The following is a 72,089-nucleotide window of genomic DNA, read 5'->3' as shown; positions in this document are numbered from 1 at the left end:
CCCACTGGCCCATGTGGGAATCGAACCGGCAGCCTTGGGAGTTAGGAGCATGGAGCTCTAACCTCTTGAGCCACTGGGCTGGCCCTCCATTTTTATGTGGGCACGTGTTATTACATAGAGTGGATTAGACTTGGATGAGGACGAGAAAGTACCTATCTGATCATTTATTCCCAATATCCCCTTGTTTCATTCTATGGCACTAACCTCCTTGTTCTAATGTTTAATTTAGACACTGCTGTCGATTATCTTTTCTGCCCTTGGAATTGCTTTTTCTGGATACTGCCTGGTTATATCGGCTTTGGGCCTTGTCCAAGGCCCATATTGCCGCACCCTTGATGGCTGGGAATACGCCTTTGAGGGCACTGCAGGACGGTAAGAACTAATTTCCCAAATCAAGAAGGTCAGAAACACCTGACCTCATGGTCATGCTCATTTTCCATGAGCACTTTGAAGTTTCATGTGGCTAGTGTAGCGTAGAATTTTACTATTAGTTTGCTAATATCCAGACAAATTATGTTCCTGCACAGATATTTGTTTAAATGTTTTTTTCTCCAGTCTTTTAATGCCACATGCATCCACTACTTTGAAGCTGTCATGGAGATATCCAAATGAAAGACGTGTTTCACCCACACTTCAGAACAGGGCTTCATGGTGATTGTGGTCTGGCCACTGCGGGAGCCTGGAACTTGAGTGGTTCTGGGAGGTTAGTCTTGTTTCGTGGTTAGGTCAGACATGTAGTCGGTTATAGATGTGAAAGGGCTTGGCTGAGATGCCCTTGGGTGGTGCCACCAGGGCTATACCAGCAGGGGCCACCCAGAGATAGAACGAGGCAGGGTGAGCAGAAAATTGCGGTCTGAGATCCGCAATGGGAGTTTGTTGAAGGAGCCAGGAGCTTACCTGGCATATACTAAAGAACCGTCTAGGGAAGCAGCCTTGCTCAAAAGGCTGGTAGTTCAGTCAGGTGTTGAGAGACCCAATCTTGGATCTCAGAATGCCTCACACTGACATTGTTCTGGCTTATGGGCCTCTCAACACTTGCAGAAGCAGCTCAGGAGATAGCAGAGCCCAGATAGAGATGCACGAGGGGGCCATTGAATCGCTCCCTATCTTGTCCTGTGCTCGGAGTTCTAATGGAGTAAAATGAAGGAGTGTCTATACCACTTCCAGGGGAAGTTACATTTTCTTCTCAGCTCCCCATGGCTCGCTTTATTATTCAAGGCCCACATCTATTTGAAGTCTTACATACTCACCTGGATTGCATGACAGAACTGCTTCTGCCACCTCTATTCTGAAGGTTCAGCAAGGTCCTACCTCCAGAGCCCTCCCTCGGGGCAGGAGAACCTAGAAAATAACCTTAGGCCTTTCTAAACACTGGGAGAAGACACTCTGTAGGACTGGAGGACCTCAGGAAAGGAGGCCCTAAGACAGAAAGTCCCACTGGTGCAAAAATCCTTTATGTCATTAGCTCCTGAACTGTTGCCCACCCCAAAAGCAAAGAAGCCTCCCTTTTCAATGCAAGAATCTCAGGCTGCCCACATGCCTCTCCATTACTCCTTTAAAGTTGCCCTTGATATTTGCATTGACCTGTTTCCAGCTTCTTTACTCCTTCCAGACTGTGCTAGTGCACTTATGACTCTCCATGGTTTACAGGAATAAATTGGACCACAGTCTGGGAGACAAACAGAAACATTGCAAGTCATCTTGCTTCAAAGTGATGGATGATCTGTGCAGAGCATATACTGGGCACAGTCTAGAGTAAAGATTTTGAAGAGATTAGCTTCCCTGGATGAGACTGAGTTAGGAGTATCAGGTTACAAGAAATGGATCTAGGGAAATGGCAACAGGAAATTAGATGTGTATTGTGCTTTACAGGTTCCAAAGCATTTTTATGTAACTCTCAGCAATCAGTCACAAAACCTTAGGGTTAGATATTATAAACCCATTTTCCAGATAAGACTCTAGAGGGAAGCTGGTTGACTCAGTGTTTAGAGCACAGTGCTCATAACATCAAGGTTGCCGGCTCAAGTCCCACATGGGCCAGTGAGCTGCACCCTCCGCAACTAGATTGAAAAAAACGATTTGACCTAGAGCTGAGCTGCGCCCTCCACAACTAGATTGAAAAAAACGATTTGACCTAGAGCTGAGCTGTGCCCTCCACAACTAGATTGAAAACAACAACTTGACTTGGAGCTGATGGGTCCTGGAAAAACAGACTGTTCCCCAATATTCCCCAATAAAAAAGTTAAAAAAAGACTCTAGAGGTCAGAGAGGTAGAGTCCCTTACCCAGGATCCTACATATCCAGGAGTTCTGACTCCATAGTCAGTGCTCTTTACCACTTGAGACCTAAAGGCCATTGGCAATACCAAGAAATTCTCAGAGTTCCTCTGAGTATCCTGGAGCATAGCGATTGAAAGGAAAGGAATAAGAAAGAAAGGGAGGGGGACAGAGATAAACAAAGAGAAGGGAGATATCATGGTGGTGGTCTCCAAAATGCAGAAGTCACCCCTGTCCACCACAGGCACTAATTTCCAGAGCGACTTGGCTGGTCCCCACGTTACCAGAATTGCCGCTCTAGGAAAAAGCATCTTGCTATTGACAAAATATTTATAGACAACTCTGCCCTGCAAATAGGTTTGTTTTTGTTGGGGGCAGTTTTTGGAAAGAGACCAGTTTTCCATTTTGATTTAGTTGACCAGAGAGAGTGTCACCCTTCGAAGAAGTGCTAATGGCCATGGTAGACCTGAAAGTGAGCAAAAGTGAGGACATTACGGTGTGTCCTCATCCACCTTATTCACCAGATCTGGCACCGTGCGACTGCTGGCTCTTCCCCAAAGTCAAAATGACCAGGAAAAGTAAACGTTTTGAATCATTTCAGAACATCAAGGCAGCCACCACAGTGCAAATAAAGACACTCACGAGAGAGGACTTCCAGAACTGCTTCAGAAAGTGGCAAGAACGATGGGATAAGGGTGTTTGAGGGGGAGTATTTTGAGGGGGAGTAATGGCAATGTGTCTTTTACTGTAATAAATTTTTTAAATTTAAACATTCACCATAGTTTTCAATCACACTTTGTATGTACCTGAATGATTTTTTAAAACATATTAATTCATATTTAATAATATTATGTATTTAATCATATATATTAGTTTCCCAAACATATAAGTAACTGTAGCCTTCTTCTTTGGATCAAGTGTATAGACGTGGCCATGGGTCTTGTTGACCATTTTCGTCCTCTCTCTCAGTTTCCTTACAGATTCCAGCATATGGATTCAGTGCCTTGAACCTGCACACGTGGTAGAGTGGAACATTATTTTGTTTTCCATTCTCATCGTTCTCAGTGGGCTTCAAGTGATCGTCTGCCTCATCAAAATAATCATTCAATTATCCAAGATACTGTGTGGAACCTATTCAGTCATCATCCAGGTAACAGACTCCCATTGGCAGCTGTACCTCTTCCCTTTTACCCCCACTGCCCAGGGTTCAATGAGTCTTATTAAATGGCTTTTAGAATTCCATGATTTTCTTTCCATTCCTTATGCTCTCATCTTGACTCAACCTCTAAAATCTCAATTTTTTTCACTATTCCAAAGTGTCTGTTGGCTGATCTATATAGATTAAATCAATGGGACAATTGCAAAATCTGCATTCTGTGTTGTACGATGAAAACAGCACAGTGTTTTGAATGAGCACCATTTCAGTGTCCTATGTAGCAATAACCCAAAGCACAAAATAATCTTACCATTTATTGAGAATTTCCCTGTTCATAAAATAATCGAAGGCTGACAAGCTTATCCCATTGAAATAATTTCTTTTTAATGCTGTTACATTCCGCTAATAATCCTTCTTTATGCTGAGTTATCAGTGAGTGGTTTTTAAGAAGAGAAATATGTCTTTATCCTATTGAAACTACTTTTGCTTCATCTGCTAAAATGCTAACGTTGATTTAGTTATGGTGGAAACTGCTAAATCTGTACAGTGATTCCAGAGTGAAGAGAAATCATGAATGAGATATACTGTGCTTTGTTTAACAACATGTAATGTATAATATAATGATAACACTTTTCCTAGCAGTGTCAAATAAATATTTTCCTATTCCATTATGTTTTGAATATGAACTATAAGTTGCTACCTCGATTATGATTATTAATCAAGTCAAATGTACTGCTTTACTCACTTTGGTTTTCCGTTTTTTTTTTATAGCCTGGAATCATTTGAATAAGAACAAGAATGTTTTCCATGATCAAGTTATGGTCATATATTTAAGTGTCATATTCAATATTCAAATGATGTTTTCTTCATTTGGTATTTATTGTACCCATTTGTGAAATTTACAGTCCTCACTGAAAGTGCAAATTATGCCACCCTTCCATTTATAATTTTTTTCTAAACAATACCATGTATGTGTCAAGATCTTTAGAAATGTTCATACTCTTTGATCAAACAAGTGCATTTCCAATAATCTATACTATGGAAATAAATAAAATTACAAGATAAAACTTAATGCATATGCATATATTTCAATTTTATTTAATATTCTGGAAAATTAGAAATACCCCACAAGTCTAAGTTCAGGGGAAGGATTAAGTAAAAACTGGTACATTAGTTGTAATATTACATGGCCTTTGCAAGTGATGTTTTAAATATTACGAATAGTTCTATGTGAAAAAGCAGATTGCAAATTTATGTTTACAGAATAAGCATAACTATCTAAAACAAACAAAACACCTATTAATTAAAATATAGGATAAAAGCTAAATCTAGAAAAATTTACACAAAAATGTCAAATAGGGTAAAAAGGTAATAGGTCCCCCTTTTTCTTACTTTTCTATATCTTCCAAGTTTTCTTTATTATGTTTTATATAAACTTACATAACTTAACTGAGCTCTTGGCATCGTTTGCTCACTCCTGGTGATAACTGTTGAGGGCTACAAGAGACAACCTTGAAATAAAGGAGCAGTTGAGAATATGTTCAGTGGATTAGAGAAAGTGACCACTGACCAGTTGATAACTGTCATGGGAGTCATCACTATCTGTATTTCTTTTTAGTGTCTTAAGCAAAACATTTATAATCTTTCTACCCATACTTACCACGACATCCTTGAGGATAGCAGCCATGTTTTATATTTTCCCAATCACCCGTAGGGCCTAGTACAAAGTGGGCATAGCAGACACTCAGTGTTGGGTATTCATGCCAGGCCCTTCTGTTTCTCATGGCTGCTCTGCTGAGTACCTGTCTCCATCATAAACCCACTGGATCTTAACACTTCTGCCACTTCGCCATCACTCTCCTCCTTGGACACTGTCAGTGACGTTCTGCCAACACCTGTTCTGTGCCAAAGCTGGGCAGTAGTAGGCAGTAGTCTGGAGAATGCCTCTCTCCTTGGCACCTGCTCAGCCTACAGCCTTCTTTAAGAGAAACTGCCCAGCCCACAGCCTTTGCTGAAGTGAGCATCTTGAAAGCAAACCATGTTGTGTACTATATGACCCCCATGCCCTGGGTCCAGCTGACAGAACTGTGACAGGAACTCAAAACGTGGGCAGACTATTGTCAACCTAGTGGCCTCTTCCTTAGCCTATAGTTAAATATTGCCCAAAACAAGACTGGAAAATTTGAACTAGAAGCCAAGAATGAAGCAACCCAGGCATTGCGATCAAGAATAATAATAATAATAATAATAATAATAATAATAATAATAATATAATAATAAAAGGTCAAGGAAGGAAGTCAACATAGAGAGAATACATGATCACTCTATCAAGCCCATAAACTCAGCAAGTCCAATACCCTCTTTTTTTAGTTCTCCCAGAGACTACTCAGTCCTCTTGTAAATAGACTTTGTGCAGGTCAATCTCACCAGTTTGTCAGACACGTTCAGACTCTCTCAATCATGTTTAGATTCAGTATGATACCATACGTTGAGTGGACCATGAATAGATGCCAGCTGAATGACTCCACCACAGGACTGGAAACATTGTTTAAAAACAGAGACACAGTCAAATGCAATACAGTATATGTATCAGTAAATTAAATATTAACACAGTCACCCAAAATTTAGTATTTAAAGAGTACACAGCGATGATGCAATTTTAAATAAAAGAGCTGGATACAAATCTATGTGTGCAGTTTGAGCCCAAGTTTTTTTTTTAGTAATCATGAAATTACATATATACACATACAAATCTTCAGATACATAGAAAAAAGACTGGAAGAAAATACCTAAATGTTAGTAGTTAATAATTATCACCTAGTGATGAGATTATGAGTTATATTTCTTTACATTGTTCTATATTTTCAAATCTTCCTTTGAAAACGTATTACTTGAATAATTAGAAACAATAAATATCATTTAAAAAGCAAATATGCTCTAATCGTTTCTGTAAAATCTATCTAACGAGCTTAAAATACGAAAGAACTAGACATGAGATATGTGTGTGACAGCATTTTTTCTTACCCTTTTTAGGAGACACTCTTTTTATTTTTTAATTTTCAGAGGGGTTGAGTATTGCCAGCTAATCCTAATTGGGAATGATTTCTATTTCATGCATTTATACTCTTCTATGGATTATTTCTCCCTTATTTTCCTTGCATCTATTTCATTGTACTTTTCCTGGCTTCTTAAATTGAATGCCTAGCTTATTAATTTTCAAACTTTTTTCTTTTAATAAGCACTTAAGACTATACATTTAAGTACTACTTTGGGTGCATCTCACAAGTTTTGAAGTGTTGCATTTTCCTTATTATTCAGTTACATATTTCCTACTTTTCTTTATGATTTATTTTTTCATTTATGAGTTTTAAAGTGTGCTTTTCATAGTATGTGGTCTATATGGTTCTGATACTTTGAACGTTTTTAAGGCTTGTTTTATGGCTAATATTTGTAAATGTTCTATACACTTAAAAAGAAAATGTTTCCTCCAAATATTTGGATGCAGGCTTCTATGTTTCCATTATGTTGTTGTTCAGATCTTCAATATCTTTGCTTCTTGTTTGTTTGCTTAATCTAAGTTTTATATCAGGATTAAATGAGTATATGTATATGTATGTATATATATATACACATGTATATATGTATATGTATATATGTATGTATGTATATCAGAAACTAGCGTTTGGCATATGGATGAGATTTACATAACTTAGTGGTTTAAAGATATACTCTGGAATCAAATTGCTCACATTCAAATCTGGGCTCTGCCTTATTAGCTGTGTTACCCTGGTCAAGTTTACATAAGTTCTCAGTGCCTCAGTTTCTGAATCTGTAAAATAGGAATAATAATAGAGTTGTTATGAAGGTTAAGTGAATTAGTACATATAAAACTCTTAGAAGCAGGATGACTTAAATCTTAATTGAGGTGTAGTTGGAGCAGATTTAGGATGGCTGAGACCTGGAAATACTACAAATACAACAGAAAAGGAAGAAGATGGAGGAAGGTCATAGGGTCATAACGACAATATAAGGTCCTAAGTTTGGGGAGAGAAAATGCGCAAAGGTAAAAGGTAGGCATTGCTAGGCTAGACAAAGTATAAGAGAGGGAGCACTCCTTTCTTACAAAGGAGCGTAATAACCGTCATACTCAGGTTCCTAAAACTCCAGCTCCTGGCCTATACACTTCCATTCCACTGAAAAACTACAAGCAATAGGGGCAATTCAAGTTTGCTATTATGAAAACCACAACCACTTATATTCAAAAAAGCTCTTGCCAGTTCTGCTTCCTGCTCTGTGAGATGAAGCTAGAAGTTAGGAATGAGAGTCCAGTCCTGGAGGAAGCGGAATATCCAGTAGGAAAGAAGGAGTCAAGTTTGAGTGTGTGTAATTGGGCAGGTAGGGCAGGATACACAAACTTGGCCACTAAAATCGTTTTACTGGATGTGGTGCCTGGCTGCCCAGGTCAGAACCAACCCATGCCTGACCCAAAGAACATAATCAATACAAATCAAATACCTTTTTTGGTTTAATATGAAAACACACACATGTGCACAAATGTATACTAGTACACACACACACACACACACACACATACACACATCTAATTTCACTCCCGCCGAAAATCACACTAAATTCACAATACAGTTTTTTCTTAAGGGCATAATCCATCAAATATGAGGGTATCAGGAGAAGGAGAACAGCAATAAAAATTTGGAAGCTACAAAGCATACTGATAAGACATAACTGACAAAAACAACTCAAGAAACATAAAAATCCCAAGCTATGAGGCAGAGAACTGATAGCCAACTTGATTTACACCTCAGAATCTTCAAAAGACTCCAAATGGATAACACCAGATACCTCTGGCACTAGGAATAAAGAAAGACCACTAAGAAGAATTGGATGAATCCCTGTATCCCTTCTCCTCTCCATGCCCCTGGGAAGTAACAGACATCTGAAAGTTTATTCTCTGAAAAAGGTGAAATAGTGGGTCTCCAAGTTGGAGAGAACTAGATTCACTAAAGATATACATCCCCCAAAACAAAGAGATTAAATGACCTGTACATCCTGAATGATGAATGCCAAGGCACCCCTGCCCCCAAACCCTCTTGACTCACTTGGATCTCAGAATACTGGCAGCCAGAATTTTACCTTCCAGGCTGGAGCCTCTTTCTAGGGAGTCTGCCAGTGCAAGAGGAAAAACTTAGATACTTCCTGTACTAAGCTGAAAAGTAGGCTCCCCAGATGTCCATGTCCTAATTCCTGGAGTCTGTGCATATGTCACCTAAGATGGACTTCGCAAATGTGATTAAAGTTCTTAAAATGGGAAGATTAGCCTAGATTATGCAGGAGAGTCTAATATAGTCGCAAGGGTCTTTACAATAGGAAGGGAAGAGTATCAAATTCAGGGAGAAAAATGTCAGAGCAGAAGCAGGAGTCAGAGAGGAGAGAAGGTGCTACACTGCTGGCTTTGAAGAAAGAGGAAACGAATCAATCAAGGAATGCAGGCAGCTCGCAGACGCTAGAACGTTCACAGAAGGAAATTCTTGCCTAGAAACTCCAGAAGATCCCAAAGCCTGCTGGCATCTTGATTGTGGTCCAGTGAAACTGATTTTGGATTTCTGCTTTCCAAAAACTGTAAGATAATAAAATTGTGTTGTTTTATTTCACTAAGTTTGTGGTTACTTGTCACAGTAGCAACAGGAAACAGGAAATATAGTCATAATCAGAATACCTTCATAAATGGCTTGCCCAGTTCACCCAACAGTGAATTTCAGCTTCAATAAACCCCGCCCCCCCACTCAGTTTCCAACCAGATATTTCCTCCATTCATTATCATGAGCAGATAGACAAAGATCTGCAGATATCTGATAAAAGCCTTCTTACATGAAAGATAGAAACCAAGTGGTTGGAGCTCCGTGCTCCTAAGGCTGAGGTCACCGGTTCGATTCCCGCTTAGCCAGTGAGCTGCGCCCTCTACAGCTAAGATTGTGAACAACAGCTCTCCCTGGAGCTGGGTTGCCTTGAGCTGAGGCAGCCTGCTGTGTGCTGCTGTGTGCCCCCAAGAGTGGCTGGCTGCCACCTGCTGTGAATGGCCAGGTAAGGACTGCCTCAGCCCGGGGGAGAGCAAGGCTCATAACTTCAGCATGGGCCAGGGAGCTGTGTCCTACGCAGCTAGACTGAGAAACAACGGCTTGAACCAGAGTTGGGGGGGGGGGGGGATGCAGAAGAACGGGGCGGGGGGGATAGAGACCAAAACAAATTTAAATAAAGACCAATTTGGAGGAAACAAACATGGAGAAAACAAGGCTTTTAAAAAAATCATTCGTTCACAGAAAGATAGGAGAAGATTCTGTGTTCATGAAAATAAATGAGAATCTATTTTTTTAAAAGGGACATTCATAGAACAAGAAACAGAAATCTTGGGAATTAAAAATAAGATAGCACAAACAAAAAACTCAGTATAAGATTAGGAAAATAAAGTTGAGGTATCACTCAGGGACTAGAGCACAAGGAACAAGAATTTTTTTTTTTTTTAATGGAGCAAAAACTATTGTGTTTCCCTGAAAATAAGACGTAGCCAGACAATCAGCTCTAATGTGTCTTTTGGAGCAAAAATTAATATAAGACCCAGTCTTATTTGACTATAATATAAGACCAGGCCTAATGTAATGTAATGTAATGTAATGTAATGCAATGTAATGTAAGACCGGGTCTTATATTAATTTTTGCTTCAAAAGACGCATTAGAGCTGATTGTCCAGCTAAGTCTTATTATCGAGGAAACATGGTAAGAAAATTAGAAAACCAATCAATCTAAGAAGTCCAACACCAAAATAATAGGAATTTCTAGAGAGAAAGAACAGAGAAAATTGAGGGCACATAATTTAAGAAAATCCTATTAAACAGAGGAGCATGACTATCCAATAGAAAAGAAATACCAAATGAAGTTTTAAAATCGCCACCTGAAAGAAGATATTCTATAAGCTTCCAGAGAAAAAACAACAACAGGTCAATGTAGAAAGTATAGGGAATTGTATCGGCTTTAAACTTTTCAACACCTAAATTGGACAAAGACTATGGAACAATGCCCTTTAAATTCTGCAGGAAATTATTTCTATGATATGTGACATTTTCTGATGAGGAAGTTCTCGGAAAAAAAAAAATCCCCTTTGCAAGAAGCTTTCGAGGATGCACTCCACCAAAATGCAAAAAATTCTTCTTCTGCCAAGAAGAGAAAGAAATAAGATCCAGGAAACAGGAGATGTGACACAGGAGAGAGGTTAGGGGAATTCCCAGAAAGAAGGAAAAGTGTTCCAGAGTAATACCTGTTCACCAGGTGTAGAACAACATTGGAGCAGTGTGACTTGACAGACAGATATGACAAGAGCAATTGTTGCCAATATACAGCCTTTTAATTTCATGCCAGTATGCCTAGGTGAGATTTTTAACCGGTTTTTGTTTTGTTTAACCATATGCAAATAATGTTCCTGCTCTCCCTTCCATTTTCCTCTGTTTGGATAAGCTAAGGACACATTTCACTCACCAGAAACACTCCTCTGCCCAACTGTGAGAGCCAGGCAATGGGAGGCAGATTGTGATCTAGAGAAGGTTCAGCTTATCTTCTTACAGGAACTTCCATCCAACAGGGGCACAGCTACCTTTTTCTAACACAAACAGGCTTATGCTTGCCATTATTTTTCTTCAAAAATAAACAATATATTGTTTAGGGATAAATATACCGGTAAAATGGTGAAACGATACAGAAAAGGACAATTTACTTTCCAGGGGATAAGCTATGTTCACCAAGGTAAACTCCAGCATCACCCTGGCTATTCCTGGATGTTTAACAATCTCAGTTCTGGATTTCATACAAAGTGTTTTATTGGAAGTACTGGGGAAATCTAGCTCCATGAAAGCCTCAAATACAGCAACCCAGAAACTTGCATTAATATTGAGGTTTTTAAGGCCTGTAACACATTCTCCAATATTTGCAAGCTAGCCTTAGCCTCTTAGTAAGAGGCTAGCTTAGTGTCACTAAGACATTAAGGTCTGATCTGTGTCTTAGTGGCACAGATCTGGTCTGGCATGTCCCTTCATGTGTTGTTGTGCGGGGTCTCTGGTCCCGCTCCCCATATAAGAACGCAGGACATGGTGAGGTCAAAAAGGAACATCCACGGAGCCATAAGTAGGGGAGTCATATCACTATATTCTCACTGGCGGCATCCGCCTCTCTGCAATTTGCTCTTGCTAGCCCCCATTTCTGCTAGCGTAGCCATAGCAGTTATATTAGTGGCCAATGCCTCACTGGTTACAGCTGACGGCCAACTAGCCACAGCTGATGGCTATCCAATCACAGTTGATGGCCATTTACTACCTGAGCCAGCACCTTTCTATGTGAGGCCGAGAGCCTGGAAACTGCTTTCTGGGGTTCTGTCCCCACATGTGCCCTTGGATGTTTGAGCTCGTAGAAGAACTCTGGTTGTCACTCTAGGCAACCTAAGAACTCTGGTTGTCACTCTAAGGTTAATATATTTGGGTGATTATAAAGATATTTAGAAAAACTTATATTTATCTATAGACAAATTGAGGAGCCTGAGAACTTTAGAGAGCAACTCAATACAACTTATGGACTCCCCCTCCTTCCTTTTATCTTCAATGAAACTCTGAACAACTACTTTCAGAACAACTGTATCTAATGCGAGGCTACAACAGAACATACTCAATGGAAGTTGGAGCTTCATTAGGCTGGGAGTTAAGGTTTCTTCTGCAGACCAAGGATGCAGAACCCTGCTGAATGGATACCATTGAGCTCTTTTGGTCTCATGGTGTGAGGTCTCAGGACCCGGGAAATGAGTAGCTTGGGAAATGAGTGAGATGTGGGAGCTCTACCCCAGGGGGTATGGTGTATGCTGGCTGAGTCCTACAGCTCTGGAGAAACCATCAGGTTCACCATGAGGTGAATCTCTACAAGTACAGATATAGGTGGCCTGTCATGGAGCTTCTCTGAACTGCAAAAAGAGGCTGCTAGCTTAGATCTGACAGAGCAAGTCTCTCTGCTCTGCCTCTGAGCTCTGGGCCTCCTTCTCTTTACCTACTCTGGGCAGAGGAAGATGGTCCCAGCCCGAGGGGAAGCGGCAGGGAGATTAAAAAAAAAACGTTTTGCAAGAATCCTAGAGGCAGTTCCTAGTGTCTTGGGCCAGTATTTACAACGCCATAAAAACCCTAAGGATGTGTTCTTTTGGACCTGAAGTTCTGAGAGAATGACCAGGGGAAAAGATTGAGGCAGACTCAGAGTTCAGTAGTTGATGTGAAGTTAGCCTTCATTAGTTACAGGTCTTTGGATTTTAGTGATCAGAGATTGGGTTTGATCCCTTATGTTAATAAGAGTTATGAATGAATAATGCCAAAATCATTGAGTAAATTGTGTTGGGGAATAAAATATTTATTCAAACTCATAGGATCGCCTTTGCGATTACTTATTGATTATGTTGCATGCTTTTCCATGTGATGTGATGCGATGGGAAATATATGACGTTAACTATGTGATATTTTTGCCAAAAAGTATTTAGCCTGAACCTAATAATGAGGAAACAATCAGGCAGTCCAGATTGTGAGACAGTTCACTAAACAGTTGGCCAGTGTTCTTCAAAACTGTTGTAAACATAATAAAGGACCAAAAAAAAAAAATCAATAAATTGATTTAGAATAAAGGAGACTTAAGAGACACGACAACCAAATGCAAATATGTTCCTTGATTGGATCGTAGGTCAGAAAAAAGATGAAAGAAAGTTAAAAGGACTTTATTGAGATAATTGGAGAAATTTGATTATAGATTGTATATTAGTCAAGTTTCTGGAATCAATGTTAAATTGAGTGTGATAATGATATTGTAGTGATGTATGAAAATATCCTTATTCTTAGGAGATGCATGCTGAAGTATTAGGAGTGACATATCTACAAATTACTTATAAATGATTCAGAGAAAAAGTAAATATGTATGGAGACAGAGACATAAAACGAACATGGCAAAATGTTAATTATTGATGAACCCAGGTAAAGGGAATACAACTGTTCAGTGTATTAATTAAACTTTTTCTCTAGTTTGAAATTTCAAACTAAAAAATGGTGGTGGCGGGCGTCAAACAAAGAGTCTTTAAAACACAAAAATGAATGAAATACATGTGAATCAAAAGGCTTGAAAATGTGGCTGTTAAAACTGCTTTTGTAAAAGTACAAACAGCCATTATTATGGTTGGTGTGATATATTTTAAGCATTATGATATTAAAAGACTGAGTCCAAGGAGAAGAAAAAACATATTTTTCAAATGAATCATCCATAACAAAGAATTGATTCTGTTAACCATGAAGTCAAATACCCAGCTTATATATAATGCCCTGAAAAGGGGCTCTTTCAGAATCATTATTCCAATTTCTCCTATTAAAGCTTCTTTTTTGAAGAGGCAACATTCAAGATAACGTTTTTTAAACTATTACATATTTTAAAACTTTTTTAGTTGTTAGATCTGTATCTGCATTGTCTTCCAGCATTTTTATTATAAATATAAATACGTGGGAATCTAGTGGTTGTTTAAAGTGACCACTTATGATGTTAGTCCCCATTTAAATATTTCCTCACACGTGACACAAATATCTTTCCTTGTCCATTGTGTCCATATATTTGTTACTCTCCTGATACAAACAGAATGCAAAGTAAATGTAAATGTGGCAAATTAAATGTAAATAATGCAAGACTTGAAAGTCATTAAAAGTAATGACTACTCAATACACAAGTTTTGACAAATAAGAATCTAGCAGAGTGAGACTGGTAAATATCTGAAGAAAAGTCAAAAAAGATGATAGATTATGAATGAAAATTATCAATTAATAAATGCGTAGGCTGCCCTCTAATGTTTAGGTAAAATAACCCTATTTGTTAAGATGCTGCAAAAATCAAAAGTGAAATGAAGGACTCCACATATGCTCTCTGAAAGCTTTGTCATTCAAATCCAAATGACACTTGATTTAGTTTTGATTCATTCTAAGATTCGGTGTAGACCTAACAATCCTTATTAAAATTGCATTAAATATTAGATTGAATAATGTAAAACTGTCATTTTTATACATCAAAAATGTAGGGTTTAAACTAATATAAAATAAAATAATCTTATCTCTTAATTGTTTTCATTTCTCACAATAGAGTCCTAATCAAATATTTTGTCTCCAGTTTCAAAAGGATTCATTTTACTTGGCCATTTTTTTCAGGAACAATTATCTTTGTTTTTTTAATCTACATGTGGGGTTCTAATGGCATTTGGAGGACAGAGGTAGAATTCACCCACCATTCGGACCATTGGTTCAATGGGAGAAAAGTCATCCTGAGGTCCAAATCATGAATTAAAAATTCATTTTTGCAATCAACCCATTTTTTTTTAGCTGATTCATGGCTAAAGGGTGTGACATACTATAATTGTTTTAATATGAAACACGCCAGAATGGGCATATCCAAATGAATGTAGATCTGCTCGATGGCATCCCTCTGGGAGGTTACACAGACATTTCCATGATAGGATCAGGGTTCTTCTCTGGAATCGCCCTGAGCACGAATTCAGTGGCACTAATTCTTTGTGCTGTTTCTCCAGACGGCACCTTCATCCACTGAAGACGGATTGTTTTAGTAAAGCAGTAAGCAAACAAGCTGGACAACGTATTTGAGGGCACACACAAGACATGAGGTTTGCATTTTGTCTGGCCGTATTTCACTTGTGGCTGCACCATCACCCACAGGCCCTCTTCACTGCCCATTTTCACAAATGACATTACCTCCTTAGCAACTGGAATAAGGCCAGGCACATAGAAACTCTCCATAAGTACCTGCTGAACATTGAATACATGAACGAGCACATGACTTCTACATATGAGTGCATTCACATACATAGTCAAGTAGAAATGGCCCATAGTTGGTAAACAAGGAAGGGAAAAAATCTTTTTTTTTGGTCAATATGATTTTCTTTATTTGATCTTCCCATTTTATACCCCAGTATTTCTGGCCAGTTAAATATCTTTAAATTGTATCAAGCTCCCCTAGTCCTTCTTTCACAAGAATCCTGACTACTCCTAACAGCAAGAGTTGGGGCTATGCCAGTTTAAAATTATTGTTTTACAAAAACTCATAGACACAGACAATAGTTTAGTGGTTACCAGAGGGTAAGGGGGGTGAGGGGAGGGAGATGAGGGTAAGGAGGATCAAATATATGGTGATGGAAGGAGAACTGACTCTGGGTGGTGAACACATGATGGGACATCTATTTACACATCTATAAAGATGATGTAATACAGAATTGTACACCTGAAATTATGTAATTTCATTAACAATTGTCACCCCAATAAATTAAAAAAAATAAAATAAAATAAAAATTATTGTTTTATTGGAGGAACCCTGGTTTACAAAATCACTGCTCATCCTTAGAGATACTACATAGGGGAACCTGGGTAGGCAGGACTAGCCAGCATTGTTTTGTCATGAAAAAAAAAAAAGGCTTTCAATCACAGTTGTGTCTTATTTACATCTGAAAATAGGAAGTAATAGCATTATGAAGGATTTGCAAAGTGATGTTCCCAGAGCCACTACTTCCTGGTTCCATCCAGTCATTATCTGGAAACCTAGTGTGAAAGCCATCAGCAAAGTAGGTAAAATAGTGAAACAGAGTGGCATATAATGTTGTGGATATGAAAGGATCTTTAAAAATAGCACAATTTGTAATAAAGAGGAAAATGCTGAGACCTGAGGATGATCTGCTCTCCCAGCACGGCACACAGGGGCTCTGGAGCCAGAATGCCTGGATGTCCATTCCTGGCTCTCTCTAACCAGCTGTGTGACGCTGGGCTGGAGTGAGTCTCTCCTTCCTCTGCTTTAGTTGCCTTGCTCTTGAGGCACTGACCACATAGAAAGCACCCCCAAAATGGCTATGATTGGCATTATTGATGCTGCTGTTGTTTTCCCAGGTCACACATCCAGTTATAGAGTGTCCTACAATGTATTCATTCAGCACATCATTATTAGGCCCATACTTTGTACCCAAAACTGTTCTAGGTGCTGGGGATAAATCAACCAACAAAAATTTCTGCCCTTGTGGAGTTTATATTTTAGTAAGGAGAGACAGATAATCCATTATAAACATGATAAATTAGAAAAAGTATATGGTACATTAGGAGATGATAAGTGCTGTGGACAAAAGAAGAAATAGAAAAGACCCCAAGTGTTGGGGAGAAGAGAGGTGGGGAAGATAGCAATATTCAATCAGGTGGTCAGGCTGGACCTCATCAAATGGGTAATATTTAAAACTTCAAGGAGTCCAAGAAGGGAACCCGTCAGGATAGCTGAGGGAAGAGCATTCAAGCGGAGGGAAGAGTTAGTGCAGGGCCTTATGTCTTATTCACAAGTGTGGCTGTTATGTTCAAAGAAGAGCAAGGAGGCAAGCCTGGTTAGAGCTGAGTGAGCTGAGAAGAGATGAGAAAAAAGCCATAGAGGTGAGCTTATTAAGAAGCTTTGAAAGCCATAAAAAGGGCAATGGACTTGACTCCATAATAAATAGGGAGCCATTGAGAGGCTTTGAGTAGAGGAGTGACCTGAGGAGATTTATATTTTTAAAGGGTCACTCAGGCTGCTGTGTTAAGAATAGACTGAAGAGAGTTAAGGCCAGAAGCAGGGAAACTTTTTTTTCTTTCCAAGGAAACTATTTAGGAAGGTTTTACAGTACTCAAGAGGGGCGTGACGGTGCCTTGAACCAGGGAAGTATCAGTGGAGGGTCTGAGAAGTGGCTGGATTTTAGATATACAGAACGTGCCAAAAAAATGTATACAATTCTAAGAAAGAAAAAAAACTGTATAAAAATTATAATACTCAATATACACCAATAACAAAAGATGAATGTAAGTCATGTGTATAGATTTTTTTGGCACCCCTGGTATTTTGAGCAGGTGACAGACAGGATGTGAAATGTGAGAGAGGAGCCAAAGATAAATCCAAGACATTTTTGCCTGGACTATTAGAAGACTGAAGGTGCCATTAACTGAGATGAGGAAGACAGTGTGACTGGTTTGGTTTTTGGGAATGGTTTTTGGGAAATGAGCAAGATCAGTTCAGTTTTATAATTCTTATCCTTGTTTCCCTATCGGTAAGATAGTTTTCCTCTTCGGTTTCTTTCAAGATTTTTTTTTTTGTCAGGCAACCAACAGAAGGGGAGAAGATTTTTGCAAACAATGCCTCTGATAAGGGGCTAATACCCAAAATATATAAGGAATTCATACAACTCAACAAAAACAAAAAAACAATCCAATTAAAAAATGGGCAGACTATTTGAATAAACATTTCTCCAAAGAAGACATACAAATGGCCAATAGACATATGAAAAAGTGTTCAACATCACTCATAATCGGAGAAATGCAAATAAAAACCGCAATGAGATATCACCTCACACCAATTAGAATGGCTATCATCAACAAGACAAATAATAGCAAGTGTTGAGAGGCTGTGGAAAAAAAGGAACCCTCATACACTGTTGGTGGGAATATAGATTGGTGCAGCTGCTATGGAAGGCAGTGTGGAGGTTCCTCAAAAACTTAAGACTAGAATTACCCTATGACTCAGCAATCCCTCTCCTGGGTATATACCCCAAATATCTCAAAACATTTATCCTTAAAGTTATATATGCTCCAATGTTCATTGCAGCTTTATTTACGGTGGCCAAGACATGGAAATAACCAAAGTGTCCTTTGATAGATGATTGGATAAAGAAGATGTGGTATATATACACAATGGAATACTATTTGGTGGTAAGAAAAGATGAACTAGGACCATTTGTGACAACATGGGTGGATCTTGAGATTATAATGGTGAACAAAAGAAGTCAGACAGAAAAAGTCAAGAACCTATGATTTCACTGATATGTGGGATATAAAACTGAAAGCAACAAAGGAACAAGATAAACAAACAAAAAACAAAAACACATAGACACAGACAATAGTTTAGTGGTTACCAGAGGGGGGTGGTGGTGGTAGATGAGGGTAAAAGGGATCAAATATATGGTGATGGAAGGAGAACTGACTCTGGGTGGTGAACACACAATGTGATATATAGATGATGTATTACAGAATTGTACACCTGAAATCTATGTAACTTTACTAACAATTGTCACCCAAATAAGCTTAAAAAAAAGATGTTCTCTTTGTCTTTGGTTTTCTTTAGTTTGAATACGATACAGTATAGGGCTTTTGTTTTTGTTTTGGGGGGGGTTTGAGGGGGTATTTATTCTGACACTTGGTGTTCTCTGAGCTTCTTGGATCTGTAGTTTGGTCTCTGTCATTAATTTTGAAAAGCTATTAGCCATTATTGTTTCAAATATTTATTTTATTATATTTATTTTTTTCTTCTCCTTCTGATATTCCAATATTATGTATGTTACATAAAATTATCCCACAATTCTTAGATGTTTTGTTTGTTTGTGTTTTTTGTTTGTTTGCTTCTTGTCTTTTGTTTTCATTCTTTTTTCTCTTGGCATTTCAGTTTTGGAAGTTTCTACTGACTGATCTTACAGACGTAAGGTGCTATTATCATTAGGTCCTTACTCATATTTTCACATGCTCTATTTATTTTTTAAGCTTATGAGTCTCAGAATAAAACAACCAGAAGGAACTCAATTTTTCTTCCAAAACGTTTGCGTTCACACCTTTGGGCCAAATTCAACAAAATTAGCTAAGTAAGTTGCCTTATGTTCTTCTACAAACCAAGAACATAGTCAAATAATGGTGCCCAAGTTCAAATACTGCTGTATTAAAAGACCAATCTATTGAGGACTATGCAGAAAGGGAATGAAAGGATTGCAAAAAGTATTTCTATCTTGACAAGTCAGAAAATATAACATTACCTGAAAAAGAAGTGCTTCCCCCCCCCCCCAAAAAAAATGCTTTTCTAGTCATTTGTTGAGAAGAAATCAAACAACAAGTATTTACCAACGCCATTTTCACTGTCTGGGGGGAGGATGCTAACTTTCCTTGAATTCCTATTCTCTATCATGCTGGAAGCTATCATGCAGGTCACAGGAGACCTGAGCTTTAATTATTATTATTTTCATGTTAGAGATAAGGGGATTCAAGTTCAGAATGATTATGCAATTTGTCCCAAATCACACAGCTAATAAATGGTAGCGTGGGAACTGGAGGTAGATCTGTTTGATTTGAATACACTAGACTGCTTTGCACTTATTGGGATACTTACTGACGGAAAAATATACCAGCTGAATAGATCTTCTGTTATTCACATTCCAGAGTAAAATTATGTTCCTGGGAGGACGAGGAAGGAAGTCATAGACTTTCTGGACAAAGCAACATTGAAAGCCCATTTAAGAAATCCCGCCTCTTCTGCTTAATGTGTGGATCTTTCTACAGCAGCTGGTCTAGGCTCCAGTCACAGGAAAGGTTATGCACAGACGGAAATCTGTGAGACTGTAGCTTCCAACTATTCCGACCCAGTTGGATCACCTTCTTGAGACCAGAGAGCACATTTCTAACCCCTCTCTCATGAGATCCATCTTATCTGACCTGGGTTTTCTCTTCATCCCTTTCAACTGTTTCCCAAAGGCTGCAGCCATGTGAATCTCTTCCTCTTGGTTCTGCAGTAGGCAGTTTCTCCACATACCCCCAATCCTTCTAGTCCTAACTTTTCTGAATTCCTTCCAACATCTGCTGGTGACATTAAAATCTGCCGACGCAACAGGCTGTTTACCCAGCTTCCTTTTTAAACTCACCAAAAGATTCACAAATGTGAAAAACTTTGAGATATTACAGTCTGGGAGTTTTGACTTGGGTACAATTTACCAACTGTTGCTTATAAAATAGATTTATAGTCTCATTTTCTAATGAAAAACATGCAAATGCTTTGATTTTTTTAAATTAAATAATATATAAAAGGATTTTCCTTGTAAAAATATTTTTAAATATAATAATCCTCTCTTTTCCTCTCTGGGCTATATTTAGTTTGATATGTGCCATTTGGGACATATCCTTAAGTACATATAGATATTTGTATGTACACCCAGGAAACACATACTTTAATTTTGTGTATTTAAAAAAATAAATCAAATACATTCATAATAGAAAAAAAATTCTGCAATTAAAATGAGACAAGTAGACTTCTAGGTATTGATATATAAAGGTAACGAAGACACATACTTAAAGAATAATAGCAATCTTCAGAACAATACATGCCATATCATTGCATGCCTTAATGTTTCTAACTGCAGGTTTCTCAATGAAACCAGAGCACCACTCTGGCTGTTGAAAGGCACTATGACTTTCAAATTGTAAAGTCTCAAGCAATATCTAATAGTAATAAATATAATGATACAGTGATCAATGGCAAATAAAGACTCCTCCTATTAACTGGTGCAGCCACTGTGGAAAACCGTACGGAGGTTCCTCAGAAAAGTAAAAATAGAACTCCTCATGACCCAGCAATCTCACTCCTGGGTATTTATCCAAAGAAATGCAAAACACTAATTAATTCAAAAAGATATATGAACGCCTATGTTTACTGAAGCACTATTCTCAATAGCCAAGATATGGAAACTGAAATGCCCATCAATAGGTGATTAGATAAAGAAACTGTGGTACATTTATACAATGGAGTATTATTCTGCCATAAAAAGAATGAAATCGTACCATTGAAACAACATGGATGGACCTAGAGAACATTATGCTAAGTGAACTAAGTCAGACTGAGAGAGACAAATACACATGATATCACGTATATGTGGAATCTAAAGAACAGAATAAACAAACAAATGAAACAGAAATAGACTAATTGATACAGAGAACAAACTGATGGTTGCTGGGAGGGAGGGGATTGGAGGGATGGGCGTGAAAGGTGAAGGGATTAAGAAGTACAAATTGGTAGTCACAAAATAGTCACAGGGATGTGAAATAGTTTGGGAAATATAGTCAATAATATTGTAAAAACTATAGTACCAGATGAGTACTTGACCTATGGGGGGTGGGGAATCACTTCATAAATTATATAAATGTCTAACCACCACGCTGCACACCTGAAACTAATATAAAATAATATTGAATGTCAACTGCAATTTAAAAACATATAGTCACGGGATGTCCAGTATAGGGAATAGAGTCAATGGTATTGTAATAGCTATAGTTTCAGAGAGGTAGTAGACTTGTTGGGGTTATCACTGTAAGGAGTATAAATGTCTAATCACTATGTTGTTTCGTATACCCGATACTAATAAAAAATAAAATAAAAAGTGAAAAAAAAGACTCCTACTCCTTTCCTCACTTTTTGTAACTGTGGCCAAGGCATTGTATTTATTCTCAAAACATTAACATATATTTCTTGGTATCTAGGAGATATACAGAATTTTAAAAGTGGCCCCTAATCTGTAGAAATTATAATCTATTGAGGGTAGAGAAAATACCACATGAAAATTTAAATAACAACACTGTCAACACTGTGTGGTTAATTGCCAGGCCTAGTTACAGCTGGTGAATTCAGAAATCTAGGATGTCTGTAGGCTGAAATGGTCACGGAAACTTTCTCTTAGGAGACGAAGTGTCAATTGAGGCTTGGAGAATGGGAAAAATTCAAATAAGCTAAGGAAGGGAGAAGGGGAGGGAGGGAATACCAGGCTGGGGAATGGGTGTGCACCCAATGGTGAAACACGGTCCAACTGGGACCCCCACAGAAGAGGCCTCGCCTCTCCCTGGCTTACAGCTTAACAATTGATCAACTCTCTCCCTGCGCTTTGAGCTTGGAATGTCCCCGTCCCAGTTCTCTGCTTTAGAAAATTACCCTGAAACTTTTGATTAATACTCCCATGCTTACTGATCACAATCTTTATGGCCTAGCATCCTTTCCGGGTTACTGTCATGACTGCTCCTGGGTTGGTGACCAGGTTGAAGAGCCACATCGCCAGACGGGAGGCTCCATGCAGACCCCCAGAACCATCACGTGGCGTCTAGAGGAACGCCCAGATTGTCCCTTAAATATCGAAGACTAGTCTGAGAATGTAAGGCTGCTATTGGAGGTGTTAACCCGCTGCCTTGGCAGACCAGGTACTCTGATAATAAACGCTTATTCCACGACCTAACTCCTGTCGGTCTATTGGCTGAGCTGCGCGGGCAACACGAGCCCCTTACTCGGTTGGCCTCCAGGTGACTCGTTTCTGGCGACCCAGATGGGACAGCCTCAGGGCCCCTCGGTAAGTCTTCGGCTTGTGGAGGGTGTTGGGGGCTGCCTGGACTGGGCGCATTCCCTGGCGCAGGACCGACCTCTGCCGAGCGACTTTGCATGTAGAGGTGGGGTTTGTGCCAGGGCCCGCCTGTCATGGACGCCTTTTCTGCTCAGTTGGGGAAGAATAAGTATTTGCTCTGTTCCCTGCCTCTTATTATTGGTTTGGAAAGCGGAGTGGCCCCGGTGTGCGCAGCCAGAAGATTTTGCACTCACCATCTGGGGCTCCTCTTTGAGGGCCATCTGGGGGTCATACTGACCCATTGGCACCGTTAGGTGAGACTTCAACATCCCGCAAGGCATTATATTCCCCACCCATTAGGGGCTCTGGTTGAAAGCTTGCTCTAGTTCTGGAAGCGCGCTTGTGGTGGGCAACACTGCTTCCCCAGGAAGCCGGGCCCATTTGCCTCAGTGTAAAAGCCACCACGTCTGGTTTCGGCCTTTAGGCATCTGGTGGGTTTTTGGCCACATCTGATTTCTGGTTTCTGGTTTTAGCCCACTGGCCGATTGTCTGATGGTCAGCGGACCGTGTACATGGAGTAAGACGACATGGCATCGGAATGTGGCACCTAGCTAGGTGTGCTTTATCTGGTGTCGGATCCAAATCTGGTTTTGTCTGTCCCATTCAGGGAATACTTGCGTGCGTGTGTGTGTGTGTGTGTGTGTGTGTGTGTGCGTGTGTGTGCGCGCGTGTGTGAGTGTGTCAGGTGCCGCTGTATTTGTTCAAGCTCAATAGTGGGATCTAAGGTTTCCAGGAACCCGTTGGGCAAAATATTAGGCCATTGGCAAAACTATGGCTATAAACCATTGACCAAAAAGAAATTAATGTTCTATTAATTATAATAAACTTCTATTAACAGTACTGCTTGGCCAATGTATATGTTAAATTCTGGAGGGCACTGGTTGCTCTATAGTTCATTGAATTTTTATACTATTTTGTAACTAAAATTGTTCTGTCGAGGTCTAGGAAATAGGATGAAATTTCTTATGTATAAGCCTTTATGATAGACCCTAAAAAAAAGGGAACTAAATTGATAGTTCAGAGAAAAGGGGACTCCACCCATCTCCTAATCCACATGCCTGAGGCTGAGGTAGCTGAAAGAAAAAAAAGAGACACTGTTAAAACCAGTGGCTAATTCTCAAGCCAGACCTCCAACCCCTGTTCCAGCCTCTTTGAAATTGTAGAGGTACTTATAAGATCTTATGACCTTTCAATTATTAATAATTCTGTTTACATGTATACGATCTCTGATATCTGCGCTTGTCTGTGTTTTATATATAATGTAGTGTTTTTGCCTCTGGATGGTATTACCAGATTATGTTTGATTGGATTAAAAAAGATTAAACGCTTATATAAATTCAGATAATAAAAACTAACTCAAGTACTTTTCAGGATCATGTGATCTAAGAAAATATTTTATACTAAGGCTAGTTTAACTTTTAGTTAAATAGATAATGGTTTTTTTGTTTTGTTTTGTTTTTTTATTGGAGAATATTGGGGAACAGTGTGTTTCTCCAGGGCCCATCAGCTCCAAGTTGCTGTCCTTCAATCTAGTTGTGGAGGGCGCAGCTCAGATCCAAGTTTAGTTGCCATTTTCAATCTTTAGTTGCAGGGAGCGCAGCCCACCATCCCATATGGGAATTGAACCGGCAACCTTGTTGTTGAGAGCTCGCACTCTAACCAGGTGAGCCATTTGGCTGCCAGATATGTTTTTTTAAGGTTATTAGCATCAAATATGGTATCTTTTGTTTTACCTGGGTTTACAAAAATAAATTTATGTTACCTCTGTTATAAAATTTGTCAAGAAAATAGCTTGGGTAATAATTACCTTTAAAATCTCATAGAGTTAAGAACTAATAAAATATTAACAGATAAAACTTTTCAGTAATAATATAGTGTGGATGCTTAGATGAAGTTTCTCAGCATCTGTTGGTAATTTAAGATTTAAGATTTTACTAAGTTGTGTTAAATAATAAAAACTATTGACTATCTAGGTATTTCAAAATAAAATGCTGAAATATTAATTATTGGATAAGTCTGAGTTCACCTACTTTTTGGTTTCTTGTTACAGGAAACCTGAAAGATAACTTAAGATCTATCAGTAAATGTGTTATATATTCTTGAAAATATAATTTTAAAAAGTTGGTAGATATATTGCTAACAAAAATCTATACATCTAAAGGTTGCAAAATGTGTTTATGGATTTGCTAATGGAAATATTGGATACTTGCTTTTAGTTGTCAGTACAAATTAAGGTTCTGAAGGCTATGGATTTTAATTACTATGTAAGTTTTCAAGAAAGGCATAAGGTATAAAAATACATTTTTGAAAAAACTGAAAGAAAGTTTGTCCTAAGGATGATTATTTCTGAATGAGTGAGAGGAAACAAACTAAGAGGGACTGGGAAAGTTATAGAAAGTTTGTGAAAAAAAAAATCTTGAGAAAATTTTATACATGGTTAAGCTAAATACAATTAATTAAATAAATTTAAATATCAAAAGTAAGCTGATACAAAATGAGCTAAGTTTTCTCTCTCTGCCTAATAAGACAAAGTTTGTTAGACTGTTGGTCTGCTACTGATATTATGAAAAAGTTTTCTGTCTGAAAAACAAAGATTATGTGTGTCATCAAAATAATTTTCTATTATTTTGTCTTAATTAGGTCTTTAGTTACTCAAGAAAATTAAATCTAAGAACTGAGTTTTGCTAATAGTTATGTAAACTTGTGTATTTCAGGACTGCTAGAGTTCATGTGCTCTCCTCGGTGTCAGATATAGGCCAATATAAAAAAACTTGTTTTCCTAACCTGGCAAGGTATTATAATGGTCTGGCCCACTGTTACATCCCTGGTAAAGAGGCTCAGATCCTAAAAGAAGGCCAGGGGATTTGTTTAAATGTCTTTAACAACCGAGACAGGGAAAACGAGAAAAGAAAGGAACAGTGAGAGTACAGGTGAAACCAGAGACAGGCCAGATTTTTAGCTGCAGTAATAGACAGGCCAAGGCCAGGGCCACCCCAGCAGCCCCGAAAAAGAAAAGGGGCCTGCTTTGGATGTGGAAGCCTAGACCACTGGAGGAAGGAGTGTTCTAATCCTGCAAAGCAGCTGTGCCCCCTGTGCAAACTAAAGGGCACTGGAAGAGGGATTGCCCCCTGTTCTGAAGGGAGTAGGGACCAACTCCTTCCCTGCAAATGGCTGTAATTGACTGATGGACCTAAAATGCCCAGTGGCTCCTGAGAAGAAAGAGGCCATGCTTATCTCAGGGGAGAAACTGCGGGTGACCCTTGATGTCGCAGGTAAGCCTGTTAATTCCCTGATTGATATGAGAGCCATTTATTTTGTCTTGACTGCTCACTCTAGACCTATTTCTTCGTCTAAAATCTGTTCGGTTATAAATATAAAGAGAGCTCCTAGATTTGGGCTTATTTTACTCAGCCTATTCCTTACCATTGATACCTGAGAGAAAATGTAAAACAAGCAGATCAGATTTAATAAGGCTCTGGAGAAGTTTTGTCAGGAGACCTCTAGGCCCTGGCTGTAATTGTTGCCCATTGCTTTAGATTGCAACCTCAATTCTGTTATTTATTTCCTATGTTGTTAACTTGGGAGAGGTTCAGCAGACACTTAGGAAATATGAGGGACCAGCACATCCCCCAGGCCAACCACTCTATACATTGTAGCACCGGAAAGCTAGGGAACCAAGAACTATTAAAAGCCTACAGGGGGTTGGGGTCTGTAACAGACCAATTAGCTCCTAAATAGAAGGGACCTTTTGCAGTTTTTCCAAGCACACAACTGTTGTCAGACTTCAGAGAGTCAGTGGCTGGCTCCACTTTCCTCAAATCAAACCTGTTTCACTTAAGTCTCTACAGGACTCCCCCAGAAGGAAGCATGTCGTTCCTGTTCCTGTGAGCCAATTGAAGGCCTTAAGCTCCTCTTCAAACAGACAAGTTTGTGTCATCAGAAACAGCAGTTTTCATCTGCAGATGTCCATCCTCCAGGGTTCCAACTCGTCCTTCCCGAGGATCACAAGCCATGCCAGCAGCCCCTTAACCAGAGGACTGGCTTTTTCTCTTGCAGTTCCTCCATAGCCTCCTCCCCGCTGTAACCAAATAGCAAATAACTCTGGTGCCCATAGGCAGGGACTAAGCCCACTCTCAGCAGGAAGTAGCAGGAGCAGTCGTCCCTGGATTTAAAAATTGTCTTAATTAATGTAGTTATTTGTTTCATCTCTAATCTAGCCTTACTGATTTTATAGAAATAAAATGAATATAAGACGGGTTGTCGTGCGGAGCACCCTGCGGGGTCTCTAGTCCCACTCCCCACATAAGAACGCAGGACATGGTGAGGCAAAAAAGGCACACCCACGGAGCCATAGGTAGGGGAGTCGTACCACTATAGTCTCACTGGCGGCTGGGTTGGCGGCTGGGTTGGAAGCAGGAGCCACACAATCCGCAACCCTCGCTCCGCTGCTTGATAGCTCAGCCACCATCTTCTTGCTAGCCCCCATTTCTTTTTGCTAGCGTAGCCACAGTAGTTATATTAGTGGCCAATGGCTTACGGGTTACAGCTGACGGCCAACTAGCCACAGCTGATGGCCATCCAATCACAGTTGGATTGGATGGCCATCAGCCATTTACTACCCGAGCCAGCACCTTTCCACGTAAGGCCAAGAGCCTAGAAACTGCTGTCCTGGCTCTACACCCACAGGGGGGAATTGAACAGGGCCTGGTAGGGACCCCCACAAAAGAGGCCTCACCTCTCCCTGGCCTAGAGTTTAACAATTGATCAACCCCCTCCCTGTGGTTTGAGCTTGGAATGTCCCCTCTTCCAGTTCCTTAGTTTGGAATATCCTCTGTCCCAGTTCCCTGCTTTACATAATTACCATGAAACTCATGCTTGCTTACTGGTCACAACGCCCCCCATGCTTGCCGATCACAATCTCTATGGCTTAGCATCCTTTCCAGGTCACTGTCATCACTGCTCCTGGGTTGGTGACCACATTGGAGAGCCACATCACCTGAGGGGAGGCTCCATGCAGACCCCCAGAACCATCACGTAGCATCTAGAGGAACGCCCAGATTTTCCCTTAAATATCCCAGACTAGTGTGAGAATGTACGGCAGTTTTTGGAGGTGTTAACCCGCTGCCTTCGCAGACCAGGTGCTCTCTCTGATAATAAACGTTTATTCTATGACCCAACTCCCGAGTCGGTCTATTGACTGAGCCACATGGGCAGCACGAGCCCTGGACTTGTTTGGTCTCCGGTTTCAATGGTATTTGCAATTTTTCCTTTTCTGCAATAAAAAAATAATGAGGCTATAAATCTTTATAAGCAACAGTTGCTAAATTCTACACAGGTCAAAACTTCCAGACTGTCATATCACAAAGCTCACTCTAACAATGGGGGAAAGGGAGGTAAAGAACACTTGTTACATGTTGGCTGTGTGCCAGGTTCTTTATGAGTCTCCATGCTCCTCTACAATACGTGCTGTTTCATTTAATTTTCACAACTTCCCAAGTGGGTCAATAATATTATTATCATTTTATAAATTGAAGAAATTGAGTTCCACAATCACACACAGGTCACAGCTGGTATGAGACAGTTAAGATTCACACCCAGAACTGTCTGGTTCCAATGCTCATGTATTTCTCCCCCATCCCATGCTGTGTTTTTAATAAGAGAACTTCCCAGAGAGCAGGGATCCTGTAAGTGAGTTATGGAGACAAATTTGGAATATCATATTGAGGGCTAGATTATGGATAATTTTAGATGTCAAGAAATTTGAATATAACTTAAAGAAAATCATCCATGACAAGGAATTTAAATTTTCATTTGGGAAATAACTTATTAAAAATAACATTTAACGGAGAATCTGTAATTGTATGTAGGATGGACTGAAACAGTAAGAAGATGGAATAAATAGTAATCATTGGGGGATGATGGATGAGCTGAGTAATCAGTCTACCCAGTGATTCAAATATGCTCTCAATTGTCAGTTGAGAACACCTGGCTAAGAACCAGTATTCTCTATAGGTTATGCAACATTTCACCTGCTCTGACTAATGAAAACTAAATGCATTTGGAACGGAAATCACATATGTATATAGATGAAGCACATAATGAGCTCTTATGTGACCTTCGTTTATGTAAATGACCACAAGAAAGGAAGAAAGTCTGGATTATAAAAGGAAGGTAAGCATCATCAGTTAGTCTCTTCAGGCTCAGATTTTGAAAATGAAGGACCTTTTACTAATGATTTTTCTGGTTTTTATTAGTTCTCCAGGTTGGGCAAAAGATAGGCACTACTACATAGGCATTAAAGAAACCACTTGGAATTATGCTCCCACTGGTAAAAATATGCTCAATGGAAAGCCATTTTCCAAAGATCAGTAAGTAAGTCCTCTGCATGAAAAATTTACTATCAGAAGCAAAAGTTGGTAATTGTTACTCATTGAAAAACTGCTGAAGAAGAATTTCTCATGATTGACCCTTGCTATTAGAACCACTTTCTTTGTTTTCCGTTTGTTTGTTTGTTGTTGTTTTAGTATAAGAATGGCATGGAAGACAGATATTAATATAAATAAGAAATTATTCCTTTGTGGAATTATCACCGCTCTTGCCCTTGTGACACATATTATTTCAGGGGTCATCTAATTCTGTGTTATCAGTGGTTTTGTTTAAATGGTGCTCTAGATGTAAAACAACAATTTTCTTTCTGATATTGAGTGTGTGCCAGAGACTGTGAAATTGCAGGTTTCTGACTTCTGTCTTCAAGTAATAAGGAGGGGCCATCTAGAGATTATTCACCGAATTTCCTGTTTATTGGCCAAATTGCCCCAATTCTACCAACAAATTCACGGATGTATTTAAATGTGTAAATGACTCTAAGTCACAATAATTGATCCAATGCTTGAGAACTAAAGTAACCTCAATGAGAAAACCTTTTGTAGTCCAGTACAATGAATTTGGTAAGTCTTTTAAACTAAAATGCCACGTGTATTACTTGCTACCTTTGTATTTGGCTGCAACACCGTTCTTTGACTTCTTTCCCAATTTCTCCAAGGTCTGAGTTTTCTCTATCAAAATTAGGTTGTAAAGCTTCTTACTTCCAATTTCAGTTTAGTCAACACTTCTTTCTTTCCAGTCAAATTTGTTAAAGTTCTCTCTTTTATTTTTTACAGAGAATTTCAGTCCCAAAAATATCTGCAACATGGCCAAGATAGGATAGGATCTGTTTATAAGAAGGCTTTGTATTTTCAGTATACCGATGATACATTTCAAAGGATCATTAAAAAACCATCCTGGTTGGGATATTTAGGTCCGATAATTAAAGCGGAGACTGAAGACTTGGTTTATGTACACGTAAAAAATTTTGCTTCAAGGATGTATAGTGTCCATCCTCATGGAATCACCTACACTAAAGAAAATGAAGGTAAGTGGATCATCTCTCCTTATATTCCTGAGCTTTTGCTTATAGACAGTATGAGCCCAATACTTCAGGAAAAGCAAGGTAACGGTGAACTGGGCATCATTATGGATAGGAGTCATTTGGGGTGAATGCAGACTCTTTCTTCTGATGTCTTTAATGTTAATATACACAACAGTATTTTTTCAGTTTCTCATCTTGAATGAGTGACCACTCTTTTGTAATACCTGGGAAAAAAAAACAAACTTTTCACTCACACACACAAAAATTGTTTTTGTAGGAGACACTCATGAGCTAAATGTTAGTTGGCAGAAATGCTGTTCTGCCCTTATCTCATTTCATTTCCTAGTGGATGAGGATTAGTCTCTTGGAAAACATCAGTGTCAAGAGAAATCACTACTTTCCAGAAAGTAGTTCCTTTTCCTACACATCTACACTCACAGCTGCCTGATGACGCTGTGGGAAAAAAGGGGAAGAGAAAGCCAACAAATAGGGTTTTGTGTTCAGCATTGAGTAGGAGGGTCCCAAAAGGTGTATAAATGGTGAGAGGTTGGCCATACTTCAAAATGTTCTATTGAATGAAAAAAATGTTTTGCCTAGTTATCAGGATTCCAGTCTCAAAAGTTTGAGATCTGAAATAAAACTCTAGAAGAAGAAAGAAAGGAAAGCAAGGTCCCAGATTCAGGGGAATGTAAGCTATGCAGAGGGCCACTTTTGGACTACTTGGAGGTAACGTGGATGCCTGTTGATGCCACAGGTCCCAAGTGTGACTTGCAGTGAAGAAAATATGGAGGGAAACTCAGGAGCTTAGATCTCTGCATTCAAGATATAGGGACATAGTAAGTGCACAATATTTGTGGAATCTATCAATAAAGATGATGATAGTCTGTTAATATCCTGCCTGCTCATCCTAATTTGGTCTACAATGTGGTCAAGCTGGGCATTCAGGTGGAAGCCAACCAAGGGTGATCTAGGGAGACAGGAGGCAGGAGAGAGGAAAGGAGAAATGCACACCTTACTCTGAAAATACAAATTAACATGCGTTCATTGCTTAATGAAGAAAGTAGTGTTGTCAATGGTAGCTGTGACCACAGTGCAGATTGTGTTTTCTAGGTGCTCTCTATCCCGATAATACTACGGGCCTGCAAAAGGAAGATGACCGTCTGGAACCAGGGACGCGGTATACTTACAAGTGGTTTGTGGAGGAAAAGCAGGGGCCTGGCCCCAATGACAGTGACTGTGTGACAAGGGTTTACCACTCCCATGTAGACTCTCCAAGAGATGTGGCTTCAGGACTCATTGGACCAATGCTGACTTGTAAAAGAGGTAACACATTTTTTTAATTTCATTGTAGCAGTTGGGTCCACCAGAGTATGCGGGTGTCCCTCACCCTCCCAATAGAATTTTGCGACTATCAAATGAGCTCTATTTTCCTGCCTTGCCCTTGGTTGTCTAGTAAAAGTAAAGTTGCCATGTTGGACTCTGAGCACTAGGTGGCGACCATGAATACAATGCCTCGGTTCAAGTCCAATAATGCGTGTTGATCACTAGGTGGTAGTCAAACCTAGTACACTTCACTTCAGCCATCCTCACACAAAATTACGGCCATCTTTCTCTCTCCTACAGAGAAGTGATGAGCAGAGTGGAAGGAAATGGGAAGAATATAGGTTGTCTGCCTGTTCCTTGCATGATTGGTTCCTTAGATTCTGTCTGTGGAGGTGCACGATTTTACTTTCACATTAAGTTGAATCAGTTAGCATCATCAGCTTATTTTCTAGCAGAAAGAATTATTGCAAAGAGGAAGTTTTGCTGTTTTTGTTTGTTTTAATTTTGTTTTGTTTTAGGCACACTGGATGGAGACACTGAAAAAAATATCGACAAGTCATATGTTCTGTTGTTCACTTTAACTGATGAAAACAAGAGCTGGTATATCGATGACAATATTAATACGTACACCAAATCTGGCCAAGTTGATGCTAGTGATCCTGACTTCCAGGAGAGCAATGTCATGCGCTGTAAGATTTTAAAAAACTTTCTCATTTATAATGTCCGATAAGTCTAACTTCTGTGATCCTACTTAGTGATTTCCCTTTGTTCAAGTTTGTGTACTTGAGTTTGTATTTTTCAGTTTTTCTCTCAGGGTACACGGGTTGATAGTGAAGGCATCTACTAAATCCTGCTGATTTCCAAAGTCAACTCTTGTAGATTATGCAAATTGACACTGTGAGGTTTCTGTAATGAGGAAATGCATAGAATTGATACCCTGTGGTCCTTATCTACCATGCTTCATAGGTTAATTTGCATTTGTTTTCAGCAATTAATGGATACATGTATGGAAATCTACCCAGCCTCACCATGTGTGCTGAGGACAGGGTCAGGTGGCATTTGGTTGGCATGGGTGATACTTCCTCTGTATACCCCATCTATCTCCAAGGACAAACTCTATTCTCTCGGAATCACAGAAAGGACGTCATTACCGTCTTCCCTGCCTCACTGGAGGATGCCTTCATGGTGGCCAAGGGCCCTGGAGAATGGATGCTGGGCTGTCATGTATATGGTAGGGATTGACTACTTTTACATAATACAGGGTCAGAGAACTTCCATGGTTACAACCCATTACAAATGTCTCATCTTCCAAATGTAGATACTCATATCTAGGGAGGTGATAGGATTGCCTTTTGGAAAGTCAGAGACAGGTCAGTACTGGAATGCTTTTATTATTTTTTCTTTTTCCTGCAAAATTAAGTCCTGTATTTGTTTCAAGCACAAAGCTTAAAATTGTTTAAACGACAAGCAAAAATAAATATATACGAATGTCAATTATAAGTACATCATTTAATATACAATTTATATAATTATGACATAAAATATCAGTAATTCAAAAATAAACACTGCTTGCAAATGAACAAAATGCAATTAATCTTGAAACGTTGAAAATTTCATATTATGTAATCTATTTTAAGTACAATCTTAAATAACATTATATCAATGGATTCATTGTCAAAACACATTTATTTTTGTGCAATTTTCTCAGCTCTTTCAACTCCTATACTGCTAGGGAGATTATGAGGAGAGAATTAAAAACTGGCCGCAAATATTTTTCTCTGACTCCTTCATCCTCAAATAATCTGGCCATTGCAATTATTTTATTAATGCTTCTATTTTTATTTCAAAGAAAGGATTTCCAGACTTCCTTTTTTTTTTTAACTTCACTATATGTAGATGCCAATTACCAGGCATACTTACCTTGATCATGTGTTTATCTTTTTCTCTTTCTCTCTTTGTTTTTTTCATTAAAGTTTATTGGGTTGACAACTGTTAGTAAAGTTACATAGATTTCAGGTGTACAATTCTGTAATACATCATCTATGTATAACATTGTGTGTTCACCACCCAGAGTCAGTTCTCCTTCCATCACCATATATTTGATCCCTCTTACCCTCATCTACCACCCCCCTTCCCCCTTCCCCTCTGGTAACAACTAAACTATTGGCTGTGCCTATGAGTTTTTGTTTCTTCATTTGTTTGTCTTGTTCTTTTGTTTTCAGTTTTATATCCCACGTATCAGTGAAATCATATGGTTCTCCACTTTTTCTGTCTGACTTACTTCGTTTAGTATAATAATCTCAAGATCCATCCATGTTGTCGCAAATGATACTATTTCATCTTTTCTTATGGCAGAATAGTATTCCATTGTGTATATATACCACAACTTCTTTATCCAGTCATCTATTGAAGGACACTTTGATTGTTTCCATGTCTTGGCCACCATAAATAAAGCTGCAATGAACAGTGGAGTGCATATATCTTTACAGATAAATGTTTTCAGATTTTTTGGGTAAATACCCAGCAGAGGGATTGCTGAGTCATATGGCAATTCTATTCATAATTTTTTGAAGAACCTCCACACTGCCTTCCATAGCGGCTGCACCAATCTGCATTCCCACCAACAGTATATGAGGGTTCCTTTTTCCCCACAGCCTCTCCAACACTTGTTATTATTTGTCTTATTGATGATAGCCATTCTAACTGGTGTGAGGTGATATCTCATTGTGGTTTATATTTGCATTTCTCTGATGATTAGTGATGTTGAACATTTTTTCATATGTCTATTTGCCATTTGTATGTCTTCCTTGGAGAAATGTCTATTCAGGTCCTCTGCCCATTTTTTAATTGGATTGTTTTTTGTTGTTGTTGTTGAGTTATATGAGTTCCTTATATATTTTGGATATTAGCCCCTTATCAGAGGCATTGTTTGCAAAAATCTTCTCCCATTCAGTTGGTTGCTTCTTTATTTTGTTAATGGTATCTTTTGCTGTGCAGAAGCTTTTTAGTTTGATATAATTCCATCATTTATTTTAGCTTTTACTTCCCTTGCCTTTGGAGTCAAATTCATAAAATGCTCTTTGAACCTCAGGCCCGTAAGTTTAGTACGTATGTTTTCTTCTATGCACTTTACTGTGTCAGGTCTTATGCTTAAGTCTTTGATCCATTTTGAATTAATTTTGGTACATGGTGACAGATAGCAGTCCAGTTTCATTCTTTTGCACATGGCTTTCCAATTCTCCCAGCACCGTTTATTGAAGAGGCTGTCTTATCTCCATTGTATGTTTTTGGCTTCTTTGTCAAAACTTATCTGTCCATATTTATGTGGGCTTATTTCTGGGTTCTCAATTCTATTCCATCGGTCTATGTGTCTGTTTTTCTGCCAATACCATGCTGTTTTGATTATTGTAGCCCTGTAGTACAAGCTAAAGTCAGGGAGTGTGATACCTCCAACATTGTTCTTTTTTCTTAAGATTGCTTTGGCTGTTCGGGGTCTTTTGTGGTTCCAAACAAATCTGATGATTTTTTGTTCTATTTCTTTGAAAAATGCCATTGAGATTTTGATGGAGATCGCATTAAATCTGTATATTGCTTCGGGTAATATGGCCATTTTAACTATGTTGATTCTTCTAATCCATGAACATGAACAGTCTTTCCATTTCTTTGTGTCTTCTTCAATTTCTTTTAAAAATGTTTTATAGTTTTCAGTATGTAGGTCTCTCACATCCTTGGCTAAATTTATCCCTAAGTATTTTATTCTTTTTGTTGCAATTGCAAAAGGAATTGTGTTCTCTTTTATTTCTTTGAGATTTCATTGTTACTATATGAGAATGCAATGGACTTTTGTACGTTGATTTTGTAGCTGGCAAATTTATTGTATTCGTTTATTATTTCAAATAGCTTTTTGGTGGAGTCTTTAGGGTTTTCTATATATAGCATCATGTCATCTGCAAAAAGTGACAATTTAACTTCTTCATTCCCAATTTGGATGCCTTTTATTTCTTTCTCTTGCCTGATTGCTCTGGCGAGGACTTCCAACACTATGTTGAAGCAGAGGTGATAGGGGACAGCCTTGTAGTGTTCCTGAACATATAGCAAAGCACTTCAGTTTTTCACATTAATTATGATAGTAGCTGAGGGTTTGTCATATATGGCCTTTATTATGTTGAGGTATTTTCCTTCTATACCTATTTTATTGTTTTAATCATATATAGATGTTGTATCTTGTCAAATGCTTTTTCTGCATCTATTGATATAATCATATGATTGTTGTCCTTTATTTTGTTTATGTGGTGTCTCACATTGAGTGATTTGTGTATGTTGAACCATCCTTGTACCTCTGGGATGAACCACACTTGGTTGTGATGGATAATCTTTTAAATACATTGTTGCATTCAATTTGCTAGAATTTTGTTTAGGATTTTTGCATCTGTATTCATCAGAGATATTGGTCTGTATTTTTCTTTTTTTGTGTTATCCTTTGCAGGTTTTGGTATCAGGGTAATGTTGGCCTGATAAAATGAGTTAGAGAGTATTGTCTCTTCCTCAATTTTTTTGGAAGAGTTTGCCTACGATTGGTATTAGATCTTCTTTGAATGTTTGGTAGAATTCACTAGTGAAGCCATCTGGTCCTGGACTTTTGCCTTTGGGAAGGTTTTGGATGACTGATTCAATTTCCTTACTGTTCATTGGTCTATTTAGATTTTCCAGTTCTTCATGATTCAGCCTTGGAAGGCTATATGTTTCTAAGAACTTGTCCATTTCTTCTAGGTTATTGAATTTAGTGGCATATAGTCCTTCATAGTATTCTTGCATGATCCTTTGTATTTCTGTGGTGTCCGTGATAACTTCCCTGCTTTCATTTCTGATTTTCTTTATTTGTGTGTTTTCTCTTTTTATTTTAGTGAGTCTAGCCAAGGGTTTGTCAATTGTATTAATCTTTTCAGAGAACCAGCTCTTTGTTACATTAATTTTTTTTGTTGTCTTTTTGTTCTCTATTTCATTTAGTTCCGCTCTGATTTCATTATTTCCTTCTTTCTGTTGACTTTGGGTTTCATTTGTTCTTCTTTTTCTAGTTCTTCCAGGTGTAACATGGGGTTTTTTAATCTGGGATTTTTCTTGTTTCTTGGGATAGGCCTGTAATGATATAAATTTCCCTCTTATTACTGATTTTGCTGCATCCCCAAAATTTTGGTAGGATGTATTTTCATTGTCATTTGTTTCTATGTATCTTTTGATCTCTCCTCTTATTTCTTCTTTGATCTAATCATTCTTTAAATATATGGTGTTTAATCTCCACATATTTGTGGGGTTTCCTGCTTTCTTTTTGCAGTTAATATCCAATTTCAAAGCCTTGTGATCAGAGAATATGCTTGGTATGATTTCAATCTTCTTAAATTTGCTGAGTCTAGTTTCATGTCCCAATATATGGTCTATCCTTGAGAGTGTTCCACTAGAAAAGAATGTATAGTCTGATGTTTTAGGATGAAGTGCTCTATAAATGTCAATTATAGATATATATATATATATAAATGTCAATTATATATATAAATATATATATAATATCAATTATATATATAATATATATATATAATGCCAATTATATATATATATATAAATATATATATATATATATAAATGTCAATTATATATAATTGATATATAAATGTCAATTATAAAAGTGCTCTATAAATGTCAATTCATCTAATGTGCCATTTAGGGCTGATATTTCTTTATTTATTTTCTGTTTGGGTGATATGTCCATAGCTGTCAATGATATGTTTAGGTCCCCTACTATAATTGTGTTTTGGTCAATTTCTCCCTTTAATTCTGTTAGTGGTTGGTTTGTATATTTTGGTGCTCCATGATTGGAGGCATAAATATTGATGACTATTATGTCTTCTTGTTGTATAGTCCCCTTTACCATTATGACATGACTATCATTGTCACTTGTTACCTTTTTTATTGTGAAGTCTGTTTCATCTGATATAAGGATGATTACACCTGCTTTTCTCTGGATACCATTTGCTTGGTGTATCAATTTCCACCCTTTTACTTTGAGTCTGTGTTTGTCCTTGTAGCTGAGATGTGTCTCTTGGAGACAGAATATGGTTGGGTTTAGTTTTTTGATCCAATCTGCTACTCTGTGCCTTTTTATTGGTGAATGCAGGACTGGAACACTTTTAACTCTGTGTAATAAACCCTTTTAGGAATATAGGGATTTTTGTTGTTGTTGTTTTTACAAAGAAAAGGTTTACATTCATTAGCTTGTGAGCTTTACAAGAAATCTGAGTGTCAGACTGAGAAGGTATTATTACAGTTTTTTTTTTAATTGAGAAAGTAAGTTCTATGATGTTAAACACTTGCCCAAAACCCTTTAAGAAGCACAGCGAGGAATTTTGTAGTACGAAATACAGTTGACCATTGAACAAATGGGAATTAGGGGCACCAACTCCCATTGCAGTCAAAAATCTGTGTATAACTTTTGACTCCCCCCCAAAATTAACTACTAGTAGCCTACTATTTATCAGAAGCTTTACCAATAACATAAACAGCCAATTAACACACATTTTGTATCCTGTATGTATTATATACTGTGTATTCTTACAGCAAAGTAAACTAGATAAAAGAAAACGTTAAGAAAATCATAAGGAATAGAAAATGCATTTACATTATTGTACTGTATTTATCAGTACCATAAGTTTACATCGTCTGTTTATAAAATGAAAAAAATCCGGGTATAAGTGGACCCGCACAATTCAAACCCAGGTTGTTCAAGGGTCAACTGTAATTTTAATCCAGTACTCAGAAAACCTCATTATTTTAGTTTATTTCCCTCATCAATCACACTCTCCATTGAATAATAGGCTGGTTAGCTGTGAAGTTATTAATCTTTTCTATTCTTAAATATACCAAACTCTACATATGATCATGTAAATGTTTTATTTTTCAGCCAGAAAATATGACTGTTATTAGAACTAAAGAATTTAAGTTTTTTTTGTTTGTTTGCTTTGTTTTTTTACAAAAAAAATGGGGTTTACTTCTCTGGTCAAAACCTTTCTTTTTTTTTAAGTCCCATATTTTGGTTAACATCATGTGTCAATTAATTATTTAAACAACTAAGCAACAAGTATTAATCAAGATTTCCTGTGTGTTGTGTCACTCCCAGGGCTATGGGGAAGGGAGAACCACACATAGAAATAAAAATACACAGCTATGTTTTGTTTTACATAAGTAGATCACACTGCATATAATGTTTTGCTGCTTGCTTTCTTCACTCATCAATATGTCTTGAGACCTTTTCCATGACTTTCCCTATTTATTTAAGTTATTTTTTTAAACTGTTATATAGATTTCCATATTTGGGATGTGTCCTAGTTTATTTAACAGTTTGTCTACTAATAGACATTTAAATGGCTTTCACTTTTTTGGTTGACTAACAGTTATAGTTAACACCTTTTTATTTGTATATTTTTATGCATGTGCAAACATTTTTCTTGGATAACTACAAAGAAGTGAAATTATATATTAGAAGGGTTTTTGATTTTCAGAATACTGCCAGATTGTCTTCCAAAAGTCTACTAATTTACACTCCTGTGAACTCAAAACACAGAACTGATGCCCTCATGAAAATTTACTGCCTTGATTTTTCTACTGCCTGCTAACAGTTAATCTAATAATCCAACTAACTCATTAGTGACCTGGTAGCAATTTTATACCCCCAAGGGAAGACTTTTTGGCTAAACAGACTCTCAAATTCTTCGTAGGCAGTTGCCATCTTCATCTATGAGTTGGCCCAATGCTGGGTGTCATTTTCTAGTAATATCTATGTTCCTCTAACATTCTTCTTTGTATCTTGGTTTTTGTATTTGTGTCATACATTTAAGCTTTTTACACAAATTCCATAAATAAAATACCACAGATTTGTTAGAGAAAGGGGAAGTTGCAATATTGTTGGCTAAAATTATATATACATAATATATATAATATATAATATATATAATATATAATTTATATATATATATATACTACAAAAATGTTTTAATAACATTCTCTACTTGGGTTTACTGCTTTTCAGAGTCTATGAAAGCCTTTTTCAATGTAAAGAATTGCCAAAAACCTTCAGCAGATGTTACTGGAACAGATGTTATGCATTACTATATTGCTGCTGAAAATATATTTTGGAACTATGCTCCAACTGGTATAGATTTCTTCACTAAAAAGAGTTTAACAGCAAAGGGAAGGTAATGATTCAGTAATTGAAATATTTATGGTTAAAGAAAGACAATTGAACTTTTTCATAATTCAGCTCCTCCTAAAAAATTGAGGCAACTTATAATAAAAAGATACTGATTAAACAAAGGTAGAAAAACAATTATGCCAATAATTGGGGGAAAATTGAGCCTAAGGATCATTGCCACACAGTGTTTCTCTAAATGTTTTGGCAGCTAATGCAAAGGAAAACATACTGCTCACATTTTTCATAGCACTAAATTTTAAAGTGGGTTTGTTTTATAATTATGACATTTAACAACATAGTCGATGTTATCAATAGCAGTTTCACAAAAATCCAAAAATGTTCCTGTGTAATTTATACTTAGATCTAAAGGCAATTAAATAATTTCTTGTGACATTCTTAAATCATATATTTTTTTTACTCAATAACACTTATGACTGTATTACCAATTGCTATATTAATGACCACAAAGTAAGACTGAAATGCATTACTGCTGCATCAGTATTTAAAAGTGCACAAAAAGTTCTTCTGATAGTCCCACTGCTAGATTATATTTACTTATTTGAAGTTTATAGGAGTTTTAATCCTTCTGGTCTATTAAATGAAAGTTATATGTCAGAAAATATCGAGTTCTACAACCACCAAAAAATAATATTTTCATCGTATTTATTTTTCTCTAACTCACTCACAAAGAATTTAAAAAAGTAAAAATGTTATATCAAGTGACTATTTTCTTACATTTTAACACATCAATGAATTATTGAACTTGTGTAATGGAAATTTCATATTAATCTTGAGAAGAATATTTGGGAATATAGTAAAAAGTACATTCACAATTAGGTCCAACTCTCATTTTATATTGACAAAAGTAAGTACGAATCAATAATTGATTTTTTTTGGCTTGCTTGATTCTCCTGGCTGTAAAATATTATGATGTATTAGCACTGCAAGTCACCAATTCATTGCTAGGCAACACTTTTTCTCAGGGACTCCATTTTATTTTCTTAGAATAAAAAATGAAGAATGACATCTCTCATCTTAATATTCTCGTTTCTCTGCACATAGCTGTTGTAAAAACAATGTGTATTACTACCTGTCTGAAAAGAAATCAGATATTATATCTTTTTGATTTTTATTCCAAAAGAAAATTTGTAGATAAACTACAGGTAGACAGGTATACTAGATACACACTCTTAGACAAAAGATTGCAAAGATATTCATGGGAAATGTTGACAATGGTTATATACAGACGGTAGGATTATGAAAATTTTACTTCGTTACATTTTTCCTTATTTTTCAAATTTTCTACAATGAGCATGAATTACTTTTATAAATAAATTATAAGTACTTTAAATAGATTCTTAAATAGATTCTTAAATAGATTCTTTAAGTAGATTCTTGCTTTCTTTTCACGTGATCACTAAATTTAAAAATTCTTTGTGTATCTATTTTCTTTACACAGTGAATCCCGGAAATATTTTGAACAAGGCCCAACGAGAATTGGAGGAACTTACCAAAAACTAGTTTACCGTGAATACACAGATGCTTCCTTCCAAATACAGAAGGCAAGAGAAGAGCACCTTGGAATCCTTGGTAAAATTCTATTCATAGCTTGCAAGGTTATAAATATAATTTATACAGATTCTATGCAATCAAAAAGTTATTCACCAACCCACAGTTTTATTGATTTTAGCTGTCGTCTTATAACCTTATGAAAACAACATATTCCCATTCACCCGATTTTAAACTACATTATTTTGACCCTATAAATCCAATAATATTAATATATTCATGTGATCCAAGGTGACTTTCTAAGACCCAAATCATTTAGACCTCTTGCAGTTGGACGCATTTCTGGTTCAAGACATCATCCCTTTCAATTGTTCTCAGAAAAACCTTACCCAAGTAACACAACTTGACAATTGCATTTTTGAAAACCAAGGACAACTACTAACTCTGTTGGTTTCTAGGCCCTGTCATCAAGGCAGAGGTAGGACAGACCATCAAAGTCATGTTCTATAACAATGGTCCCCTGCCACTCAGTATTCAGCCTCAGGGACTGCGTTACAGCAAAGACAACGAGGGCTCATTCTACAAAACACCTGGAGGAAGTAAGTAGAACTCAACAGAGGCCCAAGCAAGCCATCCTACAATATAGTGTCAGGAAGAAAATACAACTTCTCCTAAAATCATTGTGCAGCCCACTTTTTACATCATAAACAGCTCTGTGTACTTACTGTGGCAAAGTGATTCCTTTGGCCCCTTTTAGCTGTCACCCAAGGTGCTGCAAGGTAAGCAAGACATGGTTCTTGCTCTCAGATCTCAGTCTAGACTAGGGTACTTTTGGTCATAGGTCCTATTTTACAAATGTTTATTTCTTACTAGGCACCCCTCCAGTCTCCTCACATATAGATCCTGGCACAACATTTGTCTATACATGGCAAGTTCCACCAGATGTGGGTCCTACCTCCACGGACCCCAATTGCCTGACAATGTTATACTACTCCTCAGTCAAAGGGACAAAAGACGCAAACACTGGCCTTGTAGGGCCTCTCCTCGTGTGCAGAAAGGGGAGTCTTGGAGAAGATGGCAAACAGGTGAGTCACGGGACCTGTGTCCAGGTGTGCCCGGATGAGGGGGTGCCTGAGACAGAACCACAGAAGAAAGGCACTGTGGCAGCCAGCGTCTTGCACTTAGGTGAGCTGGTATCTCCCAGTTCTAGTCTTTCCTAAGCTCCAGACCTGTGTGTTCCTCTGCCCAATGAGCACCCGCTCTGTGTTCCACAGACACCTCTAATTCCCTTGACTTTTAACTGTTCTTCTCCCTCTGGACAGCCACAACCTGTCCCTCCTGCCTGTAAGTCTTTTCCTCTGTTCTGTAGCATCGATCACCAAATCTCCAATACCATTGCCTTATTCTACTACCATCATCTCTTTCTGAATTCCTTGAACCTCTTAACTCCTGCCCCCACTCTCATCCTGCTTCAATATAGCTCCACATCCCTTCCTTTCAAATCCAATTACAGCACTCGCCACACTCAAAATCACTCCACAATTTGTTGGCTCAGAAGTCAACACATCAGACACTATCGAGCCCTCCAGATTCATGCTGCCCTCTCTGCCAACAATGCACACACCATTCTGGCCTTCCTGCACAATTAGCTTGTTAGTCCCTGAGTAAGGAAGCTTAATTCACATCTCTTCGATTTTGCCCTTCTTTTTGTCTGGAATGGCCTTTCCTTACTCTTTTGCCTACTAAAGGAGCAGATAGTTTACCATAGTTCCTTGTGTATGTTTCTATTAAAGTCCTGTCCACACAATTATTTTTACTTGCCTGTCTCTTCCACTAGACTATATGTTGCTTGAAACCATACACATGGTTTTATTTGTTTTTGTGTAACAACCACAGCCCCTCTGTGGCAAGTGGTAGGTGCTCAATAAATGCTTGATGAATGACTTTCCCTTGTTCCTCACTCACAAGTAAACTAATACCCAAATTCTTTTCTTCATTTATAATGCATTTGTAATAAAGCCTATAAATCCCTTACTATAGTTATATGTATAATTAATATATAGTTTATTAAATATGTGACTATATATTTATATTCATCTATATAATAAAGTTATATAGAAGTCTCGTAATTCTTATGTACATATAATTTTTATACTTTATACTAAAATATAAATATGTATACATATGTCATTTTTTCATAAATCCTAAACTAAACATGCAGACTTTCTGGAATTAAAAATATTTTATTTAACTTACTTTCTATAAAGCCACTATCTGTGAAAGGCCACTATCTGTGATTATCTGATTATATGGTTTACTTTTTTGAAGTTTCAGATGTAGGGATGCCCAGAGTGAGATGTTTATATGAAAACAGCTGTAGATATTTCTCCCAACTTCTTAGTTCTGTGATCAATTCATTTATGCCTTTATATAAAATGTCAATAAGTGGGGAAGTCAATTGATGAAATTTTCTAGAAGTATATAAATCCCTTGTATGGGAAATCCTATATGCAAATCAACCATTTGACTAGACTTTGAATATGGACCATCTATACTTCGTGTCTATTCTTTTTTCTGTTCTCATCCACAGAAGGGAATAGACAAAGAGTTTTACCTACTTGCCGCAAAATTTGATGAAAATGATAGTCATCTCCTGGATCAAAATATTAGAACATTTACCACAGAGCCTGAAAACGTGAATAAAGAGGACCAAGACTTCCAAAACTCTAATTATATGAACTGTAAGGGAATGTTTAATTTACAAGACAAATGTATTAAACAGTTATTTAATTTCACTATGCCCAAATAATTACAGATTGTTTAAGAGATATGTACATTTCCCTCCCAATGATCAGTTAATATGTTTCATGTTTCCTTTAAATATAATTTCCCAATAAAAATATTATCTACTAGGGTGATTATGTTAAATTCAATTTACCAAATATTTACCAATGCCTTTTTGATGAAATATATTATTTAGCTATTATTAAATGTAAGACAGAATTTCATTCCTGTCTTATTCTTTTATTGACCAATTAATAGAGTGGGTGGGTGGAGTATTTGTTGAGTTGGTCAGTTGGTTGGTTTTTGAAGAGTATAAGGTGTAGTAGACAATGGATTGGTCTAGAATATGGAGACTTGGATTCTGGTCTTAACAGTTCCTACCATTCATTAGCTTAATGACACTACCCCTCTGGCCTTAGTTTTCTCAAATCTAGAAGGAAGGGATTGACTGGGACAATCTTGAGATCTTTCCATGAATGAACTCTTTTATGATTAGTTCTTTGCTGAGTTTCAAGAGATGTTTAGTACCAGTAAATTAAATAATCTCGTCTTTGTCACAAATGTCTTGCAGCCATAAATGGATACATGTATGGAAATCTGCCTGGACTGGATATGTGTTTAGGAGACAACGTTTCATGGCACCTTCTTAGTGTGGGATCAAATGCAGACTTCCATGGAATATATTTTTCAGGAAATACCTTCATTTCTCTAGGACAAAGGGGTGACACTGTATCTCTGGTTCCCTATACTTCCCAGACACTTTTAATGACACCTGATTCCACAGGTGAGTAATAGATCTTCTCCTTCAGCCTGAAACATGCTTAAAGAATGAAAAACATTGTCATTGTATGCATTGAATATTCTGTTTGTACAGAAAAAAATGAACTTACAGTGCTTGGAAAATTTTTGCCCTGTTCCATTTAATTTATAGGAACATTAGTATATCATTTTTCTGTACACAAAAATCCCCCCAGCCTCTCCCAGTTTTCTCCTCCTGGGCTCCAGGTTCTAAATCAACCCACTCTCCTCAAAAGCAATGAAGATGTTTTGTAGTATTTGAATTTGCTTTCATTCAATTATCTGCTGTATTTCTTACTTTTCTGTGCATCTGTTTCTTAGGCCTTTTTTCCGCTTTTGCCTTTCCCTACTCCCTTCTGCCTCCCTCTCTCTACTTCTGTCATTGCTATCTTTACTATTAAGCAAATTTTTTTTGCTGACAAATATTTATTTAAGACATCCCATATCAGAGAATTTTTATGGGGATCTGAAGAGCCAAGCCTCCACTATAAGGCTAATACCCTCATTTGTAAAATAAGTATTATAATAATTTACAATTTACAGAAAGGAAGGCAATGACCAGATAAGATGAGATAGACCTAATAAAGATGTAGTAAAGTATCTGGCTTGTGTTAGGACTCTCAATAAAATGTCAGTTTCTTTTTTTATGCTGCAGATCCATCTTCACAAAAAACAAAACAGAACAAAACAATTCATCCATCTTGCTCAAAAGCTACTGACAATCAAGTACAGGCTACACAATATACCGTGTTTCTCTGAAAATAAGACCTAGCTGAAAATGAGATCAGCTCTAATGTGTCTTTTGGAGCGAAAATTAATATAAGACCTGGTATTGTATTATATTATATTATGTTATGCTATGTTATGCTATGTTATGTTATATTAATTACATTATATTATACCGGGTCTTATAGTAAAATAAGACTGGGTCTTATATTAATTTTTGCTTCAAAAGATGCGTTACAGCTGATTGTCTTGCTAGGTCTTATTTTCGGGGGAACACAGTACTAGTTACTCTATAAATACCATGGATTGGTATCAATTCTTTGTGATATCACAGATTCATTTGACTACATTTTCTACATTCTAAAAACTATTTTACTTTTCAAACAAACAAAACCTGTGATTAAGAGCAACTAAGGAGAAAAAGGAAAGAGCCCTTTCTCTAATACTCTTTCTCTTCTCTGCTGTGTATATTCACTCAGTGGCAAATTATTGCCATCCCCCTGACCCACCCCCGGCTTTTTCCTCTGCTTTCCTCCGCAAATATTTTCCTGAACTTAACAACAACAACAAAAAAGCCTGCTTTTAATTCTCTTTTCTAAGTAATATCAGCTGCAGTAAACATGTGGAGACATCTAGTACATATCAAGCACTGTGCTGCATGAGAATCATTTCCTTCTAAACAAATCCTCTTTCCCAAACCCTCTGAGTCTGAAGCTTTTGCTTCTTTGTTAGTCTTCTTGAATCGCATCCTCCATAAAAAGTAATAGCAACAACAGAAACATGTAAAGAGTTGAGCGTTAGTGCTGATGAAGGTAATATTGAGAAGCAGCTTCAGAATGTGATGGGCATAAAATTACCAAAATAAAAAAGACAACCAGAATTCAGGTGGAATTTACTGTTCTAAACAAGGCTGGAGGTTTTTGTTTTGATTTGTTTTTGTCATGGTCATTCTATGGGGTTTTGAACATGTGAGGCTGATTCCCTTCACTTCCTTTCTCTATCTCCACTGCTACCTCTCTGACCTAAGCCACCATCATCTCTCGTGGATGATTTTAACAGCCTCCTAACAGGTCTCCTTCCTTCAACCTTGTTCACTCTAGTCTAATTCTTAGCAGAGCTGCCAGGGTGCCCATATGTCACCCACAATCCCACAATGGCTCCCATTTCACTGAGTAAAGGCTACAGACTTTTCAGTGGTCCATAAGGGCCCATGTGACCCAGCCCTCCATTCCCCACTAATCTTGTCTCATAGTACTCTTACCTTTGCTCACTCCACTCCCTGCATACAGACTTCTAGTCTTCAAACACTCCATGCAGGCCCTCAGCTTGGAGGAGTTTGCTATGTGTTTCCCCTCGATCCAGCATTCACCTCTCATGAGTCTTTGCCCAAATATCACCCTCCCATCAAGGTCTACCCTGATCATCCTATAAAATATTGCTCACTGCTCCCTTGAACCCCTTTTGTCCCCCACACACTCCCAGAATTCTCAGTCTTCCTTACACTGTTCTCCTTTTTTAAAAAATCCATAGCATTTATTATCTTTCAGCATACATAGAAGTTACTTACTATGTTATTGTCTGTCTCTACAACACCTTGCATATAAACTGTATGGCTCAGGATTTTCAACTACTTGGTTCATTGATATTTCCCAAGTGCCTAGAAATATGCCTGGCATAAAGAATATACTCAATAAATATTTATCAAATTAATGAAAAAATGAATGAATTATCTTACTGTGCTTCTTTTGGGGCCTCATGTCTTATAAATGACTTCACAGAGAGAAAAGAATTCTGAATGCAATGCTTTATGCGTTCCTTTTTTATTCACGTCTAGGAAATTTTGGCGTGGTTTGTCTGATTTCAGAGCCCTATCAAAAAGGCATGAAAAATACATACAAAGTGATGCAGTGTTCAGAGCCGTATCCTGAGCAAACACAGGAGCAGGAGAAAATTATCTATATCGCAGCTGAGGAAATTGTGTGGGATTATTCTCCCAGCAGGAAGTGGGAGAAAGAACTGAAACGTTTACAAAGAGAGGAGAAGTATGGCGATAACTTGTCTCTAATTGGGAAGGGTTCATTCTGTAGTTTTCCACTCCTTCCTTTCAGTGTGTGTGTGTGTGTGTGTGTGTGTGTGTGTGTGTGTGTGTGTTTAGAATACATTTAATTATAAATAACTTCAAAATTTGCATGTATTATATCTTCAATTACAAATCTTTCTAAACATCTACATAACTTCCTCTGTGCTTTGTTTCTTCCTGTCTCTTTTCATTTCTCACATCCTATCTTATGTGTTTACCATCTATTACTTTGAGGTATAATAAAAGTAACTTCAGCTATACTTAACATTTGGAATCAGTCAAATTTTTCTTTTGTTTTTATTTGTTTTCATCTATGTTCTTCTGAGAACTTCAAATTAAAGACACTTTTTTTTCTCTTTCTGTAAAATTTGATTTCTTTCTCAATTTGCAATCTTACTACTCATTTATCAAAAGAAAAATTTCATTTTGAAAACATGCTTTAAAGTACAGAGTGAATGTCTGACAATCTTACTAGAATGAATACATTTTTTTAAAAAAGAAGAATTACTTTCCAAGGTAAAAATTGCCTCTAAATATTAATAAATTACACTATTTCAAAAAGTTCTTCCATATGAGAATTTGTCTAATGGCTAAATTAACTAACTTTGTGGGGTTTCTTTTGTTTTTGTTTTCATTTTCTCAAAGTCAATCAAACATATTTTTGGATAGAACTGAGACATATCTTGGGTCCAAATACAAGAAAGTTGTATATCGTCAATATGATGATATCACATTCACAAAAAAAACGGAGAGAAATGAAGATGAAAAACATCTGGATATTCTAGGTATTGATAAACTATAAGATTGGTTTTGGGGTTTTCTTCTTGTCTTTAGCTGCTAGATTGTTGCACACACTGAGGATATTGTCAACTTCCACCTTGACAGAGGCAAAGGCCTATAATTCTAACTAGTTTGTTTGCTGATAGGCACTTTTACTGGGAAAAGAAGGGATTCAAGTTTTGTTTAATAGAAAATAAAGAGACCATAGAAAGTTAGTATAGTCAGTTTCAGATTACCTGGCTCCTTGCCCTCAGAATCCAAGAATTCTGGATCTGGGAGGGACCTTAGGAGTACCTTTTCCAGATAATTTCATTGAAATTAAAACGAAGCCCAGAAACCCTTCTAGTGAGGAGGGGGACTTCTTTGTTTAAATTTAAGTGTTTAATTTAAAGCATTGAAGTGTTAAGATTTAATTTCATCTCTGTCCAAGAGTGAGGAAAATTATAACCCTTTCTTCTACCTTTGACAGATCAGCTAGGAAACCTACAGGTCACCCTCCTGCACCCACCCACATGTATTAGGTTGGTGTAAAAGTAATTGCGGTGTAAAAGGTTAAAAATTGCAAAAACTGCAATTACTTTTGCACCAACCTATTAACAGTTCCATAAGTCACACAGTATTTCCAGAAGTCACATCGCATTTCGTTGGTCACATGATGTTTTCATATGTCAAATGGTATTACCTGAAGTCACATGTCATTTTCATATGCCCAAATCTTGTTTGGGTCCTGATATCTGTGTCTATCAAGGCCATCTTGGTGGGGATCCTGAGAAGATGGATTTACATGCTAATGAAGGGAAATGCTTACTGTTTTGGCTCCTGTGGAGCTTGTCCCTATGAGACTCCTGGACAGAGGTCTGTGCTATCCAGTTCCCACTGCTTTTAGGTGGCTCCCTATCTTTCGTAACAGCAGGATGTCTGTTTGCTCTAAGATTCTGGCCAATGCACCCAGATAAATAACACGAGATGACCTTCTAGATTCCATTATTATTTATACAAAAAAGGAAAACACTTTCTAGAAAGGGAAGACAAGCATAGTGTTTGGGAAAGTAGAATTGCCGTGGGGGTGGAAGAGGTGCTGGCTTTGGCATCTATTGTCCACCAGGTCTCTTCAGGTTCTGATTTTAGTAATTATAGCATAAGTTTGAAGAGAGTGCTTACTGCTTAGTTCATCTCAAAATCATCTCTGTTTCTGAATTTTTAGAGCCACTGATTCAATCTGCTTTAAAATAGAAAGAAGATTTATAACAAATTTTGTACCTTCAGTTCTTGGCCTAGGATGCAAGGGAGAAAGTAACATGAAGTCTTTAATCTGTGAGAGAGAAAATCACTCTAGGTCATAAAAAAGCAGCTCCTCCTAATCCTCTACTAGGGTGAAGGGGGAAAGAATAAAAGGGTTAAATGATGAGATTGGTCAAGAAAGAAAATAAAGTGCTCCATTTCTAAATTGTGTGTTTTTGTAGGCATTAACTGATGCTCATCAAAGTAGGTTTTCTAGAGATAGAGCTTATAAAAATTCTAGATGACTTAAATTTTCCAGGTAAAAATGATGTTTTACAATCAGCAATGATCCTCTTATTAAATGTGTTTGTGTTTCATTTGGCTGCATATTGAGGAAAAGGATAAGAATAAGTCACTGTGTAAATCTTAAGACGACAGATGACTCATCGTTGAAAATAAGTAAAAATGATTTACACATTTTTCTTTTTTATATTTCCTAGGTCCTTTAATATTTGCCATCCCTGGTGAGAAACTCCGAATTATCTTTAAAAATAAAGCCTCAAGACCATATTCTATTTATGCTCATGGAGTGAAAACACACAATTCCACCATTGTTCCAACACAGCCAGGTAACTGCTTTGGGAGATAGAAAAGTCCCCAAATTTTTATACAGAACTATGGGGCTAATATTCTTTCTTAAATATGGGTGTAATTCCAGATAAGAAAGACCAGCAGACCAGTAAGAAGGGCCTGAAGAATTTGGGAGAGAAGTGTTCCTTTTGCAAGTTGAGTTTGTTTCTAGGAGGGGGGCACCATAGGTAAAACTCCCCAGTGTACATAATTTCTCCTCTAAGGCCATCTCCCTCCCACCTCTCCACCTGTCCAGTTGCCAGGTATTCTTATATTCATTCTCACCAACTCAAGTACTAACGTAGGAGTTGAGTAGCCTGTGAGGGAGCGGGCGGGGGTGAGAGTCAAGCTGCTAAGAGGAAGAGATGACCTGCATGTATTAATATTTCTAAGGCATCACCACTATAGAGCATGCCATTCGCATTTTCAACTCAGAAGGAAATGAAAACTTTTTAATATAAGTGTCCAGGAAGCTGATTCTGAAATGAAGATTTATGAGCAGGGAGTGCTCTTGGGCTCAACAGCAATGAAAAGAAAGAGAGGAAGCAGCACTGGGCAGAGGGTGAAGTTGAGCAGAGATGCAGTCTCAATAGAAGTCACAGCCAAACCTACAAAAAATTCTGAAGATAAAGCGGCTCTCAGCTGTCCTGAGTTGGGGTGAGAGGGTTGGTCCTTTATGTGCCTGCATCAATCCCCAGTTGCAGGCTTGGGCGAGGTGGCTCCCTTCAGCCAACGCTGTCTGTGAAGGGAGTTGACACCCAGTGGATCTAGTCCTTCATTCTTAAAGGGGCATCTGAGAGAAATATCAACAATGTCCCCCATAGTTCTCCACCCAAACAAGTAGTTCTTGGAATTAACGGTATCAAGGAAAGAGCCAAATACAGAAAGGAAAGATTTGTGGGGCAAAGGACTGAAGGTAGACATGGATGGTGGTTGAAACATTCCCATTGAATTTTGAAAACAGACAGTCCTATGATATAACAGGAATCTCTCATCAAGGGAGTATGCAAGTCAGTGTTCTGTTCTGATGAGTCAGGAAAGGACCACATTACATGCATTCCAGAAATACTTCTATGCATCTGCTGTGCCCCAGGTACAGTGTGGTGTGATGGAAGGGGAGGATTAGTAAATTATTAAAAATTTGGAAGCAGGGAGGCTGGGGATGAGATTGATTAGTGGAGAAGGAGACTATGTGCTTGGGAAAATTCATTTAGCCTCTGGAAGTGGGGGATATAGGATTAGACAGTGAGGGGTGGGAGTAGGGAACCAAAAGAACTTGACTACTAGTGTCAAGAGAATTCAGATTCGGTAGGGCAAATAGCTTTGGGGTGGGGAGGTGGTGCATGTGATCCGTACTTTGGAAGGTTCAGAGCTAGGATTCAAAACAAGTCTGTCACATTTAAAAGCCTGAGTTCTCATTGTCACTACAATAAGTGTTTGTTGAATGAATGAATGAATGAATGAATGTTTAATGCGTAACATTTTTCAATGGCAGAATCACTGTGAAGTTTTGATCCAGTAACCCTGAGAACATAATAGCCAACATTGATAGTTACATTGACTTTGCCTTATGGCCCAGGTAATGCATCTTCATTTGCAGTATTTTGTCTAATCCCTGAATCCCAATTTAATGTACATGAGGAAACAGAAGCTCAGAAATATAAACACGTTGACTAAGATCACGAAGCTGGGAGCAGTAGAGCCAGAGTGAAAAAAGGAGGACTCTGCTGCCAATTATTTTTATAGCTTCAGGGTTTGTTCATTATCTGGTTCTCCGTAAAGAAGTGTGATTTAAAAGATTTTATATAAATACACTGTATTTGCCTATTTTAGGAGAGACCCGAACATACCTTTGGCAGATCCCTGAAAGAAGTGGTCCTACCTCAAAGGACTTTGAATGTATACCTTGGATTTACTATTCTACTGTGGACATGGTTAAGGTAAACTTTAAATCAAATCTCAGTTTTTATCTTATCTCCTCTTAGAAATTATAATGGAAGGAAGAAGTTTATTTTTCTTTTTAAAAAATTTTGGTTTTTTGGAAACTTTCTATTAGGTAACCTAAATACTGCTCAGCTTTTAATCCTATACAGGTTTGCATTTTTTAAGAGCAAACTAAATTAGTACATTATGCTCCCTTAAATTTATGACATTTTCCAAAATGTTACTGTGAATTGGAGAACACGTATAATTATATAATAATATCCTCTTGTTTGTTTCATTGAGTAGGATTTGGGTAACAGAAAACAAAGTGTGGAATTTAAAAATTCTGTGACTAATGAGAAATATATGCATATTATATATTTTTTGAAAACCCTCAACTCTGGACTTCTAGTTTATTTGCATTAAAAAAAAAAACCCTGAGTTCCTTTTTTGAACTTTTACTTATTTTGGCCCACTCTCTACCTGGAACAAGAATTTACTCGGACATTCAACCCCAAAACAAAATATAAACAAACCTAGGCTCCCAGCTGAAGGTGGCTGTACGGGGCGGGACTACGGCCTCACAGGGGGAGAGAAAGGATCTGAGGCCTTTACACATCTCTGCCAAAGGACCCCAGGGCCAGGGAATTCTGTTTTTTAATTAAATTTTCAAAAAAAAAAAAAAGAGCTAAATCCCCCGAGGGATGTATCTAAAATCCCTTTCAAGAGTTGTTCTCTAAGAGAAATAAGTCAGACAGAGAAAGTAGAAAACCATATGATTTCACTGATATGTGGTATGTAAACTGTAAAGAACAAAAGAACCATACAAGCAACTGAAAGAACAAAAACTCATAGACATAGACAATAGTTTAGGGGTTACCATAGGGTAAGGGGGGAGGGGAGAGCGGGGCTCTGGAAGAGGGTAAAACAGGGTGGTGAACACATAATGTAAGATATAGATAATGTATTACAGAATTGTACACCTGAAACCTATGTAATTTTACTAACAGTTGTCGCCCCAATAAACTTTAATTTAAACAAACAAACAAACAAATACATAAATAAATAAAATGTGGATAGTAATAGTGTTGTAAGGATTAATGGGATAGTCCATGTAAAACATTTTGTTCAGTGTTTTATTAGTATGTACTCATGGAATGTTAGCTGATTTTTTTTTTTTCACTTACTGAAGAGCTAAGAAAAATTCAAGATCAGAATGGCTGATATCTGTGGTGTTTTCTCCCAAGTTTGTATGCTAGACTTCCTTTACAACTAGAATGTAGCCTGTGCTGTACATAAGAAGTTCTCCACTGTATAGATGTAGCAACAAAGAAAAAAATTGTAATACTCAATATATACTGATAACAAAAGATGAATACAAGTCATGTTTGACTTCTGCAATGACAAGAGGTGCTCAAAGTGGTTACCATCAGTGTAATTTTAATACAGTTTCTTCCTTTCTTAAACTGTGTATGCATATTTTGGCACCCTCTGTGTATTTATAATTGTTACTTCTTCCTATTGAATTAACCCTTTTGTCATTATATAATGACCTTCTTTGTGTCTGTGACTATCTTTATAATAATGACTTAAGCAAAAGATTAAGAAAAAAAAAAGACTTGTTCTCTTTAGACTTCAGCTCTAATGAGGGAGATAATTTTTTTCAATCAAGGATTTAGCACGTCAAACATTTTGTTCCTTACTCTACTCAGACTTAGACTCCTAGTCATTAAAAACTAAGGATCTGACCTCTGAAACTAAAACTTGATTCTACTTTTTCTATTCCCTGGGGGAAATTTTTAGTTGTGGGCACAGTTAATATTCTTGCTTTGTGTCTTCAGGATTTTCACAGCGGACTGATTGGTCCTTTGATAGTATGTCGCAAAGACACCAAAGCCAGCATAGTTCACCGTGTGCTTCTCTTCGCGATGTTTGATGAGAATGACTCCTGGTACTTGGAAGAAAATATCAATACCTATTCTCTAAAACCGAACCAAGTAGACAGAAGTGATTCTGATTTCACCCTCAGCAACATCATGCACGGTAATGTACACTGACCCCCGACCGTAGCCTCTAGGCCGTTTCCCACAGAGGGAACAGATGAAGGTTCCAATTTGTGAAGCTCAGCACAGTTTAGAGACCACAACCATGTACAGTTGGGATGGATAACATTTGGACTAGGGGTCCACAAACTTTTTCCATGAAAGGCGGGATGTTAAAGAATTTAGGCTTGCAGACTATATGGTCTCTGCCACAAGCTGTCTTGTACTCTGCCATGTGGCACAAAAGCCCGCGCAGACAAGATAGAAACAACTGGATGTGTCTGGGAGCCAACACAACTTTATTTATGGCCACCGAAACTTGTGTTTTGTATAATTTTCACACATTAGGAAATATTTTCTTTTTAAAATATTTTTCCCAACTATTTAGAAGTTTAGAAACCATTCTTTGCTCATGGGACATAGGAAAATGCAGTGGGTGGTCTGGATCTTATCTGTGGACAGTAGACCCCTGTGGTAGTAGCATGACGAATTCCAGGGCCTCTGGAGCCACGCAGGCAATGGAAAAGCAAGACTATCAGTTACCATGTCTGAAGGGCCTTACTGCACACTTTTCTAAACATTTTACCTGGATGAACACAGGGGCAGGTGGGGTCTGAGGCAAACTGGAGAGCACTTGGCCCCACCCACTCTTCCCGGTCACCATTACCAAATGACATGCACAGGCAGAACTGTTACAAAAACCCATGTTTGTCAACCAAAATTCGTTTATAGGATTGTTGTGACAAGGCTCATTCTGTTTACGCCCTCCCCTATCTAGAATCACAGTAATAAGACAGTTATTCAGATAAAAAGCACACAATCTTACTTCATCAAACTTCTGTTCCCAAACCTTTCACCTGCAGAGGCTCAGGGAGTTGACTAGCTAAAGAATTCCTTACTAAGGCAAATCCAAATCCAAATATGATCATTTTCAATTTCTTAGTTTTATTCCCCCAAGAAATATATGTAAACTTAAAAATCAATTCAAAAATCACTGGAGGTCTACTTCCATTCTAATCATCATCTTTTCATAGGATCAGAGGGCACACAGCACCGTACTGGGCTCTAAGGAGATACAAAGGCCCGTAAGATGGGGCATCTTCTCTTAAGTTGTTTGCAGTGTAGGGATGGCAGACTTGTGCATTGCTACAACACAAGGGTGACTTGGGAGGATGCTGTACAAGAAATATAGACACAGGGCTGTCTTTTAAATTCATATTTGAAGGTCAAAAAGGCCTTCATGAAGGGAGTGTTTAAGGAAGCATAAAAATCTGTCTAGTAGAAAAGAAGGGGAATGACATTCCAGGTAGACAGAAGACTGTGAGCTAAGTCACACAGCACCTGGAAAGAATGAGCCAACAAAATAGTGAGAGGCCTTGAATGTCCTGTTATGAATATAGACTTCATCTAAGCAAGGATTTCTCAAGCTTTTCACTATTGACATTTTGGGCCGGGTAACTCTTGTTGCGGGGAGGGGGGCTGACCTGTATATTGTAAGGATTTAGCAGCACCCCTGGTATCTACCCCATAGAGGCCAGTAGCACCTTTCCCTACATTGTGACAACTAAAAATGCTTCCAGACAATCTCTAGAGGACGACATTCTGTTGAGAACCATGTGCTAAAGGCCCCAGGCACGCTGAGCTAGGCGAGGATAGTCATAGATGTGTATTTCAGGAACAGCTCTGGCAGTCAGCGAGGCATTTGTGCTTCAAGTGTGGTCTGTGGATCAGCAGCATCAGCAGTACTTGGAAGTTTGTCAGAAATGCAGAAATTTAGGTTTCATAGACCTAGTCAATCATAATCTGCATTTTAACAAGATCCCTAGGCCACATGGAGACTCCCTAAAGCAGCCTCCTAGTTTGTTTTCTATTATATTTCTCCATCAGCTAAAAGCATCAGAACCCCACCTCCACTGATATATGGTTATAAATTATATATTTGTATCACTGTACTAATGTATTTCAAAAGATGCACACAAAATAGAAAAGTAAAAAGGAGAATATATATGTATGTGTTTTTAATTTTAGTATTTTCTTTCTATGACCCTTTGAAAACAATACTTATATAGACGATTGGAGAAGGGGAGAGATAAGAGGCATGGACCTCAAGCAGATGGCCATTCCAATCATACCAGTGACAGATGACAAAGGTCTGATTTAGGGCAGTTAAATGGAGAGCCATACTCCTAATATTCTAAGCGTCTTCTGATAATTTTAATTATACCTTAAATATATAGACATATTTAAGTATCCACTGATTAAATATTCTCAGTTATGAAATATTCTAGTCCAACCCAATTGTCTTAAAGCAAAGTCAGTCCCTCATTTCCTCAGGCAAGAAAAACCGCTAGCATTAGACACATCCATGAATGCAGGGCTTGGTCAAGTTCAATTGCTTCCTTAGGCTGGCTTGAAAATCCTCATGGCCTCTGAAAACATCCATGATACTTTCTTTTTATTATTATTATTTATTGGGGTGACAATTGTTAGTGAACTTACATAATTTCAGGTGTACAATTCTGTATTACATCATCTATAAATCCCATTGTGTGTTCACCACCCAGAGTCAGTTCTCCTTTCATCACCATATATTTGATCCCCCTTAACCTCATCTCCCTCCCCCCACCCCCTTACCCTCTGGTAACCACTAAACTATTCTCTGTGTCTATGAGTTTTTGTTTCTCATTTGTTTGTCTTGTTCTTTTGTTGTTTTTGGTTTATATACCACATATCAGTGAAATCATAGAGTTCTCTGCTTTTTCTGTCTGACTTATTTCGCTTAGCATTATACTCTCAAGATCCATCCATATTGTCACAAATGTTTCTATATCATCTTTCCTTAACGCCGAATAGTATTCCATTGTGTATATATACCACAACTTTTTTATCCATTCATCTATCGAAGGACATTTTGGTTGTTTCCATGTCTTGGCCACCGTAAACAAAACTGCAGTGAACATTGGAGCACACGTGTCTTTATGTATAAATGTTTTCAAATTTTTTGGGTAGATACCCAGGAGAGGGATTGCTGGGTCATATGGTAATTCTATTCATAATTTTTTGAGGAACCTCCACACTGCCTTCCATAACGGCTGCACCAGTCTGCATTCCCACCAACAGTGTATGAGGGTTCCTTTTTCTCTACAGCCTCTCCAACACTTGTTACTATTTGTCTTGTTGATGATAGCCATTCTGACTGGAGTGAGGTGATATCTCACTGTGGTTTTTATTTGCTTGTCTCTGATGATTACTGATGCTGAGCATTTTTTCATATATCTATTTGCCATTTGTATGTCCTCTTTAGAGAAATGTCTCTTCAGGTCCTCTGCCCATTTTTCAATTGGGTTGTTAGATTTTTTGTTGTTGAGCTTCATGTGTTCCTTGTATATTTTGGATATTAACCCCTCATCGGAGGCACTGTTTGCAAAAATCTTCTCCCATTCAGTTGGTTGTCTCTTTATTTTGTCAATGGTTTCTTTTGCTGTGCAGAAGCTTTTAAGTTTCATATAATCCCATTCGTTTATTTTAGCTTTTACTTCCATTGCCTTTGGAGTCAAATTCATAAAATGCTCTTTGAACCCAAGGTCCATAAGTTTAGTACCTATGTTTTCTTCTATGCAGTTTACTCTGTCAGGTCTTATGCTTAAGTCTTTGATCCATTTTGAATTAATTTTGGTACATGGTGACAGATAGCAGTCCAGTTTCATTCTTTTGCACGTGGCTATCCAATTCTCCCAGCACCGTTTATTGAAGAGGCTGTCCTTCCTTTGTATGTTTTTAGCTTTTTTGTCAAAAATTATCTGTCCATATTTATGTGGTTTTATTTCTGGGTTCTCAATTCTATTCCATTGGTCCATGTATTGGTCCAATGGTATTTCTACTAATACCATGCTGTTCTGATTATTGTAGTCCTGTAGTACAAGCTAAAGTCAGGGAGTGCGATACCTCCAGTATTGTTCTTTTTTCTTAAGATTGCTTTGGCTATTCGGGGTCTTTTGTGGTTCCAAACAAATCTGAGGATTTTTTGTTCTATTTATTTAAAAAATGCCATTGGGATTTTGATGGAGATTGTAGTAAATCGGTGTATTGCTTTGGGTAATATGGCCATTTTAACTATGTTGATTCTTCCAATCCATGAGCACGGAATGTCTTTCCATTTCTTTGTGTCATCTTCAATTTCTTTCAAAAATGTCTTATAGTTTTCAGCATATAGGTGTTTCACATCCTTGGTTAAGTTTATTCTTAGGTATTTTATTCTTTTTGCTGCAGTCGCAAAGGGAATTATTTTTTTGTATTTCTTTTTCTGAGATTTCATTGTTAGTATATAGAAATGCAGTGGACTTTTGTATGTTGATTTTGTAGCCAGGAACTTTGCTGTATTCATTGATTGTTTCTAATAGCTTTTTGGTGGAGTCTTTAGGGTTTTCTATATATAGCATCATATCATCTGCAAAGAGTGATAATTTAACTTCCTTATTCCCAATTTGCATGTCTTTTATTTCTTTCTCTTGCCTGATTGCTCTGGCAAGGACTTCCAACACTATGTTGAAAAACAGAGGTGATAGGGGAAAGCCCTGTCGTGTTCCTTAACGTAGAGCAAAGGGCTTCAGTTTTTCACCATTAATTATGAGATTAGCTGAGGGCTTGTCATATATGGCCTTTATTGGTCCATGTTAAGGTATTTTCCTTCTATACCTATTTTATTAAGTGTTTTAATCATAAATGGATGTTGTATCTTGTCAAATGCTTTTTCTGCATCAATTGATATAATCATATGATTTTTGTCCTTTATTTTGTTTATGTGATGTATCACATTGATGGATTTGTGGATGTTGAACCATCCTTGTGCCCCAGGGATGAACCCCTCTTGGTCGTGATGAATAATCTGTTTAATGCATTGTTATATTCAATTTGCTAGAATTTTGTTCAGGATTTTTGCATCAGTATTCATCAGAGATATTTGTCTGTAGTTTTCTTTTTTTCTGTTGTCCTTACCAGCTTTGGTATCAGGGTAAGGTTGGCCTCATAGAATGAGTTAGAGAGTACTGTCTCTTTTTCATTTTTTTGGAAGAGTTTGAGCAGGATTGGTATTAGATCCTCTTTGAAGACTTGGTAGAATTCACTAGTGAAGCCATCTGGTCCTGGACTTTTGCTTTTGGGAAGGTTTTGGATGACTGATTCAATATCATTACTGGTGATCGGTCTGTTTAGATTTTCCAGTTCTTCATGGTTCAGCCTTGGAGGCTATATGTTTCTAAGAACTTGTCCATTTCTTCTAGGTTATTGAATTTGGTGGCATATAGTCCTTCATAGTATTATTGCATGATCCTTTGTATTTCTGTGGTGTCCGTGATAACTTCCCCTGTTTCATTTCTGATTCTGTGAGTTAATGTCTTCTCTCTTTTTATCTTAGTGAGTCTAGCCAAGGGTTTGTTGATTTTGTTAATCTTTTCAAAGAACCAGCTCTTTGTCACATTAATTTTTTCTATTGTCTTTTTGTTTTCTATTTCATTTAGTTCTGCTCTGATTTTTGTTATTTCCTTTCTTCTGCTGACCTTGGGTTTCACTTGTTCTTCTTTTTCTAGTTGTTTAAGGTGTAACATGAGGTTATTTATTTGGGATTTTTTTTGTTTCTTGAGATAGGCCTGTAATGATATAAATTTCCCTCTTAAAACTGCTTTCGCTGCATTCCAAAAATTTTGGTAGGATGCATTTTCATTGTCATTTGCTTTTATGTATCTTTTGATCTCTCTAATTTCTTCTTTGACCCAGTCGTTCTTCAAAAGTATGTTGTTTAATCTCCATGTATTTTGTTTTTTCCTGCTTTCTTTTTGCAGTTGATATCCAATTTCAAAGCCTTGTGATCAGAGAATATGCTTGGTATGATTTCAATCTTCTTAAATTTGCTGGGGCTGATTTTATGTCCCAATACATGGTCTATCCTTGAGAATGTTCCATGTATCCTCGAAAAGAATGTATACTCTGATGTTTTAGGATGAAGTGCTCTATATATGTCAATGATGTCCATTTCATCTAATGTGTCATCTAGGGCTGCTATTTCGTTATTTATTTTCTGTTTGGATGATCTATCTATAGGTGTCAATGATGTATTTAAGTCCCTTAGTATAATTGTGTTTTGGTCAATTTCTCCCTTTAGTTCTGTTAGTAGTTGCTTGGTATATTTTGGTGCTCCCTGATTCGGAGCATAAATATTGATGACTGTTATGTCTTCTTGTTGTATAGTCAGTCCCCTTTACCATTATGAAATGTCCATCTTTGTCTCTTGTTATCTTTTTCACCCTGAAGTCTGTTTCATCTGATATCAGTATGCTACACCTGATTTTCTCTGGGAACCATTTGCTTGGAGTGTCAATTTCCACCCTTTCACTTTGAGTCTATGCTTGTCCTTGTAGCTGAGATGTGTCTTTTGGAGACAGCATATGGTTGGGTTTAGTTTTTTGATCCAATCTGCTACTCTGTGCCTTTTTATTGGTGAGTTCCGTCCAATTGCATTTAGGGTGATTATTGATACTGAGGATTTCCTGTCATTCTATCTTTAGTTTTCTGGTAAGGCTGTGTCTCCATTGTTTCTTTTCCTGTCTGTTGTTGTCTATTATTTCTGTGTAGTGGTATTCTATGATGTTTCCCTCTGTTTCTTCTTTTATTACTGTATATATTTCAGTTCTGGATTCTTTTTGAGTGGTTACCCTTAACTTTATGTAAAAGAAAGTTTGATATTTAGAGTATTCCATTTTCTTCAGCACACTTACTTTCTCCATTCCCATATTCCTGTTCAGGCCTTTACTCTCCTCCTTTTTATGTTGCCATAAATTGCCTTGTTGATGGTGGTCGAATAGCCTCCTTTAGTATTTCTTGTAGTGCAGGTCACTTATTAGGAAATTCCCTCACCTTCTGTATGTCTGGAAAGGTCTTTATTCCTCCTTCATATCTAAAGGATATCTTTGCTGGATATATTATTCTTAGCTCATAATTTCTCTCTTTCAATAGTTTGAATATTTGGTTCCACTCCCTCCTGGCTTGTAGAGTTTCTACTGAAAAATCTTATGATCATCTAATGGGCTTTCCTTTGTAGGTTACCGTTTTCTTTTCCCTGGCTGCCTTGAGGATTCTTTCTTTGTCATTGATTTTAGACAGCTTCAACACAATGTGCCTTGGAGAAGGCCATTTGGGATTGAAGTAATTAGGTATTCTATTTGCTTCTTGGATTCGAGGATCCAGTTCTGTCAACAAGTTTGGGAAGTTCTCATCAACAATTTGTTTGAATATATTCTCTGTTCCCTTCTCTCTTTCTTCTCCTTCTGGTATGCCCATTATTCTTATATTGCTCTTTCTGAAAGAGTCAGAAAGTTCTTGTAGAGTTCTTTCATTTCTTTTAAGTCTCAAGTCTCTTTCTTCTTCCATCTGTGTAATTTCCGGGTTTCTATCTTCGATGTCACCGATTCTTTCCTCCATCTGGCCAACTCTATTACCTAAACTGGTTATTTCATTCTTAATTTCTTCTATTGAGTTCTTAATCTCCAGAAATTCCATTTGGTTCTTTTTTAAAATTTCAATCTCTTTTGTAAAATGCTCATGTTGTTCTTTGATTGCATTTCTGAGTTCATTAAATTGCCTTTCTGTGTTTTCTTGCATCTCGTTGATTTTTTTCAGAACTACAATCTTGAATTCTCTGTCATTTAAGTGACATATTTCCATATCTTTAAGTTCCTTTTCTGGAGACTTTTCACTTTTTTTCTGAGCTGTCTTGTTGCCTTAGTTATTCATGGCAATTACTGATTTATTATTTCTCTTCCTAGACATCTACAGGGTGGCTTCTGCAACAGGTTGATAGGAAGAGGTCTTTCTTTTGTTTTCCAGTACTTGTTGGTAGAATGTTTTATTTTCTCTCCGACTGCAGCCTTTTTTTTCCTCTCACACAGTAGTGCTATATTTTCTCTGCACTATTCCAGCTTCTCACACAATGCGGGAATTCCCTGTGAGACGGGCTTCTCCTCTGTTATCAGTTCTCCTGGGTATGCGGAGAGCTTTTGAAGTTCCAAAGCTCTTTCTGCACCAGATTCAGAGCCCATATGTTTCAGCAGTTCTGTTTACTCCTGCAGGGATCTGCCCAGATAGGTGGGGCCAGGGTCTGGGTGAGTTGTGAGAGTTGGTCCAGAGCAATGCCAGCGACCACTACCATAGCCGGTCCCGCTTCCACAGCTCCCTCCCCTTTGCCAGAACTAGTTGGGCTGCGAATCTGTGTCTGCAGTCCACAGTTCTCAGAACAGCAAATATTCTGTTCTTTTGATATGACACTGCTACTGTTCCACTTCTACCACTGGGCAGGTGGGGGCAGGGCGAGCTCTGGGAGGGTAGGAAGGGGTCAGCTAGTCTCAGTGCCTAAGGCTTCCATTCTCTGCTCAGCAGTGAGGGCTTAAACCACAGTTTTCAGCCTTCTTCCCTCAGTCCTTTTTCCGAGGTCTCTGCTGTGAGCGTTGGGTTCAGCTGTGTTGTATGCTGCCCCCTCAGCCCTGTGGGCCATAAGCAGAGCCCTAGCAGTCGGAGTTCTTCCCTCTCCCGTAGCTGCAGTAGTTCTGGGATGCAGTGAGCTTGGAGCACTGAGCTGGGACTGCATCCTGCGCCTGCGCGGCTCCGTCTCCGCACTTCTCCTCTCCCTCCTCCCCCGCTGGAGCGATTCACCCACCTGGAAGTGAATTCAGTAGTGGGCCTCTTCATCTTGCCTGTCTGCTGTGCAGGGAGTCCTTTGTGGAGTTATTGTTGTTTGATTAGTTGTAAATTCCAGGGGAGCTTTACAGAGGCTCATCTCACCCCGCCATTTTGATGACATCTGTCCCACGATATTTTCTATAAGGTGTTTTTGTGTTTTGTTTTGTTTTTTAATTTTAAAGTCACATTATTTCAAATCCCTATTGAATACAATAAACTATGTCCATCCACAGCAATTAACGGAAGAATGTTTGGAAATAACCAAGGTCTGACGTTTCACGTTGGGGATGAAGTGAATTTCTATCTGATTGGTATGGGAAAAATGTTTGACCTGCATACTGCTCATTTTCATGGCCACAGCTTTGAATTCAAGGTAAGAAGCCTGGGCAGCTCCATTTATTACTGTGGTACTTTATAAACCAGCACGGCAAGTTAACAGGACAGGAAAGGAAATGACCTAGCCAGAAATGAGATTCAATACATACCATCCATAACATATCTGGTGCAAGTAAATAGTTGCACATTTAGCTCTTTATAGCCCATGGATATTTAATAAATTCTTGTGACTACATGAAGTGTATGTCTCACTGTAATCTGATTTTACTCAATAAGTAAACTGTACACTTTCTATCCCAACTTTTTTTTTAATTTTCCAACTCTCAGTGAAGTAAAAGAAAACACCTTGAGCACTCATACACATTTTGCCACATTTGTTTTCTCTCTCTCTCTCTCTCTCTCTCTCTCTCTCTCTCTATATATATATATATATATATATATATATATATATATATGTATTTTTTTTCCTGAACACAATTGAAAGTAAATTGCAAACATCATGACTCTTCACCCCTAAATACTAAAGCACGTGCATCCTAAGAATAAGGACAATTTCTGCCTCAACCACAATAACACTAACACAACACCAAAGTTAACATTAATTTAATAATACAACCTAATGTACAATCCATTAAAATTAATGAAATTTGGGTGTCCCCAAAATGCTCTTTATAACTGTTTTTTTTGTTGTTGTTTAGTTCATTTTTGTTTTTTGTTTTTAATATCCAAGGTTATTTGTCTATACATAGCATTTGGTTGCTGTTTTCATCAATCTTTCCTAAAATCAGAAGAGGCCTTCTGCCAATTTTTTTGACTTGATTTCTCATGACATTTTACTTTTGAAGGGTCCAGGCCAGTTGTTATGTAATGTTACGTATTCTGCATTGACCTGATAGTTTCCTCATAACTGAATCCATGTCAAGCATTTTTGACACGAACATTACATAGGTGATATTGCATACTCGTCACACATCACAGCAAGAGGTACCTGATGTCAACCGATCCTAATATTGGTGAGGCTAAGTTTGACAACTTTATTCAGGTGATGCATACCATTCTCTTCATTTTAAAAGTATCATCTTCCTATTGTAATTACTAAATAATCTGTGAAGTGATTTTTTTAAAACACATTTTATTCTCCAGGAATTTTTCACCTTGTAGTTTTAGAAAAGATCCATTAATGATCATTAATCAATTTTTATAGTGAAGGTTACAAATGGTAGCTTCCTAATTCTAGCATTCTTCCAACAGTTTTTGTAAAACAAAAATGTGGTCCTAGGTGTCAACTGGCTTTATGGTAACTTTTTATTATTATTACCATCTGTTTCCATTTTTATGTATTCTTTGTCTCTTTATATCTTCTGTCTGAATTGCTTTCCCTTATCCAATCAGTCATACGTCTTTATAATTGTTGTTGTTTTTTTCACTGACCACTTTTTTTTTTTTTTAAGATTTTATTGGGGAGGGGGAACAGGACTTTATTGGGAAACAGTGTGTACTTCCAGGCCTTTTGTCCAAGTCAAGTTGTCCTTTCAGTCTTAGTTGTGGAGGGCGCAGCTCAGCTCCAGGTCCAGTTGCCATTTTCTAGTTGCAGGGGGCGCAACCCACCATCCCTTGAGGGAGTCCAACCGGCAACCTTGTGGTTGAGAGGACGCACTCCAACCAACTGAGCCATCCAGGAGGCAGCCCAGCTCAAGGTGCCGTGTTCAATCTTAGTTGCAGGGGGCGCTGCCCACCATCCCTTGCGGGACTCGAGGAATTGAACTGGCCACCTTGTGGTTGAGAGCCCACTAGCCCATGTGGGAATCGACCGGCAGCCTTCAGAGTTAGGAGCATGGAGCTCTAATTGCCTGAGCCACGGGGCCAGTCCTACTGATCACTTTTGACTAGCCATTCTCTAATTCACAACAAGTATTTTCAATTTTATTCTTCCCCTTTTCCATCTCCAATTTAGTATCATTTATTTACTGAAGGAGCATTTTCTTTTTTCCCCATCCTAATCCCTTATATAAATATTAATGTATAATTGGGGACCAATTATATTTTATGCATTTGACACCTCCACCATTTAATTCAACCACTTACAATAATATAGTCCATCTTGTCCATAATGATAGAACTTTCACACAAAACTTTCCTGAATTCTAGATGTACTACGTTCATAGCTTCTTTAACTCCCAGGAAATATCATAGAAATAAATTAAATGACTGTGCATGACGTAATTCACACAAAGTTTTACTGATGTGTTGCTTTCTTTCCTATCCTTTCATAAACAAATTTATTCCTCTCAAACTACTTTTTTTTTTTTGGCTTAAAGACTATTTTCATTATAGGGAATTTCATATTATGTAATAAAGTAGACAGAATAATATGATGCGTGAACCTCTTTACCCATCACCCAGGTCGAACAATCATGACTTTTCTGTACTTCCATCTACACTCCATATATTTTAAGGAAAAGCCTAGATAGATATTCGGGTTGTTATTAAGTTCAGAACTATTTATATCAGACTTTAAAACTTAGAACAAAAGAGAGAGAGATTTAAAATCTGGTTATTGTTCTATATAATATTTTGATGTTCAGATCAGTTCAGTTCAGCAAATGCCTCTGATATTCCTAAAACCATGCCAAGTGTTGTGTGGAGATAAAGGAAATCAAAGCACTTTCTTTCAGAGGCTACAGACATATAAAGTGATTATACTATCAGATGTCAAATTAAGTGGAATTTATGGTAGCACTTCTCTAATGATAAGTATAGCTGACCTTTAGTAAGTCCTTTTTATGTGCCAAATGCTATGCTTAGTACTTTGCATGGATTTCTCATTGAACCTCACAACTTCCCTGTGAGACAGGTACTATTTTATCACCATTTTATAGGGGAATGAAATGAAGGATTAAGAAGATAATGAATGGTCCTACAAGCAGGAAGTGGTAGGCATAGAATTTGAACTCCTCCCTCTCGTGCTAGAATCCCTCACTCTAATCTCATCAAAAAACTGTCTTTCTTAGGAATGATCCTATGTATACCCTGCAGCCATGTACCACCAGGTCTCAACACTAGCTACTTTCTTTAAACTCTGCACAGATGATCACAGTCTTCCCCTTCTCTTGATGTGGAATGTAATGACTCCAGCATTGATGCACTTACTGCGCTTTAACTCCTCAGAACTCCTGGGGGCAGCAGAGCAGCCCTCTGGGGTTACTAACTTGGTCTTGCAACAAGCCAGCCATGGCTACAGTCTCCCTCGGTGCCATGGCTCCAGGCACACCCTGCACATTTACTGGTGCCTTAGACAATTATCAGTTCCTAGTTAACATTATTTCATACTGTTCTCTACATTTTCTGACATCTTAGAAATGTATCTATGTCCCTATATTATTGTCACCTTAGAAGCAAAATGAATCTTCCTACCTAGCAATCATTTGAGCACCACTTTGTGTCCAGTGGGAAATGGCTTGGCATTCCTCTTCTACCTTCCAATGTTTCCAGAGACTCTTGAGAGCCTTTGTTTCTTCTAGTTGCCAACACCTCTCATTTCCTGCTTGTGCTCATATCCCTTGCCTCTTACCTCCTGTGGTATTTTATTATCTCTCCATACAGTTTCCTTTTTTAATTATTATTAGTTTCAGTGTACAAAACATTTTAATAGTTAGACATATACACCCCTCACAAAGTGATAACCCCCTCCTCCAATCTACTACCCCTCTGACATCGTATATATCTGTTACAATTTCATTGACTCTATTCCCTATACTGTATACTGCACATTCCATGATTATATACATATTAAATTATAGTTGACATTCAATATTATTCAGCTTCAGCTTCAGGTATATAGTGAAGGGGTCAGGCATCCACACAGTTTCAAAATGGAACACACCCCCATGTCCTCTGATTCCCCTAAACAACCCCAAAGTCAAGGTCATTGTAAATCACAGATTTTAGTGAAAGTTGGGGGTAAATTAGGGTTTTTTTTTTTCAGTACGGCACCCGGAAAGCACTTACCACTTGACATTACATAGCCCTGACTTCAATTATCTCTTCACCATGTATCACTGAGAACATCTGGCTCTCCCAATTTTTACTCTCATCCTCAGGACTTCTTTCTCTGCATTCTTCCTCTCCAGACTCTCTTGACATCTCTTCTCTCTCCAAATTATTCTGGACTCTGTGTTGAGCTGCACTTTCTATTACATCCCCCATCATCCAAATGCCTGCCATTTTATTATGCAGGGCAATTCATCTCCCTCTTAAACCCTCTTTCTAATCCATGCCAGCCAGGACCCTGGGCTTCTTTCAAAATCAAAGTATACTACAAAGGAGGTGGTCTCCTAAGTATCACGTTCTCTGCTTTGCAGAGAAATTAGCCATTAAGGCCCTCAGCTCTCAACCCCAAGCCATAGAAGGCAGACATAGCTGCAGGAGCCAGGAGAGGTCCTCTCCTTCCCATAACCATGAGTTTTTCCTGATCACCTACACACTGAGAAATGTTCATCTTCACATCACCAACATTCCAAGTTAGAAATATTTCAGTTAAAACCTTTGGGATTTGTGAAACGAGATGTTTCCTGAAATCTAGAGTATTCTCCTATAGGAGATGCTGACAAGGTCTCTAGCATGAACTCTGACACAGAAACCCTTTTAGAGAGAGATGTTTTCCCCATAGCCTATCACTGAAATGTTCTGGGACTTGCTCCTCCTCCAAACTCAATTGTACGCAGAGGAGAGGTACAACGGCACCTATTGCTTTCGAATTGTCATCTAACAAAGTCTATTAGATTTGGAGAATTACACAGCAAATGATAAGATGTGTAAATAACTGACTGATACCTTTTATAAGCTATTTAATGGTGTTTTGTCCCTTTGTCAAGGATTGGGGACTGTTTCGCTCTGACGTTTATGACCTTCTTCCTGGGGTCTATCAAACTGTAAAAATGTATCCAAGAGATGTTGGAACCTGGTTATTTCATTGCCATGTTAATGACCACATTGATTTTGGAATGGAAAGTACTTACACTGTAATCGAATGAAAAGGTAAGACAAATTAATTAGAAGTCATCATATTTAAATAAGCTTAAATTTTATATAAGGATACCTTATCCTTCCATACCATTTACATGATGCGACACACCACTCTTTCATTCAAACGTTACTGTTTTGAAATGATCAAGAAACTCTGGTTTTATTTTTTTTTATCAAACTTATGTAACTATTCCTGATCTGATCAAAGATACTCTGGAGTTAAATGTAATTTTCAGATTCATATAATACATGCATAAGGATTTGAACAGACAATTCATAGAACACCAAATACAAATGACAATTGCACCTATAAAGAGATCTAACCTTGCTAATAATCAAATCACTTAAAATCATATTTAAAGAACAGTAAGATAATTTTGAGTGAGGAAGCTATCAGTTTAGTAAAGATTTCTTCTTTCAATTTTTCAATCAATAACTGCATTGCATATACTATGGGGGAAGTAGGAAATATTTCCACAGCTCTTGTAAGATATGAAATAATGATTCTTTTTTTCATGTTCAAGTGACATTTTATATCCTCTCATTCTTATCTTCCTTTCTCCAATACATTTTACTAGCAACTTCAGTTTGAAAATAGTATCTTTGTTATTGAGATTTTCATCAGTTTCTTAGTTTCTTAGGCAATCCATTAAGTTATCCTTTGGTCTTTTGACACAATGTTTCCAATATTTTGACCCAGTAATTTTACCTGGCAGTGGATCTCAGAAAATTATCAATAATGCCGAAAAATTTTTATCACCATATTATTTTGTTAGTGGAACACGGAAAACAAGGAAATGATCTACTATACATTTTACTACTACCCAAATTCAATATATATACATATATATATATATACATATATATATGTATACACATACATATATATAAAGACAACAGAAATTTATTGAAATATTAATGGTGACTCTCTAGATAGTGAAATTGTGAGTGAGGTTTATTTTCTTCTTATACATTTCTGTTCTTAGGTTACTTTAAAGTTTAAATTACTTTTAAAATCAGGAAAACTATTAAATATATATATTTCATATATAATATATATTATATACTATTTTTAAATATGCTATACAGCTCCTGAGTTCTGTGGGTTTTTTTTTCTCTGTGGGTGCCTTATGGGACTGAAGGAGCAGAGCAGCTGAAGCAGCAGGAAGGAGGGTTGATCTGGATGGTTCCTCAGAACCCTCTCTGAATATAAAGATGACATTTCTCACAAAAACAAAAATGTATTATCCCTCAATCTCATTTTTACCTACAGAAGCATATTAATAACAATAATAATATTATTACTAATATAATTATAATAATTATTACTCTTATTCCTTTCATTGTTCAGATTCATTCTTAGTAGAAGAGGCTTTGGTATGGGTCCAAGAAAGAATCCCCCCATTTATAACATCGCTTCTTTGGGAAACTAGATTTTGTATTTCAAATAATATAAAACCAAACTTGGCTCATTCTACAGGACTTCTGGCCACATCGGAGAGTGACAGCAATGTTATTATCGATTTAATAAGCAAATTTTATGTTGCAAAAGCAGCGGTAGTCCTTTTAAGGATGTTCTTAAGACATCCAAACTTTGCATTTTTCCTTAAAGGTATATAATTATTTTAGTTTAATGTTCCTGCTTAGAACTTCATGAAACTTTCTTTTCTACAGCATAAATACCTCCCTGAATCAGAGCTAAAGCTGTTAAAGAAGAAAAACTCCAGAGATGAAGGAGTCTTAGGGACTGGATAGACTTTCATGGCAAAGTTCCAGGAAAGCTAGCTTGAAATAAAAGTTTTCTTCTTGAATTTTGTGTGTGAGCTGCTGTTTCTTTCTGTAAACTGTGTCACTGGAGTGGAGTCTTATGGTGTAACTAGACTTTTAACAAAGGGCAGTGGGATAAAGAGAGAGGTTGCAAACTGAAGTCTAGCTCAGAAAAGATAATACCGAATCCGAGACTTTATCCTAAACTGCAACATTAAAAAAATAAATAAATTCTCATAGCATGAGTAAGCATTTGAATCAGTCTTCAAAATGCAACTCCATGTACTATATATTGCCTTAGGCTGCAGGTTATAGACTGTGTAAGTTCCCGTTTTCCAGAACTCAAAACAAGGACTTGTGCTATGACCTTGTATCTAGGAATATTAACTGTTGGGATGTGTTCGCTATAAGTAACAGAAAACCAAGCCAAAAAGGGATTATCAGTGGTGTTTGTCTCAAATTTTAATAAAAGAAAAAGTTAGGAGGCAAGTAGCTGTTAGGGTTGGTTCAGCAACTCGATGGTGTGAGGACCAGTTTCTTTAATTCCTTTGGCCTTTTGCTCATGGCTACTGCAAGATGGTGGTTGCAAGATGGTTGGTTGCTGATATTGTAATATGTGGACATATTACATCCAGGTTAAAGTCAGAGAAGAAGGAAAAAGGTGTAGCACCAAACCGCATCTTCTCCCCATATCAGGAAGAGAAAAAGTCTTCTGAGGAGCCCAAGCCAACTTCTGCCTATGTCTCATAGTCAGATAAACCCCTATTACCTGGTACTCCTAACTAAAAGGAAGGCTGGGGAAGAGCTTTCGTAGCCTTTGTAGTGGCAATGACAGGGGGAAGGTGTTGGAAATGTCTTGTGGGTTGGTTAGCAAACAGCATCTGTCTTAGACAATGGTGAGAATACTATTTGAAATCAGGAATTGGTCAAACAAAAAGGTTCAACATAAGAATTGAGACCAAAGTCAGATCTTTTATTCTTTTTAGTTGTTTGTTTTCTATTTTAAATATTTTTTTAGTTTTAATTACAGTTAACATGAAATATTATATTAGTTTCAGGTTTTCAACATTATTCTTTTTTTACTTTTTAGCTTCTTAACTTCATAATATATGAAAAATACATGGAGTATTATCGAGCAAATCCCGAAAATGCTTTTATATGTGTCTCCAGAAAACTTAAAAAAATTAATATACTAATAATGCTATTATAACGTTGACAAAATACTACTTCACTCATTGATATTGAAACTAATAAGAACCTATAAAATATGGATACAACTAGCCCCACCCCCACCCCAGAGAGTCATCCAAGTCTGAAAGTTTTAAAGTTGTTGCTGATAAAACTAGAATATTCTTTAAGTAACTGAAAGAGGAGTTGCCCAAATCTCACCAAGGATAATGCTTAATTCATCCATTCATTAGTTTATTTAAGAACACAGTCCTAGACTTTGGGATTCAGAGATGAACAGGAGTCACAGTGTATTAGAATAAAATCTGATTTAATAGGTATGTTAAATGTGATTAAGTGAATGGAGTTGAATGGGAGAGTTACCATCTGCATGCACTAAGATAAGAGAGTGTGTGTGTGTTGGAGGGTGTGTCCTGCACAATTCTTGGAAGGGGTGCTTGTTCTAATGACTAGTACCATTATTTAGACAGAAATATTATTAGTGCAAAAAAAATCAAAGAAAATAAGTAAAGGAATATGCTTTAAGAATATACACTCTTTGGCTCAAGTTCTTTTCTTACCAAGAAAACTGTGGTCATAATATGATTTTCTGGGTAGATCTATAAACAATTTTTTTAAAAGACCAATAATATATGCCCATCTTCTTTACTTTTAAATGAATAAATTATCATATTTATTTATTTCCACGATTGTTTGCAATCAATCAGCCCTCTAAACTTAGTCATCTTTATGTAAGCTAACAAAATGAAGGTTCTGAATCTGCCAACTAACAACTAAACCCTAAACACAATCCTTCCAAAGTTCCAAGAGACTGGGAGGCCCAGCCTGACCTG

At 37.6% G+C, this 72,089-nt stretch overlaps 2 protein-coding genes across 2 annotated transcripts in view; both read left to right on the top strand.

Moving 5' to 3' along the window:
- TM4SF18 (transmembrane 4 L six family member 18) overlaps positions 1 to 4,507 on the top strand; it is a 15,370-nt gene extending 10,863 nt beyond the window's left edge. The window contains exons 4-6 of the mRNA XM_081064181.1: positions 230 to 372; positions 3,246 to 3,426; positions 4,204 to 4,507. Coding sequence (XP_080920307.1) covers positions 230 to 372; positions 3,246 to 3,426; positions 4,204 to 4,218 — 339 coding nt within the window. The 3' untranslated portion in view covers positions 4,219 to 4,507. The remainder of the gene's footprint in view (positions 1 to 229; positions 373 to 3,245; positions 3,427 to 4,203) is intronic.
- Positions 4,508 to 28,963: 24,456 nt separating this feature from the next.
- On the top strand, positions 28,964 to 68,309 carry LOC308504056 (ceruloplasmin-like; the record flags this gene model as incomplete). Its single annotated transcript, XM_081064062.1, has 18 exons — positions 28,964 to 29,118; positions 29,911 to 30,161; positions 31,269 to 31,481; positions 32,000 to 32,170; positions 32,470 to 32,712; positions 39,559 to 39,724; positions 41,180 to 41,310; positions 41,688 to 41,828; positions 42,103 to 42,314; positions 43,820 to 43,970; positions 44,585 to 44,797; positions 47,372 to 47,579; positions 48,263 to 48,402; positions 50,119 to 50,247; positions 52,082 to 52,188; positions 54,013 to 54,214; positions 63,174 to 63,313; positions 68,151 to 68,309. The coding sequence occupies 18 exons, from the start codon at positions 28,964 to 28,966 to the stop codon at positions 68,307 to 68,309; spliced, it is 3,132 nt and encodes a 1,043-aa protein (XP_080920188.1).
- Between the last annotated feature and the right edge of the window lie 3,780 nt (positions 68,310 to 72,089).

Source organism: Rhinolophus hipposideros (assembly GCF_964194185.1).
Source record: "Rhinolophus hipposideros genome assembly, chromosome: 2".
NCBI lineage: Eukaryota > Metazoa > Chordata > Mammalia > Chiroptera > Rhinolophidae > Rhinolophus > Rhinolophus hipposideros.
Note: the sequence above shows the minus strand (reverse complement) of the source record. Positions and strands in the feature narration are given on the sequence as shown.